Here is a 72,089-nt window from a genome sequence, read left to right on the forward strand (position 1 = left end):
GGACTTAATGGACCTAAAGCTCAATTTGAACTGGTTTTATATGATTAATTAAAGAGGGGTGGTTCTAGGATTTAGATCAGTAGATAGGATAGGGAGTTATCCCTATCCACTCAGAGAGTCCAGATCCAAATAAAAATTTGGATTAGGAAACTCCTAATGAGATTAGGAGGGCTGATCTTTATCTACAGATAAGATAAGGGATTATCCTTATCTCTTAAAGAGAGTCCAGATCCAAATATAGGATTTGGATTAGGAAACTCATAATGGGATTAGAAAAACCTCTCTTAAGGCTATAAATAGAGGAGGAGGGTGAACCCCAATTCACCGATCAGATTACTGATACAAGAGAGAAGACAGTTGCAGTTAGACTAATGCCATTTTCTGCTCTTGCCTTCTCCTGTTGCTGCTGCCATTGCTAGTTCGATCTCCACCTGTAGGACCGATCAAGAAAGGTTCTTGATATCAGTTTTTGGAGAAAAACTAATCTAAAGTCGTGCTCACTCGCCCTCCATCAGATTCTTGGTGAAGAATTAGGTTCTTGCTGAAGAACCACCCTACTGATTCTGCTCCACCCTACGTTGTGTCATCTTCAATGGGAGTAGTCTTTGGTGATCTCCTTGGGCGTGAACACCTTCATTGGGAGTTACTACTACTCCATATTAGGTATTTCCCTATCCCACCTTTTGGTTTTAGATCTGGTCTGGTTTAGGGTTCAAGATTGATCCTTGAAAATGCGGTTTTCTAAAATAGGGAATGTGATTCCCACATGGGAGAGAGAGATAAATTTTTTAAAATTTGCCCAACCTACCTGCAGGGTTCGGCCATCCATATGATGGATCTCTCATCCCTTTAGTGGTATCAGAGCCAGGTTCAAATCTTGAACCAAAATTGATCAGATATGAAACAACGCAAATGGGCAGAAGGTGTTCTACCCGATTTGTGTAGATAAGAGATTTTCTGGGAAATCGGTTCCTAGATTAAAGGCGATTGATCTGAAATTAAATATTTTAAATCTGATTTATATTTAGAACTGTTTTTTATATTTATCTTGATTTATGAGTTGTTCGTACGGTGGAGATCATAATCTTGATTGGCACAAGAAATCTGTGCTTTGTAGTTCTTTTACATTCTGGTCTGTAATTATTTTTTTTTATTTTCTAGACTGAATGTATAGGAATTCGATTTGATGTAATATTAATAGAAAATTAGGGTTTTTCTATTTTATTTCAATCAAGATCAAAGTTGATTGCGCAGAAGGAAGGATTTTCGCAGATTAGGGTTCGCCCATCTGCGATTTGCAGTTTGAGAAACTGCAAGCTGCGAACTAACCTCTATTTTGCAGGGTAGCAAGTCTACAAACAGCCCTAGTATTGATTCTTGAATGTCTTTTATCGGTAATTTAATTCTAGATCAATTCTTGAATTAATTTTTGAATTAAAAATCAAACCCTAGACCTATTCAAACCAGATTGGACCAAATCTGTGGTTCGATGGGGGCTGTTCTCAGCCCTAATTTTTCACTCTTGGGTCAAGGGATTAATAGTTAATTGCAAGATCTAATTTGGCCCACACCTGTAAAGCCTAGTTTTAATGTGTTAAAACTGCTTAAGCCCATTAAACTGCATAAAAGCTATATGGGCCGAACTGCTCTTTGCTATTCAGCTCATATACCTATATAATATTAATCAGTAATATTATGAATTATTGTGGGCTTTAATAATGGGTTTTACAGATATTAATTGATTGGATCAATTTTATCCCTGCATGTGATGTATGGATGTGTGATGTGCAACGTTCATGGGCCATAAATACTTGGTCCATGCTGATACGATAGTGACTTACGCACACCATGGCTGAATGCACATCATTGCCAGGGTGTCCTTAAGATCATTGGATGATTTCCTTTCGTGGTGGGTTCCACACCTCCCCTAAGAGGAACCGTGCAAAACCCTAGCCATTTAAGGTCCACCGAAATCTGGCTTTATGAAAATCAGTGGGAACCACTTTGGTTTGACCTAAATTAAACTAGGGCGTAACTTTTGTTCCCTCCTGAAATATGAGTGCATGTGATAGGGAGATTCATATGATGAATTCTCTAAAGGCCTTCCATCATTAGCATGAAGATGGGTCCTTCAGTAATTAGGAAACGCACCATAAAATTGGACTATCCATTTGTTGCTGGATCTATTGGAATGTATCATAAGATGATAGGAGCGTCATAGACCGATGTGGGAGGGGTCTATCCTAAAATGGAAGACTCTCTCATGGTTCCTTGGCGTTCACGAATATGATGGGTGAGCACTCACTGGACAGAAAGGTTTAACCTAAAATGGCAATGAACCTTGTCTGATAGAGGCCAAAGGGAAAACTCATAAGATGAGTGGATATGATCCTTCACAGAAAGGTGGTGAGGGTTATGCAGCTGAAACAGTTGGCTCCATGCACCCTATGTGATTTCTCACATTTCCAGAGACACAATTCGCAGTCTCCGTCACTGAGATAGGAGGAAAATCTCAGAGATGAACAAATGGGAATGGAACATAGATTAAAAGCCATATCTATGTGGATAACATGAATCAAATTAGGTTGTGGACTAATGTTTGCTTTTTATCATAAATGGCAAATGGACAATTCGCTAAACTGTTGGACGACAACAAACTTAAGGGCCCAAACTATGCTGACTGGTACCGTAACCTTATGCTAGTCCTCACTTCAGAGAAGTTGGGCAAAGTAGATAAGAATCCTGCCCCAGAGCGTCCTGGTGATAAGGCTTCTGAGGCCCGTAGGAGGGACTACCAGGAATCGGAATAGAAAAATTCCCTAACTTGCTGTTACATCATTGCCTCATTGGATAATTTGACACAGCGACAGTTCGATCAGATCAAATTGTCCAAGGATATCTTGGATAGTCTAAGGGCGATGTACGAAGAGCAGAATCGTTCTACTCGACAGAAGGTCTTGAAATAGTTCATGACCGCGCAGATGTCCAAGAACCAGCAGGTTCATGACCATTGTCTAAAGATGATGAGTTATATTAATGAACTTGATGCTCTTGGATCTCGGCTGGACCATGTGAGCAAGGTAGATGTCATCCTAAATTCTATGCCTCCTTCCTTCAATCAGTTCATCATGAACTACAGCATGAACAAGCTAAATATTAGCATTCAGGAACTCAACAATATGCTGTAGAGGGACGAAGAACTGATAAAGAAGGATGGGCCCATTGCTATGCTTGTTGAAGCCAGCAAATCAGGCAAGAAGAAGAGGAAGGCAAAGAGAAATCCTTAGAAGAAAGCTACTAAGTCTAAGAAGCAGAAGAAAGACAGAGCATCAGATGCTTGTCACTTCTGCAAGTAGACTGGCCACTAGAAGAGGAACTGTCCTCAGTACCTGGAATCCAAGAGACAAGGTAATTTTGAATCCTATGTCATAGAAACCAATTTGTTGGTAACTTCTGCTTCTTGGTGTATTGACTCTATGGCTTCGACTCATGCGTGTAACTCACTGCAGGGGTTCAGAATAAGCAGGAGACTGAGTGATAGAGAAGTAACTCTTTACTTGGGGACTTCTGCAAGTGTTGCAGCTACAGCTATAGGAACTGTAAAGTTAATTTTCAGAGAATGAATTATTTTACTAAAAGATTGTCTTTATGTACAGAACTTGAGAAAAATTTGATTTCTCTTTCAAAATTGTGTGCGGATGGATATTATATTCTTTTTAGTAATACGATTACTATCAAAAGAAATAATCAATTCCTCGCACACGGAGAACTTGAGAATGGTTTCTATGTTCTCCATCATTCTCTAAAAACTAACATAACCGAAACTACGTCTGATGACATCCCAAAGAAAAGAACTCGTGATACAATTAATCCCACGTGTCTATAGCATTACCGACTTGGCCATATTAACATAGATCGTATCACGAGGTTGGTAAAGGATGGTCCTTTAGATTTTCTAGCTGTAGAAGATCTTCCAACCTGTGAACCTTGCCTTCATGGTAAGATGACGAAATGGCCATTTAACGGTAAGCCTGAAAGATGTACATGCACGCTTGACCTTATACATACTGATGTATGTGGTCCCATGAGTGTTAGGACACGTAACCAGCACGTTTATTTTATAACATTCACTGATGATTACTCTCGGTATGGTTACGTGTACCTAATGAGACACAAGTATGAATCATTTGAAAAGTTTAAAGAGTTCAGACAAGAGGTCGAGAAGCAGTTAGGGAGAGAAATTAAGACCCTTTGATCGGATCGAGGTGGTGAGTATCTCTCTAATGAATTCAGGGACTACTTAAAGGTCAATGGAGTATCACAGCTAGTTCCTCTTGCTACACCACAACTAAATGGTATGTCAGAGAGGAGGAACCGGACTTTATTGGATATGGTCCGATCACTTCTCGTACACTCCGAGTTGCCCACATTCTTTTGGGATTACGCATTAGAGACTACGATATACGTGCTGAACCGGGTTCCAACCAAATCAAGTCTGAAGACTCCCTTTGAGCTTTGGACCGGAAAGAAACCAAGTGTAAGACACTTGAAGATTTGGGGTTATCCGACACATGTTAAAAGAATGAGTGCGGACAAATTGGAATCCAAGACCAGTCGTTGCCTATTTGTAGGCTACCCCAAAGGCTCTATGGGTTACCTATTCTATGACCTAGGAGAACAGAAGGTGTTTTGTAGTCAAAATGCCCATTTCTTGGAGGATGATTACATCTTAAACAATCATCGTCAGGAAGTTGTTCGTGATGAGGTGTCCCACTAGTGGGAGGTGTCCCACAAGTTCTAGGTAATGACCAACCTAGAAGATCTACCCAAGTTTCCAGGCCTCCAGTCCATTTCGGCTATGACTAGGATAGCTACTTGGTAGAATCCACAACTATTGTGAAGGATCCTGTGACTTATACGAAAGCTATGTTGGACATAGATTCCTTGAAGTGGATAGATGCCATGAGAGCTGAGATGGACTCAATGGAGACCAATGGAGTTTGGACTCTAGTTTATCTGCCCCCTGGGGTAAAAGCAATTGGTTGCAAATGGATCTATAAGAGAAAGAAGGGCCCTGATGGTAAGGTTAAAACCTACAAGGCTCGTCTTGTGGCAAAAAGGGTACACTCAGAAAGAGGGAATTGATTATGAGGAAACCTTTTCACCGGTGGTCATGCTTAAATCCATTAGGATCCTGCTAGCTGTAATAGTATACCATGATTACGATATTTGGCAAATGGATGTCAAAACTGCATTCCTGAATGAAGATCTTAGTGAAAATATCTACATGCAGCAACCGTAAGGTTTCATAACTGCAGGTCAAGAACATATGGAATGTAAATTAAATATATCCATATATGGACTTAAGCAAGCTTCTAGGAGTTGGAACATCCGGTTTGACTCTACCGTCAAATGGTTTGACTTTGAGCAAAACCCGAATGAGCCCTGTGTTAAAAGGAAATCCAGTGGGGATAACGTTACGTTCTTGGTTCTGTATGTAGATGACATTCTACTCATTAGGAATGATGTAGGAATGTTGACTACGGTGAAAGTATGGCTTTCACAGCAATTCTCCATGAAAGATCTTGGAAAAGCCTCCTATATACTAGGTCTTCGACTCTATAGAGATAGATCGAAGAGGATAATAGGATTATCCCAATCTGCTTATATTGACAAGATAGTCAAAATATACAGAATGGAGAACTCCAAGAAAGGAAATGTTCCTTTCAGGCATGGAGTCACTCTCTCCAAGGGTATGTCTCCCAAGACACCCGAGGAGATTGAGGGCATGAAGGATGTTCCCTATGCCTCAGCCATAAGAAGCATCATGTATGCCATGCTGTGTACTCCTCCTGACATCGCTCAGGCAGTGAGTGTGGTAAGCAAATTCCAGGCCAACCCAGAGTAGGAGCATTGGACTGTAGTGAAAAACATACTAAAGTACCTTCGAAGGACAAAAGGGTTTTGTCTAGTATTTGATGATAGTTCACTACAGATCTAGGGGTATACTGATGCTGACTTTCAGTTAGATCCAGATGATAGAAAGTTTACATCTATGTATGTTTTCATGATAGGATTGTGAATTGTTTGTTGCTTTTTACAACAAACAATGGTCCACGGCGGATTCCACAACCAAAGCCAAATACATTGCCACAAGTGAAGCTTCCAAAGAAGTGGTATGGTTGAAGAAGTTCATTCATGAATTGAGAGTAACTCCATCTAGCACATCACCCATTCCACTATTGTGTGACAACACTGGAGCTATCGCACAGGCTAAGGAGCCACGAGCCCACTCGAAGTCAAAGGACTAAAGACAATCCTATTTTTTATGTGTATCTATCTTCCCTGATTTTCATTGCCACTCCAGTTATTGAAACTTTAGGTTTCACCCAATTTAAATAGGATTGTCCCAAATACTGAAATTCTAACCACTGTCATTCTTTACGCATGCATCACTGAGCTAACCTCTTCCCTGTAAGAGACTCCTCCACAACCACCACCCTCAAGTTTATACTATTCACTCTTTCAGCCTATAGAAGAAAGGCCCGAGAAATGACCATCGTGAAGTAGATCTAGAGCTGATATTGTTAACAAGACTTGGTTGAACTGAGTAAGAGCTTTAAAACCTAATATACCCTTTAACTTTGACTTATAGGCTCAATTCTATCTGAAAATAAAAAAGGATACAAAGAATAAACTATGAGATATCCCTTCCACCATCAGCCCTTCAATCGTCACACAACTTGTTAAGAAAACAAGTAGAGAGAGAGAGAGCCTCAACCCTTCTTCCACCACACTTGGTCTATAGGATTAGATGAAATGAAATAGAAAAAGCGAAGATATGCTGATATTGTTTCTCTCACTACCAAGATTGCAGAAAGCCCATTGGGCCATAGCATTTAGCTCCCATGCTACAAATGTAATGGAATTTATAAGAAGAATTAACAAAGTATAAAAGAAAAAATAATGGACAACAAAAATACGCAATGTAAACGGTACACAAAGCTTGGGAGTTGATCCATTAGGCATTGGCGGGTGGCTTCTTTCTCTTAGTTCTAGAGCTTCCATTGATTACACCTGCTTGATTCTTAACTCACAAAACTTTTTCTTCTTCCTATGCAAAAAACCATAACCACCATATAAGATGCTAAGCATTTTTTTTTGTGGCTCTGATGGTACACCGTTCGGTCTTATGACCGGCAAAAGGAACTTCAGTTTTGATGGCGATTATTGTAGTAGGGGAAGAAAAAACTTGAAAAGAATCAATACCTGAGATTGATCCCTAGTCGTCGGTGATCGTTGTTGGTCGCCACCGGTTGGAAGGAAGAGAGGAGTGGGAAGTGTCAAAAACTCATTGACATTTTCGAAATAATGTAACGGCATAGATAGGAGACGTCGTTTACTATAGCCTACACGTTTTAAGCGGTCACATGAATTTGGTCCGTTTAGTGCAAAGAAAGGATGGGATGGAAAAGGAATATATTTTTCCCATTTTTGCATCTAGTGTTTGTTTCCCGAGAAATAGTATGATCAAAAATCATTTTCTTGTGTTTGTTTTCTAAGAAAATTTAATAGGAAACATATTAAACTAAGTTTGTCATCCTTTCTCACCTTCTTCAATGACATTGCATGGTCGACCACATGAATGTGTAAATTTGCCATGTGGAAACCAAGTTTGTATATGGTACTTGCTTGCATTACATTATGTTTCTCATTTCATATAATGTAAGATAATCATAGCTACTAAGTTGATCGCAAGAAAACTATTAGTAAACCATTCTAACCTAGTTTTCTCTTCCATTGATTCGTTGTTTGAAGCATCCTTCCTCGGATTTAAGTGGATGTAGACTATTTGGTGTGGAAACTTTGTTTTGATACATACGGAATTGGTGTATAGCTTCTTTATATGTGGTATACGAGCAATAAATTGCTTCGCTAAATCAGTGTACCTATTCGCTGCACTTTGCCCACTTAATGTACACTCCAGGGCAACGACCTTTGAAGACAACATAATATTTGGCCATTAAAACTTGTTTAAATCCATTTAGTGTAAGAAACCACTCAACACATGTTCAAATCCATTGAAAGCTTGCCAATGCACTTGGGTCTAACTGGCTAGTAAGCAAACTAAACATCTATTCACCTGTTCAAAACCTATTCATTCATGCAAGAAATTCATTCTTAGAACGAGTTATAACCTACAAATCATTCATTCAAGATCTTGCCAACCTGCTCACATAACATATCATAATAGATCAAGGAAACCTGTTTTAATTCAGCCATCCAATTAATCATTCTCTCATCTATGCATGAAAGCTATTGAATCCCATAAAATGAGATCTTAACCTGATAGTCACACAGTTCAACACTTGTTCAAATCAAGCATTTTAAGATAAGCAAGTATTGGTCATGTTTTCCATCATCACAAATTTTTAATGATTCAGCTCCCAAAACATCAAGATTACTCCATCAAACAAAGGTTTAGTTCAGTAGTGTTTCAAAATAAAAGAAAAGGTTCAATCATGTCATGTTTAAGCTGTACAATGTTTCCAAAAAACATGTTTAGTCATGGCAAGTTTTAATTTTAGTCACTCAAGCCCAACTTCATGTCCAACCAGGCCTTCCTCAACCCCGGAGCCAATGCATAAAATGCTATTGCCTGGTTTTTAGATTCTGGAAAGTAGTCAATTGCCTTTATGACAAATGTGGGGTTATGATCCCCCAAACAAAGTACATCATCATAAATATTCTCCTTCCTTAACAACTCAATCCCCTTCTCAACAGTAGATTGTAGTGTCGTTGCAATCTCGTGGAGAATCTCTGTAACAACCAGCAACAGTAACACAACATAATATCTGTGATTACTAAATAAAAAAGAAAGAATAGACAATCCATAATCAATCCCCACAAGTGGTAAACATAAGTGGTAAATACTTCGGAAAGTAATCATTCCCCATAATAAATTAGAACAAGAATAGTCAATCCATACAATCCATAATAAACTCATGCCTGTTTGATTACAACATGAAGATTCCAAGATCAACATTATATAAACTGATTAAGTTACCAAGTTCAAAGAACAAGCATTCATGCAAGTTTATTCCAAATCAGTGAAATTATCATTATAAAGAAAAAACTTAAAAAAAAACAGGGGTAGTGAAATATTTGGGGAATAAGAATTAGAACAAGAATGCATGGATTTTGCATCCATGCAAGATTTCGAGATCAACATATATAGAAACTGATTAAGTTAACATTCATGCAAGTTTATTCCAAATCTGTGAAGTGTAAAAGAAAAAAAAACTAAAACAAAAACAGGGTAGCGAAAGAAAATATTAGATCTGAGATCACCTATTACCTGAAGCCAAAATCAAATGTTTTGTTGTTTGTGATTACCTAAAGCAAAAAAAAATAACAAAAAACAACACAAAATCACAAATCCAAGTTCAATCGAAACAAAAAAATGTTTGAATCAAAAGATATATTACTATGTCAGAACAAAGTCCAGATCTAGAACAATCATATTCCAGAATCTAGATCTGGAGATCGTGCGAATAAACTCAAATGACTATCCGGTTAGAAAGCTAGATCCGGTTCAATCGTGTTAGATCTAAGCCTACATTCGCTGGAAACGCTGATGGCAAGGTCTAGATGACCAAGGATGGATGGAGCCGGCAGTTAGATTTCAATGGCCACTCATCAAGCGGAACATGAGAAAAACGGTATCAAAAAGAACGAGAATGAAGAGATAGTGTCGGAACTACACTTACCATCCGATGGGGAATGCTGGAGATGTGACTGTTGGACGAGAAGAAGGAAAGCGACGATGTCTGTGAGAGGGCTATCGACAAATTTTCTTGCCTTTTTTCCTTTTATAGCAAGGTCTCACCAAATTACTGCGACCCCACTTACCCCGATTTTTGGGAACCTGCGTCCCTGGTGTTTCCTTTCCTTTCTCGGGTTTTCATTTGAAACAAACATACAGAAAAAAGAATTCCTATTTGTTTATCGAAAGCCAAACGCACCATTAAGGATGCGTGCTGCGTCTTCCTTCTGCGTAAATGGTGCACGTATAAAGAGTGACCCGACTGAAGCCGAACTCAGTTACCTACAACACACACCCTCCGTCTCCGTGCATTGGCAACATCTCCTTGTGCGTATAGGAGGATGAAAAGTTCCCCATTTGTGGTTGTGATATTATGTGGGTAGATGTGGACTTGTCTATGTTTGTTTTATAATGTGGGCATGGAGGTGGTAGCCTCAAACAGAATGAACATTTTGTTGTAACTTTCATTTTGAATGGGGGTAAATATGGAATAACACATAAATGGTTGTGACTTCGTGTAATCGAGTGTTGTTTCTTTGTGTAGTGTGATTTTCCCTCTTCTTATTGAACCGAACGAATGGCTCCACAACCACAACCTCCAGTCCTCGATTCAGGACTTTTGAAGACTGAAGTTGAGTCTTTTGACTGACGACTAAGGTGAGTTTTTTCTCTCTTACCTCCTCTTCCTTCCATTTTGGTGCATAGAGTTGTGAGTTTCCCTATCCCGCGACTACTTCTTCTTCATTCTAGTTTTTATTTGTTTTTCTTTTTCAGGTGAGAACTTGAAACAGAGTACCACCATCACAAAGCGTGAAGACGGACTAATGAAGAAAGAAGTGAGCACCTTGATTCAAGCCATTTTCAGGTGAGCAATTATAATAATGCCACTTGGCAACTCACTTAGCATTGTGGTTATACTGTTGTCAGCACCCGATTTTTGCTTGGTCTGTCGCCTAAACCCCAATTCACCCAAAGTTCTCGATTAGACCCTTTTGATCCTTTCGAAACACCTAAAAACCCAAGGAACCCAAATTTTAGTCTAAAAACCCTCAAATCCATTGCTAATCTTACCTGATACCTATCCAATGGCCCCGACCGACCCCCACTTACACCTCAACCATTAGATCAGACACAACCATCAGACCCAAGACCTCCCAAAACACCTACCTAAAGGGATGAGAGATCCATCATATGGATGGTCAAACCCTATAGGAAGGTTGGGTGAAATTTCAAAAATTTCTCTCTCTCCCATGTGGGAATCGCATTCCCTATTTTAGAATACTACATTTTCAAAGATCAATCCTGAAACCAAACCGGACCAGATCTTAAACCAAAAGGGAGTAGAGGGATATACCTGATATGGAGTAATAGTAAACCCCCAATGAAGGTCTTCACGCCCAAGGGGAAGACCAAAGACGGCTTCCACCGAAGATGACGTTGTGTGAGATGAAGCAGAATCAGCAAGACGGTTCTTCACCAGAACCGCCCTCCTTTAATTAATCCCATTAAGCCAGTTTGAATTGGGCTTTAGGCCCATTAAGTCCATCTACTCACTTACCCTACAAACTGCTGCCCAGTTGGCTATCATTGTATGGCGGGGGACCCAAACATTGATCTACACATCAGCCACATGGGTTCAGCCCAGCCTTTGTTACAAGGCCTGACCGAATTCACTGTATGAGACAGTGAACCCCTGAGTCCATCACCATGGGCTCTTAATGGGCCCAACATTTACACTAAATGGTCATTGGATCAAGCCACCTTATAAAAACCCAAGTACTGTGGGCAGATGCAAGATTAGCCCATCAGGTATTACCCTCAATGGTCTTACACTTAACCTCTCAGCCCATAACGATCAAACACTGCCCGACAAGAGAAGACTTCTCCCTCGGCTGGAATGTACAGTGCTGCACTCTTTACTCAAATGAATCCCGGGAATTAAAACCTTTTGCAAACATTTTGAAACCATATATATATATATATATATATATATATATATATATATATGTGTGTGTGTGTGTGTGTGTGTGTGTGTGTGTGTGTGTGTGTGTGTGTGTGTGTGTGTATCTCTATATAAATATATTTTGTAAAACAAATTTCAACGGTTGAAATCGACTGCCGGTAATTTTGGTTTCCATCAGAGAGAGTGCATCCCCTATCATTCACTTTGTCCGACAAAGGGGCTGATCCTATCACTATGATTACCCACTCAAACAAATTCTTAGATTGTCCCAACATACCCAGGTTTTGACCCCCTCTAAGGATCTCACTGATTGGTATATCAAATATAGCCCAATCCGACACCAAGCGTAGTATCATACTCGGGTCTATGGGTTAGGTGTAACATTCCAATTTTGCCCATCTATCTCCAAGGTCCAGGGCAATACTGGAATTTTGGTTTGGTTCAGGGTTTCAAGAAAACCCACACTGCATGTACCTCAGGTCTCACCCTAGCAACTGAGACAAGCCACCCAACCAACTTGGCGGCACATCAGGGTTAGCCTTAGCAAGATAAATCTCCCCAGATCTATCCAACGGCTGTGAAGATTCTAAACTAACACGAGTCTCATATGTTTCCAGTTTTAAGGGTATTACACAGAAACATACCATAATAACATGAATCAAATATGCACTTTATTCATTTACAATAAATGTCATAATGTACATCATTCTGATTGGAGCTAAGGGCATACACTATCTAACACTACCCATGAAATTTGACTTCAAGATTCCTCAATTTACCCTTTTATCAAGCCAAAATTCCCTTTTAAGCTTTCCCGTTAGTCTAAAATACTCGGAACACATATTCCCTTGATCTTAACGCATCCAAAACCACACCATTAAACTTTGAATACTGTTAGATAGTGTATGCCCTTAGCTCAAATCAGAATGATGTACATTATGACACTTAATGTAAATCAATAAAGTACATCAGTGTCAGCCTTGGCAGGATAAATCTCCCCAGATCTATTCAATGGCTATGAAGATTCTAAACTAACATGAGTCTCATATTTGATTTATGTTATTATGGTGTATTTCTGTGTAATACCCTTAAACTGGACACATATGAGACTCATGTTAGTTTAGAATCTTCATAGCCATTGAATAGATCTGGGGAGATTTATCCTGCCAAGGCTGACACTGATGTGTTGCCAAGTTGGTTGGGGTGGCTTATCTCAGTTGCTAGAGTGAGACATGAGGTACATGCAGTGTGGGTTTCTTGAAACCATGAACCGGACCAGAATTCCAGTATTGCCCTGGACCTTGAAGACAGATGGGCAAAACTAGAATGTTACATCTGACCCTTAGACTTGACTATGATACTACACTAGGTGGTTGGATTGGGTTGTCTTTGATATGCCAATCAGTGAGATCCTTAGAGGGGGGTCAAAACCTAGGTATGCTGGGACAGTCCGAGAATTCATCTGAGTGGGTGATCATAGTGATAGGATCAACCCCTTTGTCGGATAATGTGAATGATAGGGGATGCACTCTCTCAGATGGAAATCAAAACTGTCGATAGTCGATTTCAACTATTGAAATTTTTTTTGCAAAATATATTTATATATGGTTTCAAAATGTTTACAAAAGGTTTTAATTCCTGTGATCCATGTGAGTAGAGAGTGCAACACTGTACTTTGTAGCCGAGAGAGAGGTCTTCTCTTGTTAGGCAGTGTTTGATCATTATTGGCTGAGAGGTTAAGTGTAAGACCATTGAGGGTAATACCTAATGGGCTAATCTTGCATTTGCCCACAGTCCTTGGGTTTTTATAAGGTGGCTTGACCCAAGGACCATTTAGTGTAATTGTTGGGCCCATTAAAAGCCCATGACGATGGACTCAGGGATTGACTGTCTCCTACAGTGAATTCGGCCAGGCCTTGTAACAGAGGTTGGGCTGAACCCATATATATATATATATATATATATATATATATATATATATATATATATATATATATATATATATTATAGTTTCAAAATGTTTGCAAAAGGTTTTAATTCCTGGGATCCATGTGAGTAGAGAGTGCAACACTGTACCTTGTAGCCGAGGGAGAGGTCATCTTTTGTCAGGTAGTGTTTGATCATTATTGGCTGAGAGATTAACTGTAAGACCATTGAGGGTAATACCTGATGGGCTAATCTTGCATTTGCTCACAGTCCTTGGGTTTTTATAAGGTGGCTTGACCCAAGGACCATTTAGTGTAATTGTTGGGCCCATTAAAAGCCTATGATGATGGACTCAGGGGTTAACTGTCTCCTACAGTGAATTTAGACAGGCCTTATAACAAAGGCTGGGCTGAACCCTTGTGGTTGATGTGTAGATCAATGTTTGGGTCCCACGCTATAGAAGGATATCCAACTGGGCAGCAGTTTGGAGGGTAAGTGAGAAGATGGACTTAATGGGCCTAAAGCCCAATTCAAACTGGCTTAATGGGATTAATTAAAGGAGGGCGGTTCTGGGATTTAGATCAGTAGATAGGATAAGGGATTGTCCCTATCCACTCAGAGAGTTCAGATCCAAAAAAAGATTTGGATCAGGAAACTCCTAATTAGATTAAGAGGGCTAATCTTTATTTGTAGATAAGATAAGGGATTATCCTTATCTCTTAAAGAAAGTCTAGATCCAAATACAAGATTTGGATTAGGAAACTCCTAATGGGATTAGGAGAATCTCTTTTTAAGGTTATAAATAGGAGAGAAAGGCAAACCCTCAGTACACAACAAAAACCAATCAAACTACTGAATTCAAAGAGAGACAACACAATTAGATTGCACTTTCTCATGCTCTTGCCGCCATACCAGTTCGATCTTTACCTATAGGAGCGATCAAGAAGTGTTCTTGATATTACCTTTTTGCAGAAAAGGTAATCAGAAGTCGTGCTCACTAGCCCTCCATCAGATTCTTGCTGAAGAATCATGTTTTTGCTGAAGAGCCATCCTGCTGATTCAAATTTATCCTGCACCGTGTCATCTTCGGTGAAAGTAGTCTTTGGATCTTTCCTTGGGCGTGAACACCTTCATTAGAGGTTATTGTTATTTCGTATCAGGTAGAACCCTCCACTCCCTTTTTGGTTACAGATCTGGCCTGGTTTAGGTTCAAGATTGATCGTTGAATGTAAGTTTCAAAAATATGGAATGTGATTCCCACGTGGGAGAGAGAGAAATTTTTGAAATTTTGCCCAACCTTCCTACTAGGTTCGACCATCCATATGATGGATCTCTCATCCCTTTTCAGTGGTATTAGAGCCAGATTCAAATCTTGAACCAAAATAAACTAGATCTGGGTCTGCGTAAATGGGCAGAAGGCGTTCTACCCGATTTGCGCAAATTAGCGATTTCTGGGAAATTTGTTCCCAGATTTTGGGCGATTGATATGAAATTAAATATTTATGAATCTGAATTATATTTAGAATTGTTCTACATATTTTTCTTGATTTTTTGGGCTGTTCGTATGGTGGAGATCGAAATCTTTAATGTTGCAAGAAATTTGTGCACCTGCTGTTCTTTTTCATTCTTGGTCTGTAATTAATTATTTTTTAATTTTTAGACGGAATGTATAGGAATTCAATTTTTATGTAATATTAATAGAAATTAGGTTTTCTATTTTATTTCATTCGAAATTGAAGTAGAAAGCGCAAGGAGGAGAATTTCGCAGATTAGGGTTCGGCCATCTGCAATTTGTAGTTTTGGAAATTGCATGCTGCGATCTAACTTTTGTTTTGCAGGGTAGCAGTCCTACGAACAACCCTCCTACTGATTCTTGAATGTCTTGTTTCAGTAATTTAATTTTCGATCATGTTCTTGAATTAAAAATCAAACCCTAGACCCATTCGAACCAGATAGGACCAAACTAGTTGGGCCGCATCTGTGGTTCAATGGGGACTGTTCTCATCCCTAATTTTTCCCTAATGGGTCCAGGAGTTGATGGTTAATTACAAGATGCAATTCAGCCCACACCTGTAAAACCCAGTTTTAATATGTTAAAACTATTTTAGCCCATTTCAACATTAAAGCTATATGGGTCGAACTGCTCTTTGCAATTCAGCCCATATACCTAGATAATATTAATCAGTAATATTATGGAGAATTATGGGCTTTAATTATGGGTTTTACAGTTATTAATTGATTGGATCAATTTGTTCCTACATGTGATGTGTGATGTGCAATATTCATGGGCCATAAGTGCTTGGCCCATGCTGAAACGATAGTGGCTCTTGCGCACACCATCGCTGAATGCACATCATTGCCATGGTGTCCTTAAGATCATTGGATGATCTCCCTTCATGGTGGCCCCGCACCAGCTTCCTCCCCAAGAGGAATCGTGCGGAACCCTAGCCGTTTAGGGCCCATCTAAATCTGGCTTTATGAAAGTCACTGGGAGCCACTTTGGTTTGACCTAAATTGAACTAGGGCGTAATATTTCGTTCCCTCCACTGAAATATGAGTGCATGTGATTGGGAGATTCATATGATGAACTCTCTAAAGGCCTTCCATCATTAACATGAAGATGGGTGCTTCAGTAATGAGGAAACGCACCATAAAATTGGGTTATTCATTTGCTATTAGATCTGTTGGATTGTTTGATGAGATGATAGGGGTCATAGACCGATGTGGGAGGGGGCCTATCCTAAAATGGAAGACTCTCTCATGGTACCTTGGCGTTCATGAACATGATGGGTGAGCAATCACTGGACAGAAAGGTTTAACCTAAAATGGCAATGAACCTTGTCTGACAGAGGCCAAAGGGAAAGCTCATAAGATGAGTGGATATGATCCTTCATAGAAAGGTGGTGGGGTTATGCAGCTGAAACAGTTGGCTTCATGCACCCTATGTGATTTCCCACATTTCCAGAGACATAATTCGCAGTCTCCGTCACTGAGATAGGAGGGAAATCTCAGAGATGAATAAATGGAAATGGAACATAGATTAAAAACCATATCTATGTAGATAGCATGAATCAAATAAGGTTATGGACTAATATTTGCTTTTTATTAGAAATGGCAAACGGACAATTCGCTAAATTGTTGGACGACAACAAACTTAAGGGCCCAAACTACGCTGACTGGTATCATAACCTTATGCTGGTCCTGACGTCCAAAATATTGGTCAAAATAGCTAAACACCATGCTCTGGAACGTCCGGGTGATAGAGCTTCTGAGCCCCATAGGAGAGACTATCAAGAATGGGAAGAGAAAAATTCTCTTTCCCGCTGCTACATCATAGCATCCTTAGACAATCTAATACAGTGGCAGTTCAATCAGATCGAATTGTCCAAGGATATCTTGGATAGTTTGAGGATGATGTATAAGGAGTAGAATCATTCTACTCGTCAGAAGGTCTTGAAACAGTTCACAACCGTGCTGATGTCCAAGAACCAACAAGTACATGACCATTGTCTCAAGATGATGGGATACATCAATGAACTTGAGGCTCTTGGATCCGGGTTTGATCATGTCACCAAGGTTGACGCCATCCTAAATTCTTTACCTCCTTCCTTCAATCAGTTCATCATGAACTACAACTTGAATAAGCTAAATGTTAGCATCTAGGAACTCAGCGATATGTTGCAGCGGGCCGAAGAACTGATAAAGAAGGATGAGCCCATTGCCATGCTTGTTAAATCCGGAAAATCAGGCAAGAAGAAGCGGAAGGCAAAGAAAAATCCTCAGAAAAAAAACTACCAAGTCCAAAAGGTAGAGTAAGGACAAAGCATCAGATGTTTGTCACTTTTGCAAATAGGTCGGCCACTTCAAGAGGAACTATCCTCAATACCTAGAGACCAAGAAACAAGGTAATTCCGAATCCTTTGTCATAGAAACCAATTTGTTATTAACTTCTACTTCCTGGTGTATTTACTCCGGGGCTTCAACTCATGCGTGTAACTCATTGCAGGAGTTCAGGATAAGCAAAAGACTAAGTGACGGAGAGGTGACTCTTTATTTGGGGACTTCTACAAGTGTTGTAGCTACAGCTATAGGAACTATAGAGTTAGTTTTTAGAGAAGAAATTATTGTACTGAAAGATTGTCTTTAAGTACCCACTTTGAAAAGAAAATTGATTTTTGTTTCAAAACTGTGTGCAGATGGATATTCTGTTTTCTATAGTAATATGATTACAATAAAAAAAATAACAAATTCCTCGCATACGGAGAACTCGAGAATGGTCTCTATGTTCTTCATCCTTCTCTGGAAACTAACATAACCGAAACTACATCGGATGATATCCCCAAGAAAAGAACCCGTGATACAGTTAATCCCACGTGCCTGTGGCATTACCGACTTGGCCACATCAACATAGACCGTATCACAAGGTTGGTAAAAGATGGTCCTTTGGATTTTCTAACTGTAGAAGATCTTCCAACATGTGAACATTGCCTTCAGGGTAAGATGACGAAACAACCATTTAACGGTAAGCCTGAAAGATGTACAGACACGCTTGACCTTATACATACTAATGTATGTGGTCCAATGAGTGTTAGAACACGTTACCAGCATGTTTATTTCATAACATTTACTAATGATTACTCACAGTATGGTTACGTGTACCTAATGAGACACAAGTCTGAATCCTTTGAAAAGTTCAGAGAGTTCAGACAAGAGGTCGAGAAACAGTTAGGGAGAGAATTTAAGACCCTTAAATCAGATCGAGGTGGCGAGTATCTCTCTAACGAATTCAGGGACTACTTAAAGGACAATGAGATTGTATCACGATTAGCTCATCCTGCTACACCACAACTAAACAGTGTGTCAGAGAGGAGAAACTAGACTTTATTGGATATGGTCCGATCACTTCTCATACAATCAGAATTACCCACATCCTTTTGGGGTTACGCATTAGAGACTACGATATAGGTGCTGAATCGAGTTCCAACCAAATCAGTTCCGAAGATTCCCTATGAGCTTTGGACCGGTAAAAAACCAAGTGTAAGACACTTGAAGATTTGGGGTTGTCCGACACATGTTAAAAGAACAGGTGCTAACAAATTGGAATCCAAGACCAGCCGTTGCTGCCTATTCATAGGCTACCCCAAAGGCTCTGTGGGTTACTTATTCTTTGACTCAGGAGAACAGAAGGTGTTCTATAGTCGAAATGCCCATTTCTTGGAAGATGATTACATCCTGAACAATCATCGTCAAGAAATTGTTCTTGATGAGGAGAGCTCAGGGGTAGTGGGAGATGTCTCACAAGCTACAGTAAATGACCAATGTAGAAGATCTACCCAGGTTTACAGGCCTCCAATTCATTTCGGCTATGATCAGGACAGTTACTTGGTGGAAGCCACGACCATTGACGAGGATCTCGTGACTTATACAGAAGCTATGTTGGACATAGACTCCTTGAAGTGGGTAGATGTCATGAGAGCTGAGATGGACTCAATGGAGACCAATGGAGTATGGACTCTAGTAGATTTGCCCCCTGGGGTAAAAGCAATTGGTTGCAAATGGATCTATAAGAGGAAAAAGGGCCTTGATAGTAAGGTTGAGACCTACAAAGATCGTCTTGTAGCAAAAGGGTACATTCAGAAAGAAGGAATCGATTATGAGGAAACCTTTTCATCGATAGCCATGCTTAAATCCATTAGGATCTTGCTAATTGTAGCAGAGTACCATGATTACGAGATTTGGCAAATGGATGTCAAAACTGCGTTCCTGAATGGAGATCTTATTGAAGATATCTATATGCAGCAACCACAAGGTTTCATAGTTACGGGTCAGGAACACATGGTATGTAAACTAAATCGATCCATATATGGACTTAAGCAAGTTTCTAGGAGTTGGAACATCTGGTTTGACTCTACCGTCAAACAGTTTGACTTTGAGCAAAATTCGGATGAGCCTTGTGTATACAATAAATCCAGTGGGGATGAGGTTACGTTCCTGATTCTGTATGTAGATGACATTCTATTCATTGGGAATGATGTAGGAATGTTGACTACGGTGAAAGTATGGTTTTCATAGCAATTCTCAATGAAAGATCTTGGAGAAGCCTCCTACATACTAGGTCTTCGACTCTATAGAGATAAATCGAAGAGGATAATAGGATTATCCCAATCTGCTTACATTGACAAAATAGTCAAGAGATATAGCATGGATAACTCAATGAAAGGAAATGTTCCTTTCAGGCATGGAGTCACTCTCTCCAAGCGTATGTCTCCCAAGACTCCCGAAGAGATTGAGGGCATGAAGGACGTTCCCTATGCTTCAGCCGTAGGGAGCATCATGTATGCCATGCTATGTAGTCGTCCTGACATTTCTTAGGCAGTGAATGTGGTAAGAAGATTCAGTCAAACCCAGGGCAGGAGCATTGGACTGCTATGAAAAACATATTAAAATACCTTCGAAAGACAAAAGAGTTTTGTCTGGTATTCAATGGTAGTTCATTACAGATCCAGGGGTATACTGATACCGACTAGCAATCAGATTCATATGGTAGAATGTCTACATTTGGTTATATCTTCATGATATGATCGTGTGTTGTTTGCTGGAAAGTCAGCAAACAGGGGTCCTAAGTAGTAAGAATAATAGTCCACAACCCAAGCTGAACACATTGCTGTAAATGAGGTTGCCTAATGAATAAAGGTGTTCATTCTGGAATTTGGAATTCAACACATCACCCATTCCACTACTGTGTGACAACACTGGATCTACGGGAGATTAATGTTAAAAGGTAGCATAAGCGGAAATGTGGCAGACCCATTGACTAAGCCACTAACACAGAAAGTGTTTGAGAAACACGTGAAAAGTTTGGGACTCCGGCTTGTACCCGATTGGACCTAAGTGCAAGTGGGAGATGTTAAACAGTGTATGCCCTTAGCTCCAATCAGAATGATGTACATTATGACATTTAATTTAAATGAATAAAGTAAATATTTGATTCATGTTATTATGATGTGTTTCTGTGTAATACCCTTAAACTGGACACATATGAGACTCGTGTTAGTTTAGAATCTTCACAACCGTTGGATTGATCTGGGGAGATTTATCCTGCCAAGGCTGACACTGATATGCTTCCAAATTTGTTGGGGTAGCTTGTCTCAGCTGCCACGGTGAGATCTGAGGTACATGCAGTGTGAGTTTTCTTGAAACCCTGAACCGGACCAGAATTCTAGTATTGCCCTAGACCTTGGAGATATATGAGCAAAACTAGAATGTTACACCTGACCCCTAGACTCGATTATGATACTACACTAGGTGTCAAATTAGGCTGTCTTTGATATGCCAATCAGTGAGATCTTTAGAGGGGTCAAAACCTGGGTATGTTGGGATAGTCCAAGAATTTATCTGAGTGGGTGATCATAGTGACAGGATCAACCCCTTTGTGAGACAAAGTGAATGATCGGGGATGCACTCTCTTTGATGGAAACCAAAACTGCCGGCAGTCGATTTCAACCGTTGAAATTTGTTTTGCAAAACATATATATATATATATATATATATATATATATATATATATATATATATATATATATATATATTATGGTTTCAAAATGTTTGCAAAAGGTTTTAATTCCCGAGATACATGTGAGTAGAGAGTGTAGCACTGTACCTTGCAGCCGTGGGAAAGGTCCTCTCTTGTCAGGCAGTGTTCGATCATTATGGGCTGAGAGGTTAAGTGTAAGATCATTGAGGGTAATACCTGATGGGTTAATCTTGCATCTACCCACAGTCCTTGGGTTTTTATAAGGTGGCATGACCCAATGACCATTTAGTGTAAATGTTGGGCCCATTAAGAGCCTATGATAATTGACTCAGGGGTTGACTGTCTCCTACAGTGAATTTGGCCAGGCCTTGTAACAGAGGCTGGGCTGAACCCATGTGGTTGATGTGTAGATCAATGTTTGGGTCCCACGCCATACAAGGATATCCATTTGGGCAACAGTTTGGAGGGTAAGTGAGCAGATGGACTTAATGGGCCTAAAGCCCAATTCGAACTGGCTTAATGGGATTAATTAAAGGAGGGCGGTTCTGGGATTTAGATCGGTAGATAGGATAAGGGATTGTCCCTATCCATTCAGAAAATCCAGGTCCAAATAAAGATTTGGATTAGGAACATCTTAATTAGATTAGGAGGGCTGATCTTTATCTGCAGTTCAATCTCCACCTGTGGGAGCAATCAAGAAGTGTTCTTGATATTACCTTTTGGCAGAAAAGGTAATAAGAAGTCGTGCTCACTAGCCCTCCATCAGATTCTTGTTGAAGACTCAGGTTCTTGTTGAAGAGTCATCCCGCTAACTCTGCTTCATCTTGTACCGTGTCATCTTTGGTGGAAAGCATTTTTTGGATTTTTCCTTGGGCGTGAACACCTTCATTGGAGGTTATTGTTACTTCGTATCAGGTATAACCTTCCACTCCCTTTTTGGTTATAGATCTGGTCTGGTTTAGGTTTAAGATTGATCATTGAAAATATGGTTTTCTAAAATAGGAAATGTGATTCTCATGTGGGAAAGAGAGAAATTTTTGAAAATTTACCCAACCTTCCTGTAGGGTTCGACCATTCATATGATAAATCTCTCATCCCTTTTCAAATACACCAAAACACTTGCCCATAAAGTTTCAACCCCGAATTCTCCCATTTGCCCTTCCATCAAACCAAGATTCCAATTTAGAACATTCTGTTGACCCATGTTCCTACGATCTTGACCCTTTAAGACTAATCAGACCCCACCATCATATTTCGAACACCTGCAAATACCCACTTGTAAAATTTTATCTCAAAAAACCTTCGTTTACCCTTTATCGTAACTAGATTTTGTTTCAAGACTCCCGATTAATCGGATTCCCAATCCTTCTGATCTGGGCCTAGCTGGCCCAATTTGACCTTACCAATCACCTTAAACTACTCAAAAGCCCTACCTTGTGAAATTTCACCCAAAACTGCCCTTATTTGCCCCTCGATCAAATAAAGATTCCATTTCAAAGCTCCATATTGACTAAATAAAGCCCTTTCTAGATCTGCCTAATGTGGGCCCAATTGGACCAATCCAACCCTATCAATCAACTCAGAATGTTCGAAAACCCACCTTATAAAATTTCAACAAAAAATACCCTCATTTACCTTTCCATTTAAGAGATTCCATTTCGGCCAATCTCATTAGCCCGCACATACACAACCCCTCCCTATGGTCAAACCCGTTTCAACCCTCTATTTTTTGGCCCAAAAATCCCATTGTCCCAAATTTCCTAAAATTACAAAAATGCGCCTAAGTCCCAAAAAGTACGAAACTACCCCATACATCCCACTATTTAAGCAAACCTATCTTTCTTGTTTCTTATTCAGGGGGAATGCACTGTTCACCTCCCCCTTCGTCCGGACACAGTAGCGGTGAACCAGCGCCGGGTCTAACCCGGAGCTATTTATCTCCCCTTCTCTCTCTCTCTTCTTCTTCTCCTTCGTCTTCCTCCTCCTTTTCTCCTTCCTCTTCCTTTTTTTATCCAATTGAGAGAAAAACACCGTTCATCTTCCCCGACCTCACGACACCCGAACGGCGGCACCGAGACGATCCTTCCACTTCCGACTCCCTCATCTCTCACTGTTTTCTTCCATCACTCTATCTCTATCTCTTCTCAATCCCATTCCTCTCTCCCCTTCGTTCTCTCTCTCTTTTCCACTTAATCACCGCCGCTGCAACTTGCAGCGGTGAATCTGAACCCGGTGGCAACTTCCCTTCCACCTCTCTCTTTCGTTGGCGATTTCTTATCGTTTCATGGAATTACTCAAGCTACAGTCATCCAAAATCCGAACAGACTGCAACTTCCTCTGCAGCGTTGATCGACGTCAGGCCAAAATCCCGAATCAGGTAAGAACCGACCTCACTCTCCCCGTACTTTCTTTTTCGTTTTTCTCAAGACTTTTTCATTGTATTCTCGCTATGATAAGAATTTGAGGCAGAGAAAGGGGGTGGACGGAGCTGGTTCCGTCCTGTAAACTCTCAATGTCGGGTCATTCCGATCACCGTTTTCTTCCAGAGCCTCCATAGATATTAAAATTTGATTTATAAACTTGCTTTGAATTGGTTACGCTTCGTCGTTGTTTGTGATTTTTTTTTTCTGACGATTACCGTCGACAGCTCCTTTCATCTTCTTCTACTCCGAATTTAAACTCCGATGGAAGGAAAGTGTCGATGATTGCGATCAATCCAGGCTTAGTTTATTTGATATTTAAACTGGGATTTAGTAGATGCTTGTTTCATTTTATTTGGATTGAGTAGATGTCTGTTTCAATTTTACTGTTTCCGCAAGCGAAATCCGGTTTTGTAGTGATTTAAAAACAAAAGAAAATGAGAATAGATAAATAAGAAAATTAGAAAAGGAAAGAGGAAAGAGAGAATGGAGGAGGGGTAGGCAAGGAGAATATGCAGGGTTGATATCTATAGATCAGATCAGAAAGAAGGAAGGGAAGCCCGTCATAGTGAGCAAACTGAACAAAAAAAATAGAATAACAAAAGATGTGACTAAAGAAAAAAAAGGAAAGATAAAAAAAAAAAAATTATAACCTGCTATAGCGGGTCTGATCAGTAGATCCGGATGCTTAGCTTGATATATTAGAATTTCTATGTAAGGGTAGGAAAACTATTAAGGGAAGAAAAAAAACTAGTAGTAATGAAATAAAAAAATAATAAATAGGGCTTCATAAAACTAAATAAATAAATAAAGCAAAAAAAGATTCAAAAAAATTTTAATAAAAACAAGAAATAATTTTCATAGAACAAATAAAATCAAATAGCCCCACAAGAAAATAACAAAAAGTGTAAATAATGGATAAAAATAAAAAATAATATATATAATAATGAAAACACAAAAAATAAATGAAATATGTAAAGAAATAATGGAATAAAAAAGTAGATAAGTAAAAATAAAGGATTTCTTTTATGTTGGCTCTTGTTATTTTCTTATTAGATTTTACTTGATTATATGCTTTTTTTGTGATACTATGTGGGCCCCACCTATAGGACCCGGGAGAGGGGTGCCTAACTCCTTCCCCTCTCTCATCCAAGACTTACCTGGACTGGTGTGGTCAGTGCCTTGGGTCTTGGAGTCACCATTAAACCAAATATTTTGATGCCATTCTCGGAAGTCCCATCACGTCCATTTCCATAATTGATGGGTGGCGACTCCATTTGAGCCCAAGTGAGCCGTTTCCTGACACTCACAACTGTTATAGACCAATCATTATCCGTTGAGACTTGGATACTCAGTTGGTGCTCTTTGAAGTCTGAACCGTCCTGTTTATTGAACACTTAATTATGTGCATGGTCGATCTCCTAGGGATGTTAAACGAAGGCTTAGTAAATGCAGGACTTTTACCTTATTTAGATGGAAGCAAGGATCAAGCTTGCAATTATTTGGGATCTTGAGATCCATGGTTGGGACTTGGGTGTTTTGAAGGGATTTCTGATTTGGGGCTTGAGGAATGTTTCGTTTCAGCAACTGATTTTCTATTTGAATCATATCCTCTTTGTAAGAAGAACAAAAAAATCCTCTATTTAATGAAAGTATGGAGATTGAACCATACAAAAGGAAGAGGTATTGACCTTTCCCGTGGTTCCTTCTTCTTCATTCTAATTTTTTATTTTTTATTTTTATTTTCAGGCGATAACTCAAAACAGACTGAGTCGACTGACCAACAAGGCAACGACCAATCACAATTCAGTGGATTCATGACCAAGGTAAGTCTTTGTCTAATCCTTCTTATTCATAAATTTTAATCTGCTTCTTCAGTACTTATACAGCTTAATCGGTTACTTATCTTGGTGTCCATTGTTCTCTTATCTCTCTTAAAAATTTAAAACTCAGTGGCTATGGTTATTCTTAATCCTTTTTTTGACTATCACATGAAGAATAGAATGAACGGATTCAGATTTTTTTAACCATGTTCACTGAAACGAATTGAGATACTTATGGAAATGCATGAATTTTGATAATGGGGCAAAAAATAAATAGGATACCTATCATCCACCTTAGGGAAACTCATGTAAACCTCAAATGAATATAATTATGAGATGAAAGTAGAAAGAAGTACTTCAATGCCAATCAGTATGCAAATGGAAATGGTAGATATGAATAATATGAAATATATAAATAACATTCAGCTAATATATATTATATAAATATCAAATTATCTGATAAAAATATAAATATCAGATAATTAATAAGTTAAATATTAATATTAATACACTTTAACAAGAAAAAAGTGGAAAAAACACCTTCGTTATACAAATGAATGTTATTTGGACGGTCATTCGAATAATAGAATTTAGAAAACAGGGTTATAAATTTTCTTCATGTGACATACTTTCTCGTTAGTATATAATCGATTAATATGCTTTCTCAAACCAGAGGGAAGCAAAAAAAAATGGAATTATCAATAATGTGGTATATGCCACCCTAATATTCAAAGTTGGCATAAATAGTATTGAATTACCACATTAATAACCTGAATTTGGAAATTGAATTCATACTAGTCTACTCTCCTAAAGAAGAAGTTGTGCTTCTTTTTTTATGTTAATTAGTGTTTCTTATCAATAACAAGACCGAAGGAGTTCATTATTATAGGGAATGTATCTAGGTTCATCTAGATTCTTAGAGGTGGATCTAGACTGGAAAATTAAAACTAGAGGTTAGCAAAAACGTGGAACTGTCAACGATAAAATATGGTGATCAAAACAATCCCCCTTCCCCTTGGGTGTTGCCCCTAGAAGAACTCATCCCTCTCTATTCCTTTCCTAGCCATCTTATCTATGTGGAAATGGCTTATTGAGTGACCCATTGGTATAAGATACTCTCTCTGGAAGCCAAAGATCTAACCTCTGAGAAAATGATGTTGAGTTGACATGGGCACCTGCAATGTTTCCAACCTGTTATTTAATGCTATTGGTAAGTGTATTATTTTATTGTTTTCATTGATAACATTGATTTTGGTTCATTGAAAATCAGGGGTTTTCTATGATTGGGCAATAGAGTGCACTAATATATCTCATAAATGACATTGCATGCGGTGATTTCTATCTCAATAATAATCATGTTTCTGTTGTTAGGACCTATCAATTTGGTCAGGTATCCACTAAAAAGTGAATATTATCTTGTACGATCACTGCTCTTTTGGTCTTTTGATTTATATATGTTTAGATGTTGCATAGTTTTTTTTTTTTTTTTTTTTTTTTTCTGATTATTTTGAAACACACCCCATTACCACCTCATGAATGAAACCTCACTTGATAATTTTGTTCATGTAATTTTTATGCTATCAATCTGTTAATATATCATTTTACTTGAAACATTTTATGATATACATTTCTAATCTACGATTTTTCCCCATTGATTTGTAGATTATATAGATGGGTGACCAATTTTATTTATGGATGAAGGATGTGGGTGAGTAAGAAAGAAGTATCTTCTTCTTTTATTTTTTTTTTTTGATGTAAACCTTGTTTTGATTTAGTATTTTGATGAAGGGTCCCTAATTGCAACATTCTCTTGAATATATTTGACTACCAGGGAAGGTACATAAAGTGCATGAGCAAGCCTTTACCAAGATTCCTTTGCTTATTTTCTCAACATAATAAAGGTCCATGCATCACAATTTGTTAACTTTTATCCACAAACACTTCTAAAAGTTTTGTCAAGTCCAGAGATGAATTCATTGAGCTTACTTGTAATGGAATGTTGAAAGAGGTATTTGAAAAATTCAGAACGGAGATCTGGTTAGAACCATCCCTATTTTCTCACCTTCTTCAAGGATGTATTCTTTCACAATCACTTCCTCTAGGCAAGCAGCTCCATTCTTTAATTATCACATCTGGTTGTTCTTCAGACAAATTTATTTCCAACCATCTCCTCAACATGTATTCCAAGTTTGGAGAATTGCATACTACGGTTGCACTGTTCAATGTGATGCCCAGGAAGAACATCATGACATCAAACATCTTGATTGGTGGGTTTATACAAAATGGTGATTTGGAGACTGCTTGGAAGTTGTTTGAAGAAATGCCTGAGAGAAACCTTGCGACATGGAATGCAATGGTTACTGGACTTGCACAGTTTGAATTCAGCAAAGAGGCATTGGGTTTGTTATCTCAAATGCATGAAATTGGATTTCGACTTGATGAGTTTACTCTGGGTAGTATTCTTAGAGGCTGTGCTGGTCTGAAAGCACTTATTCCTGGAAAGCAGATCCATTGCTACATAATGAAGTCTGGCTTTGATGGCAATTTGGTTGTTGTGAGTTCTCTGGCTCATATGTACATGAAATGTGGGTTTATAGAAGAAGGGGAAAGAGTAATAAAGGGAATGCCTGTTCATAATGTTGTTGCCTGCAATACCCTCATAGCTGGCAGGGCACAAAATGGGTGCTCTGAAGAAGCTGTGGGTCAGTATAATCTTATGAAGATTGCAGGATTCAGGCCAGACAAAATTACCTTTGTCAGTGTTATCAGTTCATGTTCAGAATTGGCAACCCTTGGACAAGGGCAGCAGATTCATGCTGAAGTTATTAAGTCTGGAGCTGCTTCGGCAGTATCCGTGGTCAGTTCATTGATTAGCATGTACTCAAGGTGTGGGTGTTTAGAAGACTCTATAAGGGCCTTCTTGGAATGTGAAGATGCAGATGTTGTCTTGTGGAGCTCAATGATTGCTGCTTATGGGCTTCATGGCCAGGGCCAAGAAGCTATCAAGTTGTTTGAGTGGATGGAGAGTGAAGGTCTGGAGCCAAATGATGTTACCTTCTTGAGCTTGCTCTATGCTTGTAGTCATAGTGGATTAAAGGAAAGGGGAACAAAATTCTTTGAATTGATGGTTGATAAATACAAAGTAAACCCTAGATTGGAGCACTATACTTGTATGGTTGATCTCCTTGGGAGATCTGGCTGTTTGGAAGAAGCAGAAGCTTTAATCCAGTCAATGCCCATAAAGCCAGATGCAATTATCTGGAAGACTTTGCTATCTGCATGTAAAATCCATAAGAATGCAAAGATGGCCAGAAAGGTTGCTGAAGAAGTTCTTAGACTTGATCCTCAGGACTCTGCACCTTATGTCTTGCTTTCAAATATCCATGCTTCCGCTAAGAGATGGGGTGATGTTTCAGATGTGAGGAAGGCCATGAGAGATATGAAGGTGAAGAAGGAGCCTGGGATAAGTTGGTTGGAGGTGAAGAACCAGGTTCATCAGTTCTGTATGGGTGATCAATCCCATCCCAAATGGATGGAGATTGATGGGTACCTGAAAGAACTTACACTGGAGATTAAGGAACGAGGTTATGTACCGGATACAAGCTCTGTTTTGCATGACATGGACACTGAGGAAAAAGAGTATAGCTTGGCCCACCACAGTGAGAAAGTGGCTATTGCTTTTGCACTCCTGAACACTCCTGTTGGTTCCCCAATCAGGGTCATGAAGAATTTGCGTGTGTGTAATGATTGCCATGTGGCAATCAAATTCATATCAGAGGTTACTTTAAGAGAAATTATTGTTCGTGATGCTAGTCGGTTTCACCATTTCAAGGCCGGGAAATGTTCTTGTGGTGATTACTGGTAGATACAGGATGCTTCTCTTACAAGTGCAGGGAATTAAGTTTATTTATTTCTTTTTTTATGGTAAGATTAATTTTACTTAATACTTAAAGTTAGGGTTATTGAATTTATTTATTCTGAAGGAGATTCTTGTTAGCATTCCTTTAAATTCATGCATATGATGGGAATACCTCAACATTTCAAAGATGGAAATTTGTTAGCTATGATCAGGATCTTCATCATTGCCATCTACTTCAAAGGACTCGTTGTTTTGCCTGTTTGTTACAACATCCTTACGGACAAGGTTCATTCAAGCACACTATTTTAGAAGTTGAACATTCTACCATTTACAATCTGCACTACAGTGCAATTTTTACATTATTTTGCAGGTTGAAAAGCATTAATGTTAGCTATGGAATTCAAAGTTCTTTGGTTTAACATTATTAAGTGATAAAAAAAATCTTACACTGTTTTTATCTGTAATTCTCTAATCAGAGGAGTTTCTTTATTAGTATCTGGGGAAATGGATGGGATTTGAATGGTTATTGGTTTGTCCCTGTTCATAGTCTTACATGGTAAATCAGTGCACCATCAAGGTGATTTTTAAGAACCTTTTGCTTTGTATGCTAATTTCCTTTTTCCAAGCTTTCTTTATAATGATATAATTCATTTACTAGCAGGGAAAAAATTTATCCATCATGGTTTCATTTCCTCTCCTGGCATTTCATTGATGCTGCTTGTTCCTACTTTACATATTTGGATCAGAATTTGCAGCTTGGCAGATCTGGCAACCAGTCATCAAAGCTGTCAATGTTCTAGAAAACTTGGATTGAAGCCTTTTGGAACCTTGGCTAAAAGCAGCATAAGGTACTGTTGTATGGGGCATATGCTTTTCTTGTTTTCTTCCAGTTAATTTTTTGCTCTTCATAGCTCTGCTTTCCAGTCATTAAATTGGGATTATATGAATTATGAAGTTCATGGTGAAGCCATGTTAAGGGATTTTATCCATCACACAAAAAAAAAGTTAATGGATTTTATGTGGATTTTGACTACTTATATTACTATTAGAATGAACAACTTTTGCACTTCTAGTTTATGAATACAATTGGATGATGAAAGACATCTGTTCTTGCATGTTATTTGTGTTGGGGGCATTAGTCATCTACCATAGGCATTGTAACATGTCTTTCGGTTTTCTGGTTGAGTCAATGATTATGAAAGGTTTTGAAGTGTGAGTTCTGAGTTAACCTAGGACTACTAAGCATCGAGAACAGATGGAGAAGTTTTGCTGGAGAAGATGGAAGAAGATCGAAGCAAAGTGTTTTTGATAGAGGAAAAGAACCAAGGGTATTCTATGCCTGAAAATCAGGGAAAAGAAGTTAGCCATAGTGATGATCGTGGGTAAAGAAATTATTGATTATCTAGCATTAATGAAAGTTACCGTTTCCAATTAAAAAAAAGAAATTATTGATTGTTTCAGGGGTTTTGTAGTAGGAGCTATCCTGTGTTGTAGGAAGACTGTCAGGAAGAGTATGAGAGTTGGGGAAGACAGAAGATATCTCGCTGAAAGGAAGCAGAATGCTAATGGTTTTTTCATTGCTCTTTTTGAATATTTTGGTGAGGGTAGGAAGCAATTGGTTTGCTTCCCTAAAGGGAGGAAAGGTCAAGGCTGGATGGAGATTTCTGAGCTGTTGCAAGATTTCTTTGGACGACTGAAAGACGATTTTTCGAAAAGGGAAACAGAGTTGAAAGAAAGTGGGCCCTAATTTAGGATTCCCTACCACAAGGACTTCTGATGGCAGTGAAAAAAAATAGCCTTGGTAGGATGGGCGTCAATGCAGGGAAGGAAGATTGGGAGAAGAAGTTGGTGGTTGAAGCTAAGGAGACTGTAGGGGATTAGAGAAGAGTGGCTGGTGCTTTCTTGAGAAGATAAGATACCACTTGTCTTCACCAGGATGTCATGTGAGAAGATAAGATACCACATATCGTTTGATGTTTTGTTTTTTCATTCCAATTAGAGAAACTTTTTTCCTCTTCCAACTCCCTCTCCGTCACCGGCAATTGTTTGATATTCCATGATGAAGCCTACTATTTAAACCCCTACTATAATGAATACATTATTTTCCATTTCCATTATGGTTTAAGTGGTTTGCCCCAAACTCATTTTATGGGTTTCCATATAGAGAATTGATTTCTTATAATGCCCTTTTACACTGTTTCACCCTTTTCTATACAATACAATGTAGTTTAGCTGCACTACACCTAAAATTTCTATGTTACCTATACAAAAATATCAAGGCTAGGCAGAGGGTAACAAAAAAAAAGCCTTATCGCCTAGGTGCGTGCAACTTATCAGTCTTGTAAATGTCCCTTTATCTCTGTTAGTTGATTGTTAGCAGAAAATCTTTTGGTAGAAATTGGTAAAGAGGCCTTTTGGGGTCCGTTTGGCCCCTTGTCTTTCGAATCATGAAAACCCCCATTGTTGTTTTTTCTTTGCAATTCACACAAAACTCACATTTTTACTGAATTCAACATAGTAAGATCATATTCATGGCTTTGTTTGTTTCTTTCTCCATTTTTTGATTTATCACACACACAAACGCATAAATATTCTATTTATATCTCTTCACACTAATAGAAGAAGGCCTAACACTCTCTAAGTATCTTTTTTTCAAAGACTATCTAATGTTGTTGTCTTCTATTTTTAATTTAATTTGTTTATTTCAGATCATTTTTAATGTTTGGTCATTGCTAATATGAACCAGGGAAGCAAGCTACCCACAAAAAAGCTAGAGAAACTAGTTAAGTAGATCATATTAAAACAACAAGGCGCTCCCCTCTTGTCTAGCCTAGCTTTATATCTAGATAACTATGTCATGTAAGAAACCAACCTTTAGAAAGTTTTAAGCTTGATCAAAAGATTGAAGAGGATTCTGTTTTAAGAAAATTACTCTCTTTATTCCAATACGGTTCTCAAAGTAACAGAGAAGCATGTCAGTGTATGGTGGTCCTCTGAACTCCAGAAACCAACACATTAATCACTTTTCACATATGAACTTCAACAAACGATGAACCACTGTAGAATGAGAATAAGAAAATATCAATAAGTAAGAATGAGAATGTGAACTGGCCGGAGTTGGAGAGTACCTGGTGATGGTGAACTGGTCGGAGCGATTGCCGGTGCTGGAGAGGGAGTTGGAAGAGGGGAAAAAAGTTTCTCTGATTTGAAATGAAAAAACAAAATATCAAACGAGGGTTTCTTTGATTTGAAATGAAAAAACCCAAATATCAAAACAAAATACGAGGGTTGGAGAGTACCTGGTGACGGTGAATTGGCTGGAGCGATCGCCGGTGTCGGAGAGGGAGTTGGATCCGAGCTCGGGCGGAGGGGAGTAGAATGGGGGTTAGACATGATTTGAGGTTGAGGGGGCAGGAACATGGAGAGGTTTCTGGGCTCACTTTGGGGCTAACGGGACAAGCTAACGGCCGTCCCGTTAGCTCCGCATGTGGGACCGCTCCACCACGTGTGACTAGACATGTGCCAGTTGCTCGTTGGGCGGAGATGCAAACTCCCTGGCAGCTACCAATTTTCCTTGGGATTTAGATGAGGCATTTAGGTGGGATATTGTCCTTGGTGTTTAAAGATCTCCTTGAGCCCTTAATATTTCCAGTGAAATTAAATATTAACATGATTACCTAGCCTTGCAAAACAGCAACCGATTATCATCTAGATTTGTTTATAGGCATCCTGCTGTTGCTGGTATAATTTTTGGCATTAATGGAATGTAGGAGAAGGCTGGAAAAGAGAATATATATTCCTCTTCCAAAATTTGAGAGGCGTAAGGAGCTCATACGGATCAACCTAAGAACTGTTGAGGTAATATATTTTGCTAACAGTATTTTCTCTGTAATCGTTTACCTAGTAAGACAACTTCGTTCTTAAGATCAGACTTTGTACCATATATTTATGGAAACATGTTTGGCATGTTGCCTAGTTGCATGTTAGTATTGTTCAACATATGATTTGTTCTTTCTGTCCAGAACTTATTGGGAGTCATGTTTGGGAATCAGAGGACTCTCCTTACCATTTCTTTACTCACTGAGCTCATGTCTATAAACATGCTTAGTTATCACAAAAAAAGGATCTAGAAATACCGGTGATTACTTCAAAAAAAGTAGAACCAGAAGGATTACTCATCCAAAAATTATACCCATGAAATTTGATGTTGTAGTGAAGGTGAGAATATCAAGTCCTTGAAGATATTGGTATGCCCATGTGCGATGACATAACCTGGAAAACCTAGGAAGGCAGCAATAGCCCGAGAAGGGCTCTAACAACCCAATATGCAATGAAACATTCCATGGCGACACAAGGAATGCCAGTATAAAGCATAAAAATTGATATTGCCAAATGCAATGACAACAAGCACATCTAAAATACACTAGCTGAGTAACAAAAGATGCTCGAAAAAAGTATGAATATCATCCCTTTCATTACATCAGTACTTTTTTTACAATACAAACGTACAAGTTTTCTACTCATCAAACCACTCTTTCCTCATTAGAGTTATTTTCTCCAAACTCTTGCCATTGTTTTTGTAATCTCTAGGGGTGGATTGAGTCGAAACGAGTCAAATAGCTAGTAAGTCAAGCTTTGCTTGCCAAGGTATTACAAGGCACGAGCTCGAGTTCGATTCGAGCTAGAACCTTGAGTTCGAGCTTGACTTGAGATTTTTTTTTAAATAAAAAAATTATATATAAAAATATTTTTATTTGATATTTAAAAAATTAAGAATTATAATAATTAGTTATTATTATATATAAAAAATAAAAATATTATATATATAATGTTTTTATTATATATATTATTTTCTATAACTTTATTATTATTATTATGTAGCTATTCGAACCAACTCGTGGGTCTCACAAGCTGAGCTTTATTAGGCTCGAGCTCGACTCGATTAATAAACAAGCCTATAAATTGAGTTGAGCTCGAGTAGCTTGTGAAGTGGTCATCTCGTGGCCACCCTTAGTAATCTCTTGCTCCTCCTCCCAAGGCTGCGATAACTGGTGTTTCTGGAAGCGCATCGTTAAATACTTCGGAAAACCAGTTTAAACATTTATAATTTTTACCATTTCTCAAACAACTACTAACGTGGTAAATGGGTGAGAACATGTTGTATCCATAGGGAAGCAAGTGAAAAATTAATATATACTTAGATCTGGACAAATGCAATCGGGAATGGCAGAAAATACGAAAATAAAATCTATTATTACTGAAATTAATTGTTTCGAATTTAAACAAGACAATAAATAAAAATCAAAATTTAATAAAGTATGAGAATCAATAAAGGAAATAAAAGAAATAAATAAAAAATGATCCAGAATCCGGATCCGGTGGCGGTAGCTGTAGATTTGCTAGAGAACTTGTAGGAACCCCTCCTAACAAGAACTGGGTGCCCTTCCTTTTTATAACCCTCGAACCACTCGAGACACTTTAGCCTTGAACCAGACAAAATCAGATCTGCAAAACAGAGAAACGTACAAGAGTTAAATCTAAAATAATGTAGAAATAAAAATAATAGAAAGGAAAATGAAGAAAAGAAAAGAATGGTTGATCAAATTTAGTGGCGGTAGTTGCAGATTGGTTGAACTTGTAGGAACCCCTTCTGAAAAGATCTAGGCATCCTCCCTTTCTACAACCCTTGAACATCTCAAGAAACCTTAGCCTTGTGAACTAGGTGAATTGACCAACCCCCTCTCCAGGGTCCTTGGGGTCATTTTTATAAAGAATAGCGGATCTAATTAGAATTAGAGAGAAAGAGTTAGGATGGTTCTAAGGTGATCCAAAGGAGAGGGCACCCAATATTATGTAAGGCTGAGATTTAATGGCTAAAGACTGAATTGTGAAGATTGGAAATTAGATGGCTCCTTAGGGTTAGAATGCTAAAATGAGTGTGCCATAGAATGGATGATGGAGATTAAAAGGGATGGAAGGTGAGGATTTAGTAGTTAGGGGCGGCTAGGGTTTGTTAAGAATGAAAAGAATGAGTTATAAGACACCCTAGGGTTTGGTAAGGAGAGGGGAGCATGCTAATACAATAGGAGGGGTGTCATTCTGGTTTAGCAGATAAGAGGTGCCTTCTTGTTATCAAATTTTCACAAAAACACCCCCTCTCAGCTAGACTTCACACCAACTTCCCAAAATCTGCATTTCAGCCGTGTAACTTCCCTAATTTTCCACAAAATTTGCACAGATACCCTCAGAGGTCACAACATTGAATTTAACTAGGAAAATAACATACTTTGACTATTCTAAGGCCGAAAATACTCCTGAAATGATGCCCTAAGGCATAAAAATGCAGAGTTATCACACCCTCCAACTTAACCATTGCTAGTCCCTTAGCAATGCAGCCTTAAAATTGCACTGATCATAGAGATCCTTCCCATCTCAAGATCGTCCCTGACAGAATTAGCCAAGCATCTTGATTCCAGCATTCTCAAACTCTGTAAAGATCGGTATTAGACTTAAGGTGTAAAATTGTCCTACTTTGAATATTACAGAAACTTGGCAAAATCTTATATACCCTTCCATTTGCAGACTATCTTGATAAGTTGAGATTGATTTTTAAAATTAGACATGTATTATTTTTTACAGTGGATTTCTACCCCTGAACTTGATTTGCACACTTATTTCTATTGTTACCTTTCATCGTTTGACGCGGATCTCGACACTTGCCTAGGTGAAGAGACCCGGTTACTAAGTGTTAGGTGATTGTCTTTGGCATTCCCTTTTACATTTTACACAAATCTCGACACTTGACTTAGGTGAAGAGACCCGGTTATTAAGTCTAGGGTTTTCATTGACCTTTTATTCTCTTTTTTTCTCTTTGCAACATTGTTCAGGGCAGTTTACTGTTTCTAACAATTTGAAGAATTTTTGTCTAATTTCTTAATATTTCTCTTCTTATCTTGGCAGGGGCAAACTTGCGAGTACTTTCTAATTTTTAAACGGTTTCGACAATATTCAAATAAGACCAATTTTTACTCCTATCACTTGTTACTAATTTCTACAAAATTCAATATTCTTTTATTAGTTTCCTTAAATTTTTCTATTTGAGAATCTCTTTTAATGAAAAAAATTAAATTTTTTAGTGAAATTTTAATTCTACATATTTAAAGGCTTAGCTTCCCATTTTTTTTTTTCAAATTTTTTTTCTCTTTCCTCACCCCCAACTTAAATGCCATTGTCCCCAATGGCATGACTAGACTGATGCAAAAAGGATTTGGGCCAAAGGGAACAATCAATAAGGTTTTCCTGAGGGGTTCAAGGTTTGCCACCTGGTCTTGAATCAAGAGAAAGAAATCTTAAAAACAAAAACTGTGCTAGGTTGCCTCCCAACCAGTGCTAAATTTAACGTCTTCAACCAGACACAACTGAATCACTCAAACTAAAGGTCTCAACTCCTCTACTCTCAGATACTCCTTCTATGTATGGTTTAAGCCTTTGACAATTGACCTTGAACATGGTTCCATTATTGGGATCAACTATTTTAACTGCATCATGCTCGAACACTTTATCACAACAAACGACCTATCCCATTTGGATTTTAATTTACTCGGAAACAACCACAGCCCAGAATTAAAGAGCTAAACTTTTTTCCTAAGTTCAAATGTTTTTCTTGAAATGTTTTTATCATGAAACGCTTTCATTTTGGCTTTATAAATGTGAGAACTTTCATAAGCTTCATTGCGAAGTTCTTCTAGCTCACTTAATTGTAGAGCCTAATGGGATCTAGCTTGGGTTAGATCGGTGTTGAACTTTTTGATGGTCCAATAGGCCCGATGCTCTAATTCTACAAGAATATGACAAGGTTTTCCGAAGAATAGTCTATACGGAGACATTCCAATGGGAGTTTTATATGCCGTCCAATAAGCCCAAAGTGCATCATCCAATCTATCGGGCCAATCTTTTCCATCTGGCCTAACGGATTTTTGCAGAATACTCTTAATTTCCCAATTGAAAACTTCTACTTGACCATTCATTTGAGGATTGGTAGGGGGTTGCTATCTTATGAGTGATTCCGTATTTGCGAAGCAACGTACGGAATTGCGCATTAGTGAAATGTGACCCCCCATCACTAATGATTGCTCGTGGACACCCAAACCTATAGAAAATGTTCTTTTGAACAAATTTCATTACAACTTTGTGGTCATTGGTTTGGGTTGCTACCGCCTCAATCCATTTTGACACGTAATCAATGGCCATCAAGATGTACTCGTAACCGGATGATGGCGGAAATGGCCCCATGAAATCAATACCCCAAACATCGAAAATTTCTACAATTAAAATGGGGTTAAGTGGCATCATGTCTCTACGGGACATATTCTCGATAGCTTGGCATCTTAGGCAATTTTTGCTAAAAGCATGGGCATCCTTAAATAAATTTGGCCAATAAAAACCACTTTGTAGTATTTTGGCCGTCGTTTTCGTTCCCGAAAAGTGCCATCCACAAGCAAGAGTGTGACAAAAATTAAGGATACTTTGGTGTTCAGACTTGGGGACGCATCTTCGGATTACTTGATTCGAACAGATTCGAAATAGTTCAGGGTCTTCCCAAAAATATTATTTGAGCTGTGAGAAGAATCTGTCCTCATTTTTTGATCATCCCTAAAAAATTTTACCCACCGCTAAGTAATTGACGATATGAGCAAACCACGGGGGTATACTATCGGAAACCGCCAAGAGGTGTTCATCTGGAAAAGAGTAGTCATGCACAGGTTCACTCTTTTCAATTTGAATTCTGTATAGATGATCAACTATTACATTTTCAGAGCCATTTTTATCCCAAATCTCGATGTCAAATTCTTGCAAAAGAAGGATCCGTCTTATGAGGTTTGGCCTCTTTCTTAGACAACAAATGTCTTAAGACCGAGTGATCAGAGTAGACAACCACTTTGGTGCCCAATAGGTACAGGTAAAATTTTTTCAAAGCAAACACTACAGCTAACAGTTCTTTCTCTGTGGTGGTATAATTCAATTGGGCTTTCGAGAGGGTACGACTTGCATAATAAATCACCACATGACGTTTATCCACCCTTTGTCCCAGAACAACTCCAATGGCATCACACATGATTTCAAAGGGCGAAGACCAGTCGGGAGGTTGCATAATTGGAGCCTTGGTTAGTGCCCCTTTCAGGTACTCGAAGGCTTTAAGACATATTTCATCAAAACTGAATGGGACATCTTTTGCTAGAAGGTTACATAATAGTTTGTAAATCTGGGAGAAGTCCTTAATAAATTGTCAGTAGAACCCGGCATATCCAAGAAAAGAACGGATTTGCTTGACAGAAGTAGGGGGTGGAAGTTTAGAGATTACGTCAATTTTTGCTTTATCCACCTCAATACCCCGTTTAGAAACTATGACCGAAAACAATGCCTTCTTTGACCATAAAATGACTCTTCTCTCAACTGAGAACCAAGTTTGTCTTGATACATCATTGAAGAACTTTTTGTAAGTGTTCGAGACATGTTTCGAAGGATTCCTTAAAGACAGACAAATTATTCATAAATATTTCTAGGAAATCACCCACCATTTCCGAAAAAAATTGCCGTCATACATCTCTGAAAGGTTGCTGGTGCATTACATAATCCAAACGGCATTCGTCAGAAGGCGAATGTTCCATAAGGGTAGGTAAAAGTTGATTTCTCTTGGTATTCGGGGTAAATGGCCACTTGGTTATATCCAAAATACCCATCTAAGAAGTAGAAATATTTTTGCCCGGCAAGATTTTCCAGAATTTGGTCAATGAAGAGCAAAGGGAAGTGGTCTTTTTTTGTGACTGCGTTGAGTTTCCTAAATTTAATGCACACTCGCCATCCCGTGGTAAGTCGGGTAGGGATTACTTCACCTTGATCATTAGTGACCACGGTGAGTCCATTTTTCTTAGGCACCACTTGCGTAGGATTTACCCAACTGCTATCTGAGATCGGGTAGATAATACCCACATCTAATCACTTAACTACTTCTTACTTGACCACCTCTCTCATATTTGAGTTCAACCTTCTTTGCATCTCTGTACTAGGTTTGACACCCTCCTCTGTGTAAATATGATGCATACAAATGGACGAATTAATCTCCTTCAGATCAGCTACTGACCAATCAATGACACCCTATACTCTTTTAATACCTCGATCAATTTCTCTTCCTGTCTAGGGATTAAGTCTACGTCTATGATCACCGACAGTATTTGGTCGAGTCCTAAAAACACATACTTAAGGGAGTCTGATAAGGGTTTTAGTTCCAATTGTGGGGGAGATTCAAGAGAACGTACAAGTGATTCAATCTTTAGTTGAAGTAGATGTTCAACAGTAGTCCAAGATTGAAATGGGTGAGGAGACTTCATTAAGGCATTAGCTTCTTCTGTCAAGTCATCTACTGTGACCAGGTTGGTTTCTCCGGGGTTTCTCTCTACATCTATCGTACAACAATTTCTATTCTGTTATGGGTAGGCGGATGGACTTCTAGACTCGTACAGGTCTTCACACTTTTCCTCCCTTTGAAGAGCTGAGATTTCTTCAGTATTCTTTAAGTATGGGACATGAGAGGTTGTAAGATCTTGGTATTGGGGAAGACCTAGGGATTCATTTCTGAGGTCTCCAACTGGCAGACTAAGCATTGAATCATTTTTCCACTACAGGTTAGCTTCCATAAGCTGAATTACTTGGCTCTTTGATCTTAGGATTGACTATTGCTGAGCTAAGATCAATTGTTGAAGCTGCTGAAGCCTATCATCAAGTGAATTGGTTTGATAAGGCTGAGCTGGTTGAGTCCCAGGGTAATCATTGTACTCATCGTGAGCTGGGCTTCAAGCCATTGAGTGTGCACATCTGGCAAGGTGGTTTCTTGGGCTTGGGCCCAATAAGCGAAATTGGGCTGATTTTCCCACCCCGAGTTATATCAACTAAAGGATGGGTTAGCATTGGGTTGGAAGAATCCATTAGCTGCATGTACTTTCTCTAGAATGACCGGTTGACATGGGCTCGCCGCAGGGCACTGACTAACATGATGGGCCGAGCTTGCACAAATGGAACATGTTGGGTAGGATGACAAGGTTGGGAATGGGCTAAATTGTTGATGACATGCAAAGACGTGGTCAAGTCTTTGGGCCATCCCATTGATCTTGTCCAGTTATCGAGACACATGGTTCCAATCTATCTATGGTTTAGGTTGGAAGTAGTTTCTCATTCCACAAACTCCGGCCATTGAATTCATTTTATTATTATTTTTTAATATTTTTTTGAAATTTGAAATTTAAATTCTGCAATTTAAACTCAAATTTAAATTTTTAAAATTTTGATTTTCTCTTTTTTTTTTTTTAATTCAAAATTTAAATTTTTGAAATTTAAATTCAAATTCATATTTTGAAATTTAAATTCCTAAAATTTAAATTTAAATTTGAATTTTTAAAATTAGAAAAAATGCAAGCAAATCAATCACACGATTTAGGGTTTCCTAAACTAGTGGTTGTTTGAGAAATTGCATTTCAGTCATGTAACTTCCCCAGTTTTCCATAGAATTTGCATAGAGACCCTCAGATGTCACAACATTAAATTTAATTGGGAAAATGACATGCTTTGACTATTCTAAGGCCGGAAATACCCCTGAAATGATGCCCTTAAGGCATCAAAATGCAGTCATAATAACAACTTCTACTACTGAGCAGTCTCCTCAATTAATGTCTCTAGCTTCTCTTCAATCTTGGTGATACATACTTGGGCAACCTTCAGGCACTTGCGATGATCATCAGAACCCAACGTAGTTAGTGGGCTAGACTCTTTATAACCTGCCTTCCAAAAAACATGCGCCATGCTGCCATGTGAACCACCCTCTCCTCAATTCGATCCATCTTGAAGCCCATTCCCGCAAATGATGTATATGTCTTCAACCACCGGGCAAACAGGGACTATGATAGATCGTCTATAGACTAGGACATGATGGAGTTCATCAGACCCACCACAGTGTTTCATGACGATAGGCGGGAACTCCGTAGTAGGCAACCGCCCCTTCTTAATGATCAGTGGTACTGTGTTAACCACAGAATGCAATACGACGAACTGCTCCCGTTTACAGACTCCCTGAATGACGATAGGATCAGACACTAAGAATCCAATGGGCACAAGTTCCTCCCTCTCATACCAATCCTTCAACTCTTTGTGCACCATTGCAAGTTCATTGGCAAAGATAAATCTTGTGGCTACGCAGCTAACTCAATAACCTCCACCTGAACTGGTTCATACACGACCTCTGGATGGTCAGGACGCTCCACTGCAGCTTCAGACAATGAAAGTTGCACAGTTGGAACACCTTTGCGAACATCAGACACCCCATGATCATCAGGTGCGGTCTCCTGCTCACACTTAGACTCACCCACTAGATCCCTGGGGGGCTGCTCTAACACTACTACAGAAGGCTCCTGTTCGTTCTCACACTCAGACTCTCCAACTAGATCCCTAGGGGGCTGCTCTGGCACTACAACAGAAGGTTCCTTCTCTTGTTCACGATCAGACATCACCGTCACAAGAGATGCCTGATAGATGAACGTCTAAGCCAACGACTGTATCACCAACGTTGGATGACTGCTCCTTGGGTGACTCTCTCCCTTCGACAGGAGGATGAAGAGATTTTAAATCCTCCATTAAATGCCTAATCACATGCACGTTAACAAAATCGGCATTGCACACTCCTTGTGGAAAAATGAACAAGGCATCATGAGCACAATAAAAAATGGCATACCAAATGATTGAACATACAACTTATACACACACACCTCGCTATTCACAGCATTTTCGGATGGTGCTTGAGTGGCGACAGACTTGGGGCAATCTTCTCTGACCTCCACCTGTTTCAACACAAAAAGACCATAATCGCACATTTAGTCCAAAAAGAAAATAAATACTAATCGAAACACATACTGAATCAAAAATCAAGGATACTTAACAATTCAGAAACCAGTGGCTCCTTTTTCCGAACACAGGAGCCATTTTCTTCACCCATCCACCGATGACAGGAACTATGACAATGACAACGGAAGGGACTGGAACTGCTGACTGCACCAATCCCATGTTGGTCTTCTACCCCACCTTAGGTGAAGGATCTGAGAGATCTTGAGAAGCATCTCCAAAATGCTCCCGCAAAACACCTTCGCTAGCAAACTGTTCCATTGCTTGGGGCGTTGAGACATCAGATATGGCCACTGGATCACCAACGGGCCCTGGTACCGTTGGCCAAAAAGAATGAGCGACCCTTGTTGCTCTGCGCTTCTTATGTAGAATGGGGTGGCTGCTCTAACCCTCCTCAATAGTAGGCCGATTGCCCTTCTGGTCAGAGCCTAGAGGCCCTGCTCCTCTACAGCCATCAGGGCTACATGGGGACCACCAATTTCCATAAGGGCCTCTCCACCTTTCTCAACTACGTGGCCCGATCGTGGGAATTACATGTTGGGCGTGGGGCTCAGTCACCATGAACATTTGTTGTCCGCCTAGAAGGGCACATAAGTAGCCCAGGAGAATGGAACCACGAACCTCCACACGTCTAAAACCGGCCAGTGGAAAACAAATGATGCCAAGGAATTCTAAGCCGTGATGGCACTACCAGAAAACATCTTCACCCCTTGACTTTAGAAACTGCGAGTCCATGTCATCCTACCCAAATTGATGAAGGAGACGATCAGGGTGATACGCTGTAACTTGTGCTTCTTGATGCGATCAAGATAAGTGACCACACCAAGCCATAAAATTAGGTGCACAACATGAACGACGGGGTTTGCAGCATCCACAACACATTGCTGGTCACCACCCTTTGGAACATTAACCCTGACGTAGAACGGCATGGCATAACGGACTGGCTAAGAATAAGGGCGTAGAATGTAACCATCCAATGAAGAATACCAAAGCTCAACCTCGATGACCCCAAACTTCTTGCCCCTCTTGGCGCCGGGCCATTGCTTCCCATGATAGACATCGACACGTCCTCTATTCGGTCACCCTCCAGAGTTTCCATGCTGATGGACAGGCAGGAAAATCGGTGGGGAGTGACGTTCAACTAAAAGCGTTCAAACCGGAAAGCAATCTAGGCGTCCAAAGGCCACTTTCCATGAGAAGTAGACTCGTGAACTCATGCCTTGAAATTACTGATCTCCTTTGCCAACTCTACGTACAGCTCAGAAAGACTGCTAGGGATGGACTCAGCATATTGGAGATGCTGGGCAGAAACAACACCACCCAACGAAAGCACTAGTAGAGCAGCGAAGAAGACCAACAAAGGTATGTGTCTAGTAGCAACAATGGGAGAGGAGCGGCATCATGTAACTGACTCCTTTTCAATTAGGGAGATCCAAAAAACAATCCACGAATTGAAAAAGCCCAGCACTATAGAGTAACTGACAGTACATGGGGTTTTGTAGTACAAAATGTGTTATGGGCCCGAGCGTAGGATCGCGTCACGGGTCGTTCCACGGCAGGAACCCCTGATCTTCCCTTGCCTTTGGTCTTACGCACTGACCCTATTTTGCCTATCTAGTGGGTGATTTGTCCAAGAGACCACCCGAACTCTCCCTTGGGGTGATTTGTCCACGAGACCACCCAAACTCTCCTCACTCTTTTCTTGGCTGGAAAACTGAATGTTTTATTTCAATTCGTAGCTCCTTAAATAGGAGATTATAGAAGGAACTTCCTAATTAAACTCAAACTCCAATTTGAACTCAAACTCCTAATTACCTACTCCTAATGGTAACTCACTCTTACTTAAGATAAGATTAGATAAAGATAAGGGATAAGGTAAGGTGGTGGCGAGTTGGCATATTCAGATAAGGATGGGCCCACCCCTATGAGCTGTCGCGTGGGCCCCGCCCTGCTGCTGCTACCGGGTGCATGCACGCGGCTCATGGTGCCCTGCCGCGCGTGCGGGCGTGCAGTGCTGCTGCAGCGCAGTGCGTGCGCGCGGCTCATGGTATCGCTGCCTTGCGGCGCCGGCATGTGCGCGGTGCGTGCTGCCGTGCTGTGCGCACTGCTACCTGGCGGTGCGTGTCGCGCGCCATGGTGCCGCTGCCGTGTGGTGTCGGCGTGTGCGTGCAGCGCCCTGTCGGGCGGTATGTGCCGCGTGCTGCCAGCCTGCTATGCGGCGCTGCCGGGCGGTGCGTGCCGCTAGGCGGCCCGCTGTGTGTGCTGCTGCCTATGGCTGTGCCGCCGTGCATTGCCGGGTGGTGTGTTCATAACAAAATGTGCCCAAGCCGAATAGTTTACCGTTGACTTGGAGGCATCCGTCTTTGGTTCGTGGCACCTGAAGGACACGGTAAGCTCCACACGACCATACAAGCACATTAGCTCTTTCGCTTCCACTATGTCATATTCACTGCCCTTCCCTTGGGACACCGACATCAGAAGCCAAAAACCCCTCCCACCATCAACCATTTTTGTAGACTCATAGTCTCATACTCTAAAAGCAGCTTGGCCATATCAACTTTCTTCACAAAATCAATGAAATGACATTCAAACTTCACAGCTTTCTTATGTCCGTAGGGAGCCATTACTAACAAAGATAGATGCATCGAAGGAAAAGAAGGGAACAGGGAAACAGAAGGCGAAAACGACTGCAAACTAAGGCACTAACAGGACTTAAACAAAGAAAGTTAAGGCAAGTACAACAAGGAACCGAACAATGTCCTTTTATAGAAGCTTCACACGGGCCTAGTAGCCCAAATAGCACCATGGTAGACTGAATGAAATGATTATCACTCACTCATTGTCGCATAGCCAAAAAAATTGGTGGTTACTGTTAATTGTAGAACAACAGCAGAAGAGGAAGAAGAAGAGAAGAGAACAAGTCTGAGAATGGGTGGCAATAATGTTCTCTACCAACCCTAGAAGCTAACTTATATATTCACAATAATAGATTAAACAAAAGGACTAGAATGCCCTTGATTAGTGATGGGACACCAAGGCATAATAAAGAAAGATAAAACAAGATTAGGCCCAATAACTAAAGGCCCATAATAAACTAAGAAACTTGAACATAAAGGGTAAACTAGGCCCACAATCACTTAACCACTCGAACCAACACTCTCCCTCAAGCTAAGCATGGATATCAATCATGTTTATCTTGCCAAGTAAGCCTAAGAATTTCACTAAAGATAGTCCTTTTGTCAAAACATCTGCAACCTGGATCTCAGTAGGAGTATAGGGAATGCAAAGGTTTACCCGATACAATCCTCTCTTTAACAAAGTACCGATCAATCTGAAGGGATGGGATATCCATCTCATGGACGCCCAAATCTTGCGGAATGGATAGGGCGAATTTCAAAAATTTCTCCCATCTTTGCAAGGAATCAAATTCCCTATTTCAGAAAACATATTTTCAATGATCAATCTTGAATCAAGAACCAAATCAGATCTGAACCAAAAGAAGTAGGAGGGAGGATATACTTGATACAGAGAATCAAAATCTCCCAATGGAGGTGTTCACGCCCAAGGAGGATCCAAAATCTGCTCCTACTGAAGATGGCGCAGTGAAGGATGGAGCAGAATCAGCAACGTTCTTCCAAAAGAACTTGACCCTTCGCAAGAAACAACTGGATGGCTTGTGGGTACAACTCCAACCAATCTTTTCCAAAAAGATTAGAATCAAGATCAAATCTTGATTTCTCCCATGAACTGGAGATCGAACTAAAGGGAATGGCAATGACAGGAAGGAGGCGGCATGAGAGAATTCGCAATATGCAGGAAATCTCTCTTTCTGTGATTTCTTTGCTCTGAAGAGAATTGAACCTCAATCACACAAAAAAAACTATCTTCGCCCCTTTCTTCTTTCATAATCTTAAAGGGATCAGCTCCTAATCAGATTAGGAGTTGCTAATCCAAATCATATTTGGGTTAAAAGTCCCTTTAAGTGATAAGGAATAATCCTTATCTTATCTGCAGATCAGATCAGCCATCTCCTAATCTAATTAGGAGGTTTCCAGATCTAAATCACATTTAGATCTTGGACTCTCTAAGTAGATAGGGTCTAAAGCCCAATCCCATCAGTTGATCCACGTCAGAATTCGCCCCCTTTAATTGACTGATCAAATCAGTCCAGTTCGAAATGGGCTTAAGGCCCATTTAAGGTTATGTACTCAATTAGCCTTCCAAACTACTGCCCAGTTGGGCTTCCTTGTATGGCGTGGGACCCAAACATTGATCTACACATCAGCCACATGGGTTCAGCCCAGCCTTTGTTACAAGGCCTGGCCGAATACACTGTTATGGACAGTGCACCCCCTGAATCCCATCTTATGGACACTATTGGCTCAACACTTACCCTAAGTGGTCCCTGGGCCAAGCCACCTTGTAATACCCAAGGACTGTGGGCAGATTAAATATTAGCCCATCAGGTATTATCCTTAATGGTCTTCCACTTAACCTCTTAGCCCATAATGATCATACACTGCCCGACAAGAGAAGGACCTCTCCCTCGGCTACAAGGAACAATGTTGCACTCTCTACTTATATGGATCTTGGGAATTAAAACCTTTTTTCAAACATTTTAGAAACCATAATATATACTTTTATATCTCATATAAAATATACTTTCCAAAAACAAATCTCAACGGTTGAAATCAGCTGCCAGCAGTCTTGGTTTCCATTAGAGAGAGTGCATCCCCGATCATTACCTTTGTTCGACAAAGGGGCTGATCCTTTCACTATGATCACCCACTCAGATGAATTCTCGGATTGTCCCAACATACCCAGGTTTTGACCCTTGCTAAGGATCTCACTGATTGGTACATCAAAGACAGCCCAATCCGACATCTAGTGTAGTATCATAATCGAGTCTAGGGGTTAGGTGTAACTTTCCAGTTTTGCACATCTATCTCCAAGGTCCAAGGCAATACTGAAAATCTGGTCTGGTTCAAAGGTTCTATTAATCCTACACTGTATGTGCCTAGGGTCTCACCCTGGCAGCTAAGACAGGCCACCCCAACCGACTTGGTGGCACTACAGTGTCAGCCTTGTCAGATAGGTCTCCCCAGATCGATTCACTGGCTGTGAACATTCTAAACTAACACGAGTCTCATTAAGTGTCCAGTTTAAGGGCATTACACAGAAACATACAAAAGGAACATGAATCAAATATGTACTTTTATTCATTTACAATAAATTCATAAAGTACATCATTCTTGATTGAAGGTAAGGGCATACAAAACTGTCTAACAACTCCCACTTGCACTTAGGTCCAATCAGGTACTAGCCGGAGTCCCATGCTTTCCACGTGTTTCTCAAACACTTTCTATGATAGTGGCTTCGTCAATGGGTCTGCAACATTTTCCGCTGACGTTACCTTCTGAATCAGGATGTCCCCTTTACCAACAATCTGCCGCAGTACGTGGTACTTCCTCTCGATGTGCTTCGACTTCGAGTGGGCTCGTGGCTCCTTAGCCTGAGCAATGGCTCCATTGTTGTCACACAACAATGGAATGGGTGATGTGCTGGACAGAACTATTCCCAACTCATGAACGAACTTCTTCATCCACACGGCTTCTTTGGCAGCCTCACTTGCGGCAATGTATTCAGCCTCGGTTGTGGAGTCTGCTGTTGACCCATGTTTGCTGCTTTTCCAGCAAACAGCACACGATCCTATCGTGAAAACATATCCAGATGTAGACTTTCTATCATTCGGATCCGACTGGAAATCTGCATCTGTAAACCCTTGGATCTATAGTGAACTACCATTGAATACCAGACAAAACTCTTTTGTCCTTCGAAGGTACTTAAGTATGCATTTCATAGCAGTCCAATGCTCCTGCCCTGGGTTGGCCTGGAATCTGCTTAGTACACTCACTGCCTGGGCGATGTCAGGACGAGTGCATAGCATGGCATACATGATGCTCCCTACGGCTGAGGCATAGGGAACGTCTTTCATGCTCTCGATCTCCTCAGAGGTCTTTGGAGACATTTTCTTGGAGAGATTGACTCCATGCCTGAAAGAAACATTTCCTTTCTTGGAGTTTTCCATGCTATATCTCTTGACTATTTTGTCAATATAAGCAGATTGGGATAATCCTATTATCCGCTTCGATCTATCTCTATAGAGTCGAAGACCCAGTATATAGGAGGCTTCTCCAAGGTCTTTCATGGAGAATTGCTGTGATAGCCATACTTTTATCGTAGTTAACATTCCTACATCATTCCCAATGAGTAGAATGTCATCTACATACAGAACCAGAAACGTAACCTTGTCACCACTGGTCTTTCGCTAAACACAGGGTTCATTCGGGTTTTGCTCAAAATCAAACTTTTTGACCGTAGAGTCAAATCGGATGTTCCAACTTCTAGAATCTTGCTTCAATCCATATATAGATCTATTCAACTTACAGACCATGTGTTCCTGACCCGCAGCTACAAAACCTTGCGGTTGCTGCATATAGATATTTTCAGTAAGATCTCCATTCAGGAACGCAGTTTTGACATCCATCTACCAAATCTCATAGTCATAGTAAGCTGCTACAGCTAGTAGGATCCTAATGGATTTAAGCATAGTCACAGGCGAAAAGGTTTCCTCATAATCGATGCCTTCTTTCTGAGTGTATCCTTTTGCCACCAGACGAGCTTTGTAGGTCTCAACCCTGCCATTGGGGCCCTTCTTCCTCTTGTAGATCCATTTGCAACCAATTGCTTTTACCCCGGAGGGCGGATCCACTAGAGTCCAGACTCCATTGGTCTCCATTGAGTCCATCTCAGCTCTCATGGCATCTACCCATTTAAGGGAGTCTATGTCCAACATAGCTTCCGTATATGTTATGGGATCCTCTTCACTAGTCAAGGTTTCAACCAGGTAACTATCCTGATCGTAACCAAAACGGACCGGTGGCTTGGACACCCGGGTAGATCTTCTAGGTTGGTCACTACCTGGAACTTGTGGAACACCTCCCACTGCATCTGAGCTCTCCTCATCAAGAACAATTTCCTGATGCAGATTGTCCAGGATGTAGTCATTTTCCAAGAATAGTGCATTCCGACTGCAGAACATCTTTTGCTCACTTGGATCATAGAATAGGTAGCCCACTGAACCTTTTGGGTAGCCTACGAATAGGCAACAGCTGGTCTTGGATTCCAATTTGTCTGGATTCATTCTTTTAACGTGAGCCGGACAACCCCAAATCTTCAAGTGTCGTACACTTGGTTTCTTTCCGGTCCAAAGCTCATAAGGAGTCTTAGGAACCGATTTGGTTGGAACCCGGTTCAGCACGTATAGCGCAGTCTCTAATGCGTATACCCAAAAGGATGTGGACAACTTTGAATGGGTGAGAAGTGACCGGACCATATCCAATAAGGTCTTATTCCTCCTCTCTGAAACACCGTTAAGTTGTGGTGTAGTAGGAGGAGCCAACTGTGATACTATCCCATTGTCCTTTAAGTAGTCCCTGAATTCGTCAGAGAGATACTTGCTACCTCGATTTGATCGAAGGGCCTTAATTTCTCTCCCTAACTGTTTCTCGACCTCTTGCCTGAACTCTTTGAACTTTTCAAAAGATTCAGACTTGTGTCTCATTAGGTATCGTAACCATATCGTGAAAAATCATCGGTGAATGTAATGAAATACACGTGTTGGTTACGGGTCCTAACACTCAGGGGACCACATACATCAGTATGTATAAGGTCAAGCGTGCCTATACATCTTTCAGGCTTATCGTTAAATTGCCTCTTTGTCATCTTACCCTGAAGGCAAGGCTCACAAGTGGGAAGATCTTCTACAGTTAGAAAATCCAAAGGACCATCCTTTACCAGTCTTGTGATTCGGTTAATACCAATATGGCCAAGTCGGTAATGCCACAGGCACGTGGGATTAACTGTATCACGTGCTCTTTTCTTGGGGTTTTCAGCCGACGTAGTTTCGGCTATGTTTGTTTCTAGAGAAGGATGTAGAACATAGAGACCATTCTCCAGTTCCCCATATGCGATGAACTTATTGTTTCTTTTAATAGTAATCATATTACTGAAAAAGACAGAATATCCATCCGCACATAGTTTTGAGACAGAAATCAAATTTCTTCTTAGATTTTGCACAAAAAGACAATCTTTAAGTACAATATTTCCTTCTCTAAATTTTAAGTCTACGGTGCCTATTGCCGTAGCTGCAACATTTGTAGAAGTCCCCAAGTAGAGCATCACTTCTCCATCATTCAGCCTTCTGCTTACCTTGAACCCTTGCAGTGAGTTACATGCATGAGTTGAAGCCCCAGAGTCAATACACCAGGACGCAGAAGTCACCAATAAGTTGGTTTCTATGACACAAGACTCGAAATTACCTTTCTTGGATTCCAGGTATTGAGGACAGTTCCTCTTCCAATGGCCGATTTGTTTGCAGAAGTGACATGCATCTGCTGTCCTGTCCTTCTTCTGCTTCTTGGGCTTGGTAGTCTTCTTTTGAGGCTTCTTTGCCTTCCTCTTTTTCTTGCCCATTTTGTTAGCTTCAACAAACATTACCACAGGCTCATCCTTCTTAAGTTAGTCATCGGCCCTTTGCAACATATTGCTTAGCTCTTGGACGCTGACATTCAGCTTGTTCATGTTGTAGTTTAATATGAACCCATTGAAGGAAGAGAGCAAGGAGTTTAGAATGGCATCTACTTGAGTTCCAAGATCTAGCCCGGATCTAAGGGCTTCCAGCTCGTTAATGTAACCCATCATCCGAAGACGATGGTCGTGAACTTTTTGCCCCTTGGACATCTGAGCGGTCATGAACATTTTCAAGAACTTCTGCCGAGTAGAACGGTTCTGCTTTTCATACATTGTTTTCAAACTGTCCAATATGTCCATAGCGAGTTCGATCTGATCAAACTGCCTCTGTATTGAGTTGTCCAATGAAGCAACGACATAGCAGCGGGCTAGGGAGTTTTTATCCTCCCATTCTTGGAATTCTCTCCTACGGGCTTCAGAAGCCCTATCACCCAGACGTTCCGGGGCAAGAGACTTGACTACCTTGTCCAGTTTTTCAGATGTTAAAACCAGCATTAGGTTACGGTACCGGTTGGCATAGTTTGGGCCCTTAAGCTTGTTGTCGTCAAGAAGCTTTGCAAATTGTCCGTTTGCCATTTTCTGATAAAACAACAAATATCAGTCCACAACCTTATTTGATTCATGTTCAAGTCATAGATATGGATTTTAATCTATGTTCCATTTCCATTTATTTCATCTCCGAGTTTTCCCTCCTGCTCAGGGACAGAGACAACGACTTGTCTCTGGAAATGTGGGAAACCACATAGGGTGCATGGAGCCAACTATTTCAGCTGCAAAACCCCACCACCTTTCTGTGAAGGATCACATCCACTCATCATATGAGTTTTCTCTTTGGCCTCTACCAGACAAGGTTCAGAGCCGTTTTCAGGTAAACATTTCTGTCCAGTGAGTGCTTACCCATCATATTCGTGAACGGCAAGGTACCGTGAGAGAGTTCCCATTTTCTGGTGAAACCCCTCCCACATCGGTCTATGACGCCCCTATCATCTTATGAAACACTTAGACAAGCCCAACAGCAAATGGATAGCCCATTTTCTGGTGCATTTCCTCATCACTGAAGGACCCATCCTCATGCTAATGATGGAAGGCCTTTAGAGAGTTCATCATATAAATCTCCCTATCACATGCACTCATATTTACTGGAGGGAACAAGAATTACACCCTAGTTTATTTTAGGTCAAACCAGAGTGGCTCCCATTGACTTTCATAAAGCCAAATTTCGGTGGGCCTAAATCGGCTAGGGTTCCGCATGTAACCTCTTTAGGAGGTGTGGGGCCCACCATTGAGGGAGGTCATCAAATGACCAGCAGGGACACCATGGCAATGATGTGCATTTAGCCATGGTGTGCACAAGAGCCACTATCGAATCTGCATGGGCCAAGCACTTATGGTCCATGAACGTAGCACATCACACACATCCATACATCACATGTAGGGAGGAATTGATCCAATCAATTAATTATCTGTAATAGCCCATTTGAAGCCCATTTTAATTCATAATATTAACAGTTAACAACATCTAGGTATATGGGCTGAATCAGGGTTACACGGTTCGGCCCATATAGCTTGTTCCTTTAAAGTAGGCTTTTGGCAGTTTTAATAGTTTAAAACTGGGCCTTACAGGTTGGGCCGAATTAACCATTTAATTAAACATCAATCCTTAGGCCCATTTGTGGGAAAATTAGGGCTGACTTTCTGCCTTGAATAAACCCTAGATTCGGTCCAAACAATTTGAACCAATCTTGGTTCGAATGGGTCTAGGGTTTGATCTTTAATTCAAGAAAATAATCTGAATTTAAAGAACTGATAAAAGAAAACAAGAATCAATTAATCCGGAGCTGTCCGTACAATCCATCCTGCAAAACAGAGGTTAGATCACAGAATGCAGTTTCATAAACTGCAAATCGTAGGTAGCGAATGTCCCATCTGCGAAATCTCCTTCCTTGCGCCGCCATATTCGATCCAAAATTAAATTAAATAGAAAACATAATTTCTATTATAATTACATCAGATCGAATACCTGATACATTGAGTCTAAAAATAAAAAAAAAAAATATTTATAGACCAAATGTAATGAATAAATCAAGAAACTGCAAATCTTGCAAGTTCCCTGCACAAACTAGGAATTCGATCTCCTCTTGTACGAACAACCCATAAATCAAGAAAATCATAAAGAACTATTCTAAACAATAATCAGATTTATATAAAATTAATTTCAGATTATTCGCCCAATAATTTTGGGAATAAATTTCCCAAAACCCATATCTACGCAAATCGGGTAGAACACCTTCTGCCCATTTGATTCAAGATTTGAACCATGGCTTTGATACCACTGAAGGGATGGGATATCCATCTCATGGATGCCCAAATCTTGCAGAATGGATAGGGCGAATTTCAAAAATTTCTCCCATCTTTGCAAAGAATCGAATTCCCTATTTCAGAAAACATATTTTCAATGATCAATCTTGAATCAAGAAGGATGGAGCAGTGAAGGATGGAGCAGTGAAGGAAGGATCCAAAATCTGCTCCCACTGAAGATGGCGCAGTGAAGGATGGAGCAGAATCAACAACGTTCTTCCAAAAGAACTTGACCCTTCACAAGAATTAACTGGATGGCTTGTGGGTACAACTCCAACCAATCTTTTCCCAAAAGAATGGAATCAAGATCAAATCTTGATTTCTCCTAAGAACTGGAGATCGAACTAAAGGGAATGGCAATGACAGGAAGGAGGCGGTAGGAGAGAATTCGCAGTATGCAGGAAATCTCTCTTTCTGTGATTTCTTTGCTCTGAAGAGAATTGAACATCAATCACACAAAAAAAACTATCTTCGCCCCTTTCTTCTTTCATAATCGTAAAGGGATCAGCTCCTAATCAGATTAGGAGTTGCTAATCCAAATCATATTTGGGTTAAAAGTCCCTTTAAGTGATAAGGGATAATCCTTATCTTATCTGCAAATCAGATCAGCCATCTCCTAATCTAATTAGGAGGTTTCCAGATCTAAATCACATTTAGATCTTGGACTCTCTAAGTGGATAGGGTCTAAGCCCAATCCCATCAGTTGATCCACTTCAGAATTCGCCCCCTTTAATTGACTGATCAAATCAGCCCAGTTCGAAATGGGTTGAAGGCCTATTTAAAGTTATGTACTCAATTAGCCTTCCAAACTGCTGCCCAGTTGGGCTTCCTTGTATGGCGTGGAACCCAAACATTGATCTACACATCAGCCACATGGGTTCAGCCCAGCCTTTGTTACAAGGCCTGGCCGAATACACTGTTATGGATAGTGCACCCCCTGAATCCCATCTTATGGGCTCTATGGGCCCAACACTTACCCTAAGTGGTCCCTGGGCCAAGCCACCTTGTAACACCTAGGGACTGTGGGCAGATGCAAGATTAGCCCATCAGGTATTATCCTCAATGGTCTTACACTTAACCTCTCAACCCATAATGATCATACACTGCCTGACAAGAGAATGACCTCTCCCTCGGTTGCAAGGAACAGTGTTGCACTCTCTACTTATATGGATCCCGGGAATTAAAACCTTTTTGCAAACATTTTAGAAACCATAATAAATACTTGTATATCTCATATAAAATATACTTTGCAAAAACAAATCTCAACGGTTGAAATAGGCTGCCGGCGGTCTTGGTTTCCATTAGAGAGAGTGCATCCCCGATCCTTACCTTTGTCCGACAAAGGGGCTGATCCTTTGACTATGATCACCCACTCAGATGAATTCTCGGATTGTCCCAACATACCCAGGTTTTGACCCTTGCTAAGGATCTCACTGATTGGTACATCAAAGACAGCTCAATCCGACATCTAGTGTAGTATCATAATCGAGTCTAGGGGTTAGGTGTAACTTTCCAGTTTTGCCCATCTATCTCCAAGGTCCAGGGCAATACTGGAAATCTGGTTCGGTTCAAAGGTTCTATTAATCCTACAATGTATGTGCCTAGGGTCTCACCCTGGTAGGCCACCCCAACCAACTTGGTGGCACTACAGTGTCAACCTTGTCAGAATAGGTCTCCCCAGACCGATCCACTGGCTGTGAACATTCTAAACTAACACGAGTCTCATTAAGTGTTCAGTTTAAGGGCATTACATAGAAACATACCAAGGTAACATGAATCAAATATGTACTTTTATTCATTTACAATAAATTCATAAAGTACATCATTCTTGATTGAAGTTAAGGGCATACAAAACTGTCTAACACAATCTCAATATGCTTAGTCCTATCATGTTGCACTGGATTATTTGTAATGTTGATGGCAGCCTTGTTGTCACAATACACCTTGAGAGGGTACCCAACTTTTGTCCCGAGTTCACCAAGGAGGGTCCTAAGCCATAATAGCTCTACAACACCTTGAGCCATAGCCCGATATCCAACTTTTGCATTTGATCTACTAACCACATTCTGCATTTTACTTCATCATGTAACCAAATTCCCTCCAACAAATGTGCAATATCTAAAAGTAGATTTCTATCTTCAACAGAACCAGCCCAATTTGCCTCAGTATATGCCTCAATTTCAATTTTATTGTGCCTTTTGAACAAAATTCCTTTTCCTGGGCATGCCTTCAAATATCTAAGAATCTTTTCCACTGCTTTCATATGAGGAATCTTTGGAGAGTGCATGAACTGGCTGGCAACATGCACCGCATAAGCAATATCAAGTAGAGTAAGAGACAAATATATCAATTTTCCAACCAATTTTTGTATCTTTCTTTATTAGGGTTGTCCTCTCCAACCGATTCCTATGAACAATGATTATGCTCTATTGGAGTATCTGCAAGTCTACACCCCAACATACTTGTCTCCTCCAGCAGATCAAGGACATACTTCCTTTGACATATATAAATGCCCTCTTGTGACCTTGCAACCACAATTCCAAGGAAGTATCTCAGATGGCCTAAATCTTGGATCTCAAACTCAGATGCCAAGAATTCCTTTAATCTTTTTATTTGTACTAAATCATTTCCAATAATCACCATATCACCCACATTCCCACTTTCTTCATGGCCCCATAGAGAATGAGCAGCAATAATGTTTGCCAACCCTAGAAGCTAACTTATATATTCACAATAATAGATTACACAGAAGGACTATAATGCCCCCGATTAGTGATGGGATACCTAGGCATAATAAAGAAAGATAAAACAGGATTAGGCCCAATAACTAAAGAACCATAATAAACTAAGAAACTTAAAAATAAAAGGTAAACTAAGCCCGCAATCCCACTCGAACCAACAATTACAATTACATGGTTGCCCTTAAGAAAGGGCAGGACACCCGACATACAAATTTAAATTAGTGCCACATCATACAACCGCCAACACTTGAATGTGAGTCAACAGTTATACGTGGAGCATGATGAATGACCATGCCACACACATAACGGTCGACCATCTGCCATAACACAACAAAAGAGGAAGAGGAGACATGTTACACTCCAATAGACCTTTCCAGAAACCAGAGCACTACGAGTTGGGCATGCTCACCAACATACAAGGGGGCTGAAAACCTTGCCCAAACAATCAAAATGCCCAAAGTGTTTCCTGATAGAAAATGCTTTGCTAAAAGACAAGGGGACTAAGAATCAAACCATAGCCATAACTGTCTTTAGCAAATCACTTCCTATCAAGAAACTAGGGGATAAAAAATTCAAACCATAACTACAACTATCCCTGACAAAGAACCTCTTGTGAAGAAACAAGGGGGCTGGAAATCAAAACACTAGCTAGAGACTGTCTTTTGACAAACTACTTCCTATTGAAAAGAAGGGGGGTTGAGAACTTTGCCAAAGACTCATAATACTGAATGCTCCTCGATAGAAAGCACTCTGTCAAAAGGCAAGGGGCTTTGCATATACCAAAGTAATTGACCCCAATAATCAACACAACCAATGCCAAATCTCAAAGATAAAAATCAACAACCAAGCAAAAGGCGGACCCAAAACAATTGCCCCCACACGTCACCCAAATAGGGGGGCAAATAACGTACCCAAAGTGAAAAATATATATACACACAATCCACCACGCACCTTAACCAAGAACAAGAACACTCATACAGTGCCAACAAGTGCAATAACCCCCTAACTGATAACAAATCCCTCACCCTGCTACAAACCTCTAAAATGAAACATCGACACAAATGATTATTGATAAGCTCACACTTATCAATAAGCAAGGGGCTAATTGTAGGTACATGTTGTTCATCATGACTACAATAACACAGAAGGCGCTAAACCAATGCTATAAAAACACTCACAATGAGTTCATAACTCATCATAGATTTGTGATGAGCTCAAAACTTGCACGAGCTTACAATGAGCTCAAAGTTACCATAGATCTACGATGAACTCCAAACCACAGTACCGAGAACGAACTCGGAGTCGCCATGAATTTGCAATGAGCTCAGGGCCATCGCAATGCGATGAGTTCAGAGCCATCGCAAATCAGTGGTGAACAAAAAATACGATTAATGGTCGATGTCACTCATGACAGGATGCCCAATAGTATTAAGAGAGACACGTAAGACTAGCACTGACATCATCAACACCACATCAGTTTAGGAGACCCACAAAGAAAGTAGCATATGTGTATTATGAGAATTCTCAAACAAGGAAACCTCATCCTGGAGAGATCTCATAAGACACATGGCAAAACCTTAGTAGTGTCACTCTGACAAGTGACACCGAATCAAATATTCCCTTTCTAAGTGGGAATCAAACTCTTTTGGCTCCTTCCCTTTAGGACCTCGGGATCTCTCCCTATAAAGGGAGACATGAATCATAATGAACGAACACTCTGTCAATAGAAGCATTTAGTCTACCCTTTGCTCCTAGCCTTCCTTCATCTTTCAAGGAGACCACCGCACGTAGCCTTACCACACCGCTCATAGTTAGTAATGTTAATAGCAAGGTAATTGCATAAACTTAAAAGAAAATAAATAAAGGTAAAACAAATAAAGTATAAAGACAAGGCACACAAGATATAGAGGTTTGGCAAAAATCCCTTACTACATCCTCTACCTCAAGCCACCCTAAGGATTTCCATTAACTAACTAGACTTATAGGTGCCAATAAAGCCTTACAACTGGTAGGACTTTCGAATGTTTACATTACCTTAACTAGTAGGGCTTGCAAGTGCTTGTAATACCTTAAATAACAGGGCTTGTGGGTGCTTGCAATACCTAACAATTGGACTTGTGGGTGCCAACAAGACCTTATTTGTGTTCAAGCTAGAACACCTTCCTTCACTCAAGATATTACAAATCAAGCACAATGGTAGATTACAACAAGAAACCTCTTGTTAGGCAGATATAGCAATATACAACTCAAATTTATTTAGTTGAAAGGATTTATCTCAAGATGCTTAACTTAGTAAAGAAACACACAATAACTGGGTAAGACTATACAACCTTAAAGGTTTATCAACTTTTCTCACCTCTAATACTATTGAATCTTAATAATCTCTTTGAAAAATGGCTCTTGTTAACTTGCTTTCACAAAAACAACCATACAATATTTATAATGATAGAATATGTTGTTTTTCTCTTGCTTGTTTTGAATCAAGCTTAGAGGATTCTAGAGCAAGTGACTACTTTCTAGCCATTAAAGAGTTCTTATTGTACTTAGTAATGATTCAAATTTGCTCCAACATGGTAGAATGCTTACCAAATATAGCAATAGTTGTTTATGCCTTCAAGTAGTCAAATTTCCTTGAAGTAGTTGATTATCAAATTTTGGTAGTCTACTAGACAAAGGAGAAATATTTTTCTCTTCTAGTCAACTTGTTCCTCCTATCAATCAACTGATATCAATTTGAATTTGTTTTATTTGGGTTAGTCGACTATGCGTTTTTGAGTAATCAACTACTTTTTCAATAGGGCATTTTTCTTGCCTTGGCAGTCACAAGTAGTCGATTATGCCTTTTAGGGTAGTTGTCTATATCTCATAGTCTTGGCAAATCATGCATTTATTGTCATAGATAGTTGACTTTTTGGGTAATCAACTATGTCTCATAGTCAAACATATCATGCCTTGTCTATCATAGTTAATTAACTATACATTTTTGAATAGTTAACTATTTTTTAGAGCATGTGCAATTTTTCCTTACAAACAACCAAACACTTAAAAACCTTAGAAATATTCATCCAAAGGTTTGATACTTCTTTCTTTGGTTTTCAAAATAGATTTTTAGGATTATATTGTAATAACTTGTTTTTAAGTCTAGGAATGCCTAGGAACCAAACCTATTCTAACCATTGGTCTCTAAGATTGTATAGATCGAGTTTGGTCTTGTTGAGAATCATAGAGAGTGCATTTTATGCAACTTATTACATCAAAATCCTAAAGGTTAACACTTTCAAGTACAATTTGATGTAATCTTCCTCATTGCTGAGTTGCTATAGAAGTTAATCTCTTGAGTAGATCTAAATCTTTCTTGAGTTCTTGAAGTAACCTTGTCATGCTTGAATTCATTTAGATCTTCCTTAAGTGGAGAGACATGGAGATGGTGATGAGAACCTGAAGCTCAAGAAGCTAATCAAGTAAAATTCTACTTCATCTTTGGTAGCAGATTTAATTTGATACAATTGAGGCTTAAAAAGTTAAGATGGTTGCATACTAATTGCATAATTAGTATTCTCAATGAATTTGTTATCATTAAAACACAAAGTAAATAAATTGTGCATTACTTATTGTCATATCAATGCATAAGGAGGTTAAAGTTTGCTTAAAAAGGTTGTTGGAAGTTTTAGGGCCCGTTTGGTTTATGGGAATAGGGGTCTTTTATTGGAATTAGAATGGCCCAACTGTTTGGCTGGCACATTCAGAACCCCATTCCCATTCCTAGTGGAATGGCATTCCCCCATTTAAGTGAATGGCCATTCTTTCTCCTCCCTTGGAAATGATATCCCATTTTAGCTTATTCCAAATTCAATTCCGATTCCTGTTTGAACCAAACAGGTTATGAGAATAGACTAAAAACCTATTCCAATTCCAATTCTAGTTCTTGTTCTAACTAACCAAACAGACCCTTAATATTTATGACAAAAGTAAGAAGAGGTTTAAGAATTTATATTTACTAGTAAGTGTGCCCGTGCTTTGCACATGGCAATTTTTTATGATGATAATAGTACTTTATATTTTTTTTACATTTTTTTTTAATTTCTACTAACTAGATTTAGATTTGGTTCCTTTAGTTATTATTTCATGTCATATATTTATAATTAATTTTTCTATTTGTAAATTTTGTTCCCTTTGAATGGGAGGAAAATTTAGATTTACAATGGTGTATGTGAAGGTGAGGGTACGTTTCTTTTTTATTGGGTGAATTTTAATGAGAGGATGAGGTGGCATCTATATGGCTTCTATGGTTCTACAATGACTATTACTGTTGGAGGACGATTTGTCCCGACCTACGAAACAGCAACATGGACACTGACTCAGCATAAGCGACAGCTCAGCATTGTGGCTCAGTACAACCAAGTAACGGGCCCGTAAGGCAGCTTGCTACATCGTAGCGTGCGAAAAGAGGAGCACGCCACAACGCGAGCTCCAGGTTCCCCGAGCTACCTCTAAAGGGATATTCCAAGGCAACTTTAGCTCGCGAGCTAAGAAAACCAGCTTGCCCGAGCTATCAAGCAGACAAGTCATCCCAAGGACCAATTTCTACTAAGGGTACTCTTGAAGTATTCCGAGCTCGCTGCAAAGTAGCTCGCGAATGGGCCGCACGAGTATTCCTCAGGAAGCTTCTATTTGATAGGCTGTACCGATCAAGCTGCGCCACGTCCCCTACTGATGGTGCAGTCCCTGTCCTTTCGACAGTCTGCACCCACGTCTCTCAGCAGGTGGAGGCGTGCCTGTCACTTTGGAGACGTGTCACTCACTCGGGCGAGGAGTACGTCACAACGGCCACTTGCGCAGCCCTGGCAGGTAACGGCTGTGGTAGGGGCCCAATGGCGGTTATGCCTGATCTGACCAGAACGCCCCTATAAAAGCCCTCAGGGTAGAAGAGAAACTTCTTCTTGAGACCTCTAATCTCTCAAATATAGTGATAAAGCGCGACCTACACTCTTAGCTACCAGCTCTTCTTTTCCTTCCTTTTTATGTTCTAACTTAAGCATCGGAGTATTCCCACCGGGTAAAATCCCCGGGAATCCTTCCTTTCCATCTTCTCAGGTGCCGTCCGTTGCCAACAAGGAGCCAGTCAGTAGCCAGCTAGGAGTGCCCGGATCGTGCAACATCAATTACAATATTAAATATTTTAATTATGGTATTTTGTCAAAGTACACATTTGTAAAATTCCAGAAAAACCAGACCTGTTGGCACTATAAATATATTTTAATAGGATAAATTTCTTAAACTACCCTTACTAATTAGCTAATTGATTAACTCTACCTTAATGTTTAACTATTGTCTTAGAGTAATCTTAAGTTTTATGACAATTGACTAATTACTCCCCTACCTTTAGGGTTTCATCACAATTTGCTCATGCCATACCATGTGATTATTATATTTTGAGAAAATGACAATAATACGAAAAATGGCACCATTGGTTGACTGGTGGTTTAAGAGAGCCACCAAGAAATGCCAAAGGTTGACTAAATGGCTATTATTGTTACAACTCATGTTTCTGATCCAACATTTAGGTCATCCAACTCAATCTTCGGCGTACGTATCATTTCGGTGCCTCAGTTGCCGACTCCGAGGAGTTGTCCAGAGGTTGTAGGCAGCTTAAGTTCTAGAAACTTCCATCTCTGATGTGGTTGGGCTCTGGTTTTTTCTCCTCTCTCTCTCTCTCTCTCCCTCCTTTAATCTCTTATTTTTTATTTTATTTTTCATTCATTGTTTTCATCTTCCTTCTTTTCCCTATGAAACTGTCGTTGTAACAGCAACAATTCGACCACTGAATCGCCACCACCTCTCTCTCCTCTCCGCCATCCTCTCTCATTCATTCCTTTTCAACCAACATCTGACCATGTAAACAGACAGGCCGAGACTGTCCTCTTTGTTTTTCTTTTCGTCTTCTTCATTTAACCTCATATACATACGGTCACCACTGAAACTCCACCAGCTACTTTCCCCTCTCTATTTCTCCCTCATCTCACTCACTCCTTGCCATCATTCCTCCCCTCCTCGTCACCCTCCTATCATTCTTTCTCCTCTCTCTGATTCTCCCTCACCAGTCCACGATGCCCCTATTTCAGTTTTCTCTCCCACCGACGCACCACCCACTGCAATTTACGGTGGTGATTATAGTTTTCATGCCAACGTCGGCGGTGATGAAGCAACAACATTCCCCTGGTTTTGGTTTTAGATATGATCTAACTGTTTGCTCTGCATTCCAAATTTCCACGAAGATAGAGGAGTGCATATGTTCTTTGTTATCCGCTCGTAATCTAGAGATTTCATCTTTTCTTTGACGTTGTTATTCGAGCAATTATCATTGGCCAGATGCAATCAATGTTTCAATCTACAACTTGGATTTTCCTTGACCTCTTGTGTTAGAGGTACCGATATATCCATTAGAACTTTAATTTTGGTAAACTACCCCCTCTTGTTGACTTCCTCTTGGTTTGGGCGATAGGCATACACTGTCTAACAACTCCCACTTGCACTTAGGTCCAATCTGGTATAAGCCGGAGTTCCAGACTTTCCACACGTTTATCAAACACTTCCTATGTTAGTGGCTTAGTCAATGGGTCTGCTACATTTTCCACTGATGCTACCTTCTGAATTAGGACGTCCCCTCTTCCAACTATCTCCCGCAGTACATGGTACTTCCTCTCGATGTGCTTCGACTTCGAGTGAGCTCGTGGCTCCTTAGCCTGAGCAATGGCTCTAGTGTTGTCACACAACAATGGAATGGGTGATGTGCTAGATGGAACTACTCCTAATTCGTGAATGAACTTCTTCATCCATACAGCTTCTTTGGCAGCTTCACTTGTAATAATGTATTCGGCTTCGGTTGTGGAATCCGCCGTAGACCCCTATTTGCTACTTTTCTCACAAACAACACACGATCCTATCATGAAAACATAACCAGATGTAGACTTTCTATCATCTGGATCTGACTGGAAGTCAGCATCAGTATAGCCCTAGATCTGTAGTGAACTACCATCGAATACCAGACAAAACTCTTTTGTCCTTCGAAGGTATTTTATTATGTTTTTCACAGCAGTCCAATGTTCTTGCCCTGTGTTTAACTAGAATCTACTTACCACACTCACTGCCTGAGAGATGTCAGGACGAATGCACAACATGGCATACAAGATGCTCCCTACTACTGAGGCATAGGGAATGTCCTTCATGCCGTCAATCTCTTCGGGAGTCTTGGGAGACATACCCTTGGAGAAAGTGACTCCATGCATGAAAGGAACATTTCCTTTCTTGGTGTTCTCCATGCTGTATCTCTTGACTATCTTGTCAATGTAAGCAGATTGAGATAATCCTATTATCCTCTTCGATCTATCTCTATAGAGCCGAAGACCCAGTATGTAGGAGGCTTCTCCAAGATCTTTCATGGAGAATTGTTGTGGAAGCCATACTTTCACCATAGTTAACATTCCTATATCATTCCTAATGAGTAGAATGTCATCTACATACAGAACCAGGAACGTAACCTTATCTCCACTAGATTTCCTATAAACACAGGGCTCATCCAGATTTTGCTCAAAATCAAACTGTTTGATGGTAGAGTTAAACTGGATGTTGCAACTCCTAGAAGCTTGCTTAAGTTTATATATGGACCGATTTAATTCACATACCATGTGTTCCTGACCCACAGCTATGAAACCATGCGGTTTCTACATATAGATATCTTCACTAAGATCTCCATTCAGGAACACAATTTTGACATCCATTTGCCAAATCTCGTAATCATGGTACACTGCTACAGATAGCAGGATCCTAATGGATTTAAGCATGGCCACTGGTGAAAAGGTTTCCTCATAATTGATTCCTTCTTTCTGAGTGTACCCTTTCGCCACAAGACAAGCCTTGTAGGTCTCAACCTTACCATCAGGGCCCTTCTTCCTCTTATAGATCCATTTGCAACCAACTGCTTTTACCCCAGAGGGCGGATCTACCAGAGTCCACACTCCATTGGTCTCCATTGAGTCCATCTCAGCTCTCATGGCATCTACCCACTTCAAGGAATCTATGTCCAACATAGCATCCGTATAAGTCACGGGATCCTCCTCACTGGTCGTGGCTTCCACCAAGTAACTTTCTTGGTCATAGCTGAAACGAACTGGAAGCCTGGAAACCCGGGTAGATCTTCTAGGTTGGTCATTAACTGGATCTTGTGGGACATCTCCCACTACCCCTGAGCTCTCCTCATCAAGAACAACTTCTTGACGATGATTGTTCAGGATGTAATCATCTTCCAAGAAATGGGCATTTCGACTATAGAACACCTTCTATTCTCCTGGGTCATAGAATAAGTAACACACAAAGCCTTTGGGGTAGCCTATGAATAGGCAACGATTGGTCTTGGATTCCAATTTGTCTACACTTGTTCTTTTAACATGTGTCAGATAACCCCAAATCTTTAAGTGTCTTACACTTGGTTTCTTACCGGTCCAAAGCTCATAGGGAGTCTTCGGAACTGATTTGGTTGAACCCGGTTCAGCACGTATATTGCAGTCTCTAATGCGTAACCCCAAAATGATGTGGGTAATTTTGAGTGTACGAGAAGTGATCGGACCATATCTAATAAAGTCCAGTTCCTCCTTTCTGACACCCCGTTTAGTTATGGTGTAGCAGGAGGAGCTAGTTGTGATACTATCCCATTCTCCTTTAAGTAGTCCCTGAATTCGTTAAAGAGATACTCACCACCTCGATCCGATCGAAGGGTCTTAATTTCTCTCCCTAACTGTTTCTCGACCTCTTGTCTGAACTCTTTGAACTTTTCAAAGGATTCAGACCGCCAATGCCAGAAAGCAAGGCCTTCAACCAAAGAGCCACCCACCCTTGAGCTAAAGCAACTCCCACCGCATTTAGAGTATGCTTTCTTAGAGGCACCGTCAGCCCTACCGGTAATCATATCACCAACCTTGACTCAATTGCAAAAAGAAAAATAGTTGCGGGTGTTACGGGAACACAAGACAACTTTGGCTTGGAAGGTAGCAAACATCAAGGGCATCAACCCATCTATATGTACGCACAAAATTTTGATGGAAGATGGAAGCAAGCCATCGGTTCAGCCCCAATGATGCCTGAACCCGAATATGAAAGAGGTGGTGAAGGAAGAAGTCATCAAGCTGCTAGATGTTGGTATCATTTATCCGATCTCTGACAGCTCATGGGTGAGCCCCGTGCAAGTAGTGCCAAAGAAAGGTGGCATGACCGTAGTACCGAATGCAAGGAATGAACTCATACCGACTAGGACCATTACCGGGTGGCGAGTGTGCATTGATTACAAAAAATTGAATGAACCCACACACAAGGATCATTTCCCTCTCCCCTTCATCGACCAAATGCTAGAGAGGCTGGCCTGACATGAGTATTGTTGTTTCTTGGATGGGTATTCAGGTTATAATCAGATTCCGATTTCACCGAAAGATCAGTAGAAGACCACCTTCACTTGCCCCTATGGTACCTTTGCCTATAGGAGGATGCCATTCAGGTTATGCAATGCTCCAGCAACTTTTCAGAGTTGTATGATGACAATATTTTCTGATATGGTTGAAAATTTTATGGAGGTCTTCATGGACGATTTCTCAGTCTTTGGCTCTTCCTTTGATGCATGTTTGAATGACTTGGAGAAGGTACTAAAGCGGTGCACAGACACACATCTAGTGCTGAATTGGGAGAAGTACCATTTCATGGTGCAAGAAGGCATTGTGCTTGGACATAAGATTTCATAGAGAGGTATTGAGGTTGATAGAGCTAAAGTGGAGACAATTGAGAAGTTGCCACCACCAATATCTGTTCGATCTGTGAGAAGCTTCTTGGGACATGCCGGGTTCTACAAAAGATTCATCAAGGATTTCTCCAAGATAGCTAAGTCGTTGTCCAATCTGTTTCAAAAAGATGTGCCCTTCGAATTCACAAACGAATGCCTACAAGCGTTCAACATCCTGAAGGGCAAGCTGATCAATGCCCCAATCATTATAGCACCGGATTGGACACTTCATTTTGAGCTGATGTGTGATGCGAGTGATTCAACAGTGGGAGCTGTTCTAGGGCAAAGAATGAACAAACACTTTCAGTAGATCTATTATGCTAGTAGAACCTTGAATGGAGCTCAACAGAATTACACCACAATAGAAAATGAACTACTAGTGGTAATCTTTGCTTTTGATAAGTTTCATTCATATCTGATTTTGTCCAAGGTCATTGTGTATACAGATCACTCGGCATTAAGACACCTACTCGCAAAGAAGGATGCAAAACCAAGGCTAATTAGGTGGATCCTATTGTTGTAAGAGTTTGATGTTGAGATCCGTGACAAGAAGGGTACCGAGAACCTAGTTGTTGATCATCTTTCCTGGTTAGATAATGCAGATTTAGAAGGGAAGACAATCAGCAGCATCTGACAGGAGTTTCCGGACGAGCAGCTCTACTCCATTCAGGTAGATGCATCACCTTGGTATGCTGATTTTGCAAATTATCTTGCTGGACATGTTATTCCTGCTAATCTTTCATACCAATAGAGGAAGAAATTCTTCTCTGATGTGAAACACTATATGTGGGAGGATCCCTTTCTGTACAAACTATGTGTAAATCAGATCATACGGAGGTGTGTCCTTGAGGAGGAGATGGAGTCGGTGCTCCAGTACTGCCATGATAGGGAAGCGGGAGGCCAATTCGGAGCCAATCGCACTGCAACCAAGGTTTTGCAATCAGGTTTCTATTGGCCAACCTTGTTCAAGGATGCTCACAGATATGTGTCTGCATGTGACCAATGCCAGAGGACAGGTAATATCTCCTGACAGAATGAAATGCCCCTCACCAATATTTTAATTTGTGAAATTTTTTATGTATGGGGTATAGACTTCATGGGGCCCTTCCCGAATTCTTTTGGTAATAAGTACATCCTAGTTGCTGTTGTTTATGTGTCCAAATGGGTAGAAGCCATGGCTTTACCCACAAATGACTCTAGGAGGGTATTACACTTCCTTAAAAAGTTATTCACCCAATTCGGCACACCTCGAGCTATAATTAGTGATAGGGGAACTCATTTCTGCAACACCCAATTTGAGTAGTTGGTGCAAAAATATGGTGTTACACATAAATTAGCAACCCTATATCACCCTCAAATCAGTGGCCAAGTCGAATTAGCTAATAGAGAACTCAAAAGAATTTTGGAGAAGATGGTAGACTCCTCTAGGAAGGACTGGGCAATCAAGCTAGATGATGCATTGTGGGCATATCGGACTGCATATAAAACACCCATCGGCATGTCCCCATATAGGTTAGTCTTTGGTAAAGCATGTTATTTACCGGTTGAGCTGGAACATAAGGCATATTGGGCACTGAAGTTATTAAATTTTGATTTATAGGCCACAGGACCAGAGAGACGACTGCAGCTGAATGAGATGGATGAATTCAGACTTTTAGCCTATGAAAATGCCAAGATCTACAAGGAGAGAACTAAACGATGGCATGATAAGAACTTGTTGAGACGTGATTTTCATGTGGGCCAACAAGTGTTATTGTATAATTCACGTCTCCGGTTGTTTCCGGGCAAGCTGAAATCAAGATGGTCTGGACCCTTCACCATCTCACAAATTTTCTCTCATGGAGCCGTAGAGGTCACTCACCCGACACAAGGCACATTTAAGGTCAATGGTCAGCGCCTCAAGCCATATATAGTAGGTGGCACATTGCCTACTCCATCCACTGTATACCTAGACGATCGTTGATCCTACTAGGAGGTCGAGCTACAGACAGAAAACAAGTGCTTATTGGGAGGCAACCCAATGCTGATAAGTAGTTTTTTTTTTCTTTTTCTTCTTGCTAATTGTTCTTTGTCTACTTTTCTTTTTCGGTAGTATTCAGTTTTCTTGGTTTGGTAGATTGCTGCTCTCTTCGTGTTTATCAGTCTCTTCTCCTAGTTTCTTTTGGTTCTTAGCAGCTAGAGGTTACAAACGAATGAGGCATTCCAAAGTTCATAATGCTCTTCAAGGAATTCCTCTAAACCCCTTTTATTACTTGATAATGCTCTTCAGAGAAATACCTTAATTGCTGAATTCATCTTCACATTCTATCACCAGGAACATTGAGGGCAATGTTCATGTTAAGTGTGGGGGAGTTAGGATGTAGCTATACACCTCAATCACCCCAATACATACATGCATTGATAGGCCGAATAAACTGAAAATTCCCTCAAGATTCTTGCTGTTTATGAGGTGAATTCCAAGAGGGAATACGACGAGTTGAAGGAAATCACTATAAGTGTTAGAATTCATTCTTGTGCATGATCCAAATTTATGACAATGCATGAGGTTAAGGAAGTCGAATAGGACTTTCATCATGACCAGCCCTAACTCTCTTCATGTGTATAATGCACTTGATTGAAATCTTAATGATCATTCGAGCTAGTAGTCCACATCTGAACTGTTGATGCACAAAGTTCAGCAATTGCAAAAGAAAAAAAAAGTGAACAGAAAAAAGGACAAAGTCCAAATGACTCCGTTGTCATGAACTGAATAGTAAAACTAGTTGTTTATGATATGAGTTCAGTCCCAACTCCGCTATTCCAAGCTGAATAGTAAAATTAGCAACTTGGAATATGAGTATTGTTATTTGCCTCTAGCCTATGACCAGTGTGAGATGGAGCATAAATGCACTCACACCAAAGAAAAAGAAAAAAAAAAAGAAAAGAAAAGAAGAAAGTGACCAGTGTGAGATGGAACATAAAATGCACTCACACCAAAAAAAGGGGAAAGAAAAGAATTCAGTGACGGCTGAGGTTTAAGGGAACAAAATATGGTTGAACATTCAATAAGGTGCATTGACAGGCTTGAGACCAAGCTCGAAGTAATGGTTAATATTGGTGGTCAAGAAGCTGCCATACATATTGAACGGAAGTGAATGTTGGAACATAAAGAATCTCATGTTCTTCCCTTCCTTTGCTCTTATGTATGTGGTAAGAATGGCTAATCATGGGAATGAATCAGAATATTTATGCAGGTTTCCTGACCACTTAATGCATTCTCATCCTAAAATTCATCCGGTAGATGGTAATAATCTGGGGGCTGATCAGTTTATGGGTGATATCTTTGCTTGAGGACAAGCAAAAGCTTAAGTGTGGGGGAGTTTGATGTGTGCGCAGGCTACACATCATTTCTATTGTTTTATACAAGGTTTTGATGATAATTTTCAGGATTTCTTACCCTAATTAAGAATGATTTCAGGAAATCAATAGTGTAGAACAACTTAGAGGGAAGATAGCATAAAGACATGCTGAGAGGGCGAATAGGGAAACAATTCAGCCCATCTAGAAGAAAGGCCCAGCTGAGAAACACCAAGGAGACCACTTGCAGCCCATAAAGAAGCAAAGCCCAATGCTACACTCTTTGGGGGGACACCAAGGAGAGAGCCCAGGCGAAACCTTCCAAGGGAAACCTTTTAGGCGACCAAAGTGGGCGACCCAAGTGCAACCGAAGTTGCAGCCCAAGGGGAAGCTCCTAAAGGCGGCTACCTTTTAGAAGAGAGAGGGCTGAAGAGAAGATTATAAAAGGGGAAGAAAAAGGGGAGAAAAGGGGTTCAAACCCCCAAAAGGAGAATTGGAGAAGAGAGGCACGAGAGAAGAAAGAAGAGAAGAACTAGAGGAAGGAGGTTGCTGAATGTGAATTGGAGAAGAAGCACATCAAGGAGATCGAAGATTGAAGTAAGAACTCTAGGTTGCCTTCTTCTTTGGTTTTGCGCAATTGGTAACCGAATTTAGCTAGGGTTTCATGGAATTTTGTCAGTTAATCTTTCTTTCTTGCTAGAATTTGAACCATGTTTGATGATGATTCAAATCTGTAATTAATTCTCTTAGGTTATTCGATTGATTGGGTTCATTCTTGGTGTTTCTTGATTAGGGTTTTAATTGCTAGAATAATCTTGGCTGAATTGTTCTTAGTTCTTGGATTGCTTGAATTGCTTGAGAAAGAATTTAGGTAATCAGATCTGCTAACCAAGAAACCGAATCTAATGCATCTTAGAGATAATTTGTATGGTTTGGTTGGTGATCATTCAGATCTGAATTGGTGCCCTTCGACTTTCTTGTTCTTAATGCGTCCTTGGGGATTAAATTCTTGATAGAGATATAAGAATTATCACTTATAGATAGGGTGAGTTGTGCTCGAGAGAGGCTGCTCATGCCATTAGGGTTTCACCAAACCATGGTTGAATTCCAATTCAATTGAATAACTTAGTGGTTTAATTGCTGGACCGAATCTACTAGTGTTCACATACAACTCTTCTTCTCATTGCATGAAGGTGGTTTGATCCGAACTGATTAGGATAACTTGCTAGTTAGGAATTAGGATTTTGATTTGTTTAATAATTTAGTTTATCAGATAACAAATGGCTGATTCATTACTAGTATTTGTTGGATAAATCCTTTTTTTGATCAATGTTGTTGGATAAATCCTCGTGAGAACGATACTCTACTCATCATTGTATTACTTGATCGGCTAGTGCACTTTCTAGTGTAAGCAATACGCATCAGTATGCAAAGAATTTGTTATTTCTTTCAATACTAATCATATTACTAAAGAGAACAGAATATCCATCCGCACATAGTTTTGAAACAAAAATAAGATTTCTTCTCAAATTAGGTACATAAAGACAATCTTTAAGTACAATAATTCATTCTCTGAAAATTAACTCTACAGATCCTATGGCTGTAGCTGTGACACTTGCAGAAGTCCCCAAGTAAAGAGTCACCTCTCCGTCACTCAATCTTCTGCTTGTCCTGAACCCCTACAGTGAGTTACATGCATGAGTTGAAGCCCTGAAGTCAATACACCAGGAAGCAGAATTTACCAACAAATTGGTTTCTATGACAAAGGATTCGAAATTACCTTGTTTCTTGGTATCCAGGTACTGAGGATAGTTCCTCTTCCAGTGGTCGGCTTGCTTGCAGAAGTGACAAGCATCTGATGCCTTGCCCTATCTCTGCCTTTTGGACTTGGTAGCTTTCTTCTGAGGCTTTTTCTTTGCCTTCCTCTTCTTCTTGCCCGATTTGCCGGCTTTAACAAACATGACAATGGGTCCATCCTTCTTTATCAGTTCTTCGGCCCTCTGCAACATATTGCTGAGTTCCTGGATGCTAACATTTAGCTTATTCATGTTGTAGTTCATGATGAACTGATTGAAGGAAGGAAGCAAAGAATTTAGGATGGCATCAACCTTGGTGACATGATCAAGCCCGGATCCAAGAGCCTCAAGTTCATTGATGTATCCCATCATCTTGATACAATGGTCATGAACTTGTTGGTTCTTGGACATTTATGCGGTCATGAACTGTTTCAAGACCTTCTAATAAGTAGAACAATTCTACTCCTCATACATCCTCATCGGACTGTCCAAGATATCCTTGGACATTTCTATCTGATCGAACTGTTATTGTATCGGATTGTCTAAGGATGATATGATGTAGCAGCGGACAAGGGAATTTCTCTCTTCCCACTCTTGATAGTCCCTCCTACGGGCCTCAGAAGCTCTATCACCCAGACGATCTGGAGTAGGGTTTTTAACTACTTTGTCCAATATTTTGGATGTTAGAACCAGCATAAGGTTATGATACCAATCAGCGTAGTTTGGGCCCTTAAGTTTTTGTTGTCGTATAACAATTTTGTAAATTGTTCGTTTGCCATTTCTGATAAAGGGCAAAGCAAATATTAGTCCACAACCTTATTTGATTTATGTTATCTACATAGATATGGCTTTTAATCTATGTTCCATTTCCATTTATTCATCTCCGAGATTTCCTTCCTATCTCAGTGACAAAGACTACGAATTATGTCTATGGAAATGTGGAAAATCACATAGGGTGCATGGAGCCAACTGTTTCAGCTACATAACCCCACCACCTTTCTGTGAATGATCATATCCACTCATCTTATGAGCTTCCCCTTTGGCCTCTGTTAGACAAAGTTCATTGCCATTTTAGGTTATACCTTTTTGTCTAGTGAGTGCTCACCCATCATATTCGTGAACGCCAAGGTACCATGAGAGAGTCTTC

At 40.1% G+C, this 72,089-nt stretch overlaps 1 protein-coding gene, 1 long non-coding RNA gene and 1 pseudogene across 4 annotated transcripts; 2 read left to right on the forward strand and 1 right to left on the reverse strand.

The window, feature by feature from the left end:
• Positions 1-8,429: 8,429 nt before the first annotated feature.
• Positions 8,430-9,960, reverse strand: LOC104588776 (uncharacterized). Its single transcript, XR_733847.3, has 3 exons — positions 9,771-9,960; positions 9,359-9,396; positions 8,430-8,820 (listed from the first exon to the last, which is right to left on the reverse strand). It is a non-coding gene; the product is annotated as an uncharacterized LOC104588776 (long non-coding RNA).
• Positions 9,961-23,093: 13,133 nt separating this feature from the next.
• On the forward strand, positions 23,094-33,352 carry LOC104588777 (pentatricopeptide repeat-containing protein At2g41080 pseudogene; annotated as a pseudogene). Of its 2 annotated transcripts, XR_016082797.1 has the most exons (6): positions 23,094-23,626; positions 25,419-25,495; positions 27,155-27,200; positions 27,324-29,416; positions 30,013-30,199; positions 33,122-33,352. The product of XR_016082797.1 is annotated as a pentatricopeptide repeat-containing protein At2g41080 pseudogene, transcript variant X2 (transcript). The 2 variants fall into 2 exon arrangements; XR_016082796.1 differs by lacking the exons at positions 30,013-30,199; positions 33,122-33,352 and having other exon boundaries at positions 27,324-29,810.
• Positions 33,353-65,520: 32,168 nt separating this feature from the next.
• LOC148802330 (uncharacterized) lies at positions 65,521-67,773 on the forward strand. Its single transcript, XM_088897871.1, has 6 exons — positions 65,521-65,673; positions 65,773-66,116; positions 66,413-66,497; positions 66,562-66,826; positions 66,902-67,014; positions 67,411-67,773. Exons 1-6 carry the CDS (start codon positions 65,521-65,523, stop codon positions 67,771-67,773), a joined length of 1,323 nt encoding a protein of 440 aa, XP_088753997.1.
• Positions 67,774-72,089: the final 4,316 nt, after the last annotated feature.

This window comes from Nelumbo nucifera, chromosome 2 (genome assembly GCF_055504915.1).
Source record: "Nelumbo nucifera cultivar China Antique chromosome 2, China Antique-T2T, whole genome shotgun sequence".
Taxonomy (NCBI): Eukaryota; Viridiplantae; Streptophyta; class Magnoliopsida; order Proteales; family Nelumbonaceae; genus Nelumbo; species Nelumbo nucifera.

Excerpts from the sequence above, each read along its gene's own strand:
- LOC148802330 (XM_088897871.1), top strand. The coding sequence starts at position 65,521 with ATGCCATTCAGGTTATGCAATGCTCCAGCAACTTTTCAGAGTTGTATG. Across the intron at positions 66,827-66,901 it reads TGACCAATGCCAGAGGACAG|ACTTCATGGGGCCCTTCCCG; the intron begins GTAATATCTCCT and ends TATGGGGTATAG. Across the intron at positions 67,015-67,410 it reads CCACAAATGACTCTAGGAGG|GCCACAGGACCAGAGAGACG; the intron begins GTATTACACTTC and ends TTTGATTTATAG.